This window comes from Magnolia sinica, chromosome 9 (genome assembly GCF_029962835.1).
Source record: "Magnolia sinica isolate HGM2019 chromosome 9, MsV1, whole genome shotgun sequence".
Lineage (NCBI taxonomy): Eukaryota > Viridiplantae > Streptophyta > Magnoliopsida > Magnoliales > Magnoliaceae > Magnolia > Magnolia sinica.
The window spans coordinates 6640165-6701112 of record NC_080581.1 but is presented as its reverse complement, the minus strand read 5'-3'; the positions used below and the strand labels follow the sequence as shown (position 1 = coordinate 6701112).

Here is a 60948-nt window from a genome sequence, read left to right as displayed (position 1 = left end):
TATAAGGAAAAAGCAAAATCCTAATTAGAATTCTTACTTTGATTAAATTAGAATTATCCAAAATAGTAAATTTTACTAAAAATAAAAAGTCCTAAAATAATCACGTTGGATGATTACTAGCATACTTGCAAGCAATTCCTAAAAAGACCGCATATACTAAAGCTCTAAAACTAAGGAGATAAGTCAAAATTAAATATCACTAATAATAGTAAAGCTTTTTCTAAAGTTGTGAAATGGACTGATGTGACCCACTATGAGTGAGTTAATCTCAGACGACCTGCAATAATAAAGATTGATAGGCCGTGCGTTCCACGACCCGATCAAAAGTTACACTTGTTTTATGGTTCAAACTTTAAATGACAAATTCTCCCTAGTTAGAGTGAAATTCTTTGGGGAACAAACTTGAATCCTAGTTACGTCATGCCCTACACAAGAGTGGACCTAAATTTGACGAAATACTTCCACTTCTGTTCAGATTTCTTTTAGTCCAATTCTATTCAAGCTTCTTTTAGTCCAATTATACTACAAATGCATTAATGAGCTGCTTTAAATCAAGGATGGGTTATCCACTCACCATGGTGAACCTGTAAAAAAAAATATATATACATGGGACATACATTAACACAACTTAAACTACCTAAATTGTAGAACCCACTTTTTCATTAAGGATCTCCATGTAACTAAAAGAACTTCCCTAGCTTTGCAAGCTAGTTAAGAACATTGGCTCATTGCCCTTCTCACCGGAGGATGATCTCGCTCACCTCCTCATCGCTAAACTCATCATTATCGTGTTAAACATACAGCATGGCATGTGTATTGGACCATGAACTAGTTGACTGCGAGAACCTTCAACAATCATGAGTGGTTTGTTGCCTTAGCTTTTAAAGCACTCCATAAACTCAGTCGATGAGCAAATATCGCTTGCATCTCCTATGCCTTGTTGGTTTCTAGTTAGATGGCCCGCTGTGAACTTCTCCTTGAACAGTCCTTGAACTTCACCTTAAACAATGTTTGATTCCCTAGATTGTCACACATGAGATTGTAACCATGAACCGAGAAAAGACCTTACTTTAATATTATAGGCCAGTTTTTCTCACTAAGGCCTCTTCCTCTTAAATTTATGCTGACCCTAGTTATTATTGAGTTGTCCTCCATGGTACTAAAAGAAAAATAAATAAATAAAATTATGTTGTAGCCCTAGAGAGGAGATGTATGACAACTATCCATATGATTAAAGGATATTAAATGAAATACGCCCATATTTTAAACTTGTAAAACACGTGATTGCATACACCAACTTCATGTGACTGAACCGTACGCTAGCGGTCCCCGTCCTGGATATTTCTAAAAATCGTACTCATGTAGCTAAAATTTCAATTACCTGTGTTTGAATAGCTCCTCAACTTCCCTATTTTCTGCATCTTGATGAATGAATCTTAGATCATCCAGTGTCTGATATGATGGATGGCCCACATCCAAGGTGGGTCGGGTATATAAAAAGGACAGTGGCCCCACACACATCTAATGGTAGGCATTGCCATCCGAACTGTTCCATATAGCGTGGCCAAACTGAATTTTGGATGAACATGATTTTTTGCCTCCTAACTTAAAATCAGACAGTGCACCTGATGGACGGTTTGGATCTTACAAATGTTCCCTCCCTCCATGTGGCTCCACGAGGCAAGTGACACCATTCTTTATCAAAATAGCTGGACTCCGAGTTTTTCTCTTGTTCTAATTAACACCCAAAACGGGCCCCTATTGTTTAGGCTTGGTATATTGATAGTAGGGCCCCCTAAATGAACGGTCTAGATCACAGTGATATTTTACAGGTGGGCCAAATCAGGAATGTCACATGGAATGTTTCTTTTGGGACCAGCACGTGACCCACGTTACTGCTCACTGCACGCATGATCGCCTAAGAAAGCTGGGAAGCTAGGCTATGCCCACCGTGATGTTTGTAAGATATCCACCTTGTCCATCCATCTTTCCAGGTCATTTTAAGTTATGGTACGAAAAAATTAGGCAGATTGAAAACTCAAGTGGGCCACAAGACAAGGAAAAAGTGAGTAGAGAAATGCGCAACATTGGAACCTCCCTAGGCCTAATGTGATGTTTATATGTCATCCTTAGTGTCCGCACGACTGTTTCTACTTAGATAAACTTAAAACACAAAAATATATCTAAAACCCAAATAGACCACATGATAGGAAAAAGTTAGTTAACGAAAATATTCACCAATGAAACATCCTTGGGTCCATTGAGATGTTTATATACCATCCATACCATTCATAAGATCATTCCTTCTGAGAGGAAAACACAAAAATATATCCAAAATTCAAGTGGGCCACGCCACAGGAAAAAGTGGGCAGGGAAATGCCCATGGGTACTTAAAGCCATGAGCAGAGACTCAAGCCTTATAATTCCCTGCAAAAATTTCTATACTCAGCCAGACTATAATGCTTGATACGGATACACTTACGGAAGAGCTCAAAACAGTGCACTGATTAGCTGCACCGGGAAGGGATGCAGATATCCTGCCTGTACACGAACCGAGATAGCTCGGTTAGAAAAAGTTCAATTCGAAACCAAGTTCAAGCTGATTTTTCGAGCTTGAAAAAATTTCGAACTGAGTTCGAGCTTGCTCGAGCTCGACTCGACTCGAATCAAACCCAACTTGAATCGAACTCAGATCAAACCAATTGAGTGACTCAGTTACTTTGATATTGATATTGCTTACCAAGTGTTTGATGAAATGACTCAACAAAGTGTTGGCTGGTGGCAAGGAAGGCATGTTTCATCAAACAAATACCATTTTTCCTTGATTTAATGTTGCCTACAAGGTGTTTAATGAAATACCTATAAAACTACTGCTGTATTTTACATACAGTGAGAACTTGAAGGTGCAGTCCATGTGTTTATAAAAATGCTACGCAGACGAACTTGGCTCGATCTTGGCTTGAACTCGGTTCGAACTAGCTCGAGCTACTGACCGAAATGAGCCGAGCTAGCCAGTCAAGCTCTAGAACTGAGTCGAGCCGAGTTCGAGCCGAGGTCAGCTAGTGGACAACTCGACTCATGTACACCTCTAATCCCACCAAAGCCTTTCCGAAAAAGATCCTACAGAGGGCCCACCATGATGTTTTTGATAAATCCACCCCGTCCATTCATTTTGTGATATGATTTTAGAACAATAAGCCAAAAATAAGCAGAATCTCAAGTAAGCCGAAGATGTGAGAATTGAACTTCCACAGTTGAAATATCCATGGGGCCACATGACACTATTTGCATTTTTAGTTCATCCTAGTAGGAATGACGTAAGGGAGGTTTCAATGGTAGGAATTTCCCTACCCACCTTTTCCTTTAATGCAACCCACTTGAGTCTTGGATCTTGCTCAATTTTCGTCTCAACTCCTAAAATTAGCTCACAAAAACGGACGGATGGGGTGGATTTTTCACAAACAAGGTGGCCTTGGATAGGTTTCCCGTGCAGGAACTTCCTAGGAAAGGCTTTTGCAGGGAATCCGCGTCCATAAGGAAGAGCAGCATTTCGGTGCCTCCAGGTTATGTGCCTACACGTGGCATATCTGTATCATGAATCTAAACCATTCATCCTGCGGACCCATGGGTAGATTGACTGTCAATCAAAATTTTCTTTGATCATACTACCTTAACCATTTAAGAGCCATTGCTAGATTTCATCTTTGTGTTAATAGCACCTGTAATTTTATTCGTACGCACCACTGGATGTACTAAATCTAGGGGCACCTAATTTAAATGGGTGCGGATTAGATGCGGCCCGGACTGTGGGACCCATCTTGATGCATGCGTAGTATATCCATGCCATTAATCTGTTTTTAAGGATCATTTCATAACATAAGATTAAAAATGAAGAAGATTAAAATCACAGGTAAACCACACTACATAAAACAGCTGTCATTGACCATTGAAACACTTATTATGGGCCACACAAGTTTTGGATTCAAGGTTGATATTTATTTTTTCTCCTTCACCTAGATCTTTGTGACCTTATCAATAGGTTGGATGGCAAATAAACATCACAGCGAACCCTAGGAAGTTTTTAACAGTGGACGTTCAATCACTAATATTTCCTGTAGTATGGTCCACATGAGATTTGTATATGCTTCAATTTTGGGCTCGTGTCCTAAAACGAGCTGAAAAAATGGATGGATGAGTAGATATACTACACATACATCAAGGTGGGCCATGGTCAGGGCTGGACCCTCTCACCTACTCCGCCCAATTTAAATAAATAGCCGGTCCAAATTTCATTGATTTGATTTCCTAACTGATTGGTGGGCATCAAATGGACAGTTAAAATATGAAGTTATTCAATGCATGATGGTCCCAAATCTATAAACGAATCTTTACCATTTAAAGGTTAGGATTGTTAAATAAATTTGATTTTTTTATTAAGTATGTCGTGGACTTTGGATGGTTTGACACGTTTGCGATTTGACCAAGTATCAACTACCACATCTTGCCAGAGTATCAAATACTCTTCCCTCTTAAAATCACATGGGATTCCTCTCTCGCACGTAATGCAAACCACTTTCTCCATATAACCACGTGCGTTGACATTTCGACTATTCTTATTAAACAGCGTCTCAGGAACAACCGGTTGGACTGTAACTTACAGTCCAGCTAGTGGGTAATTTCAACCCTTCGCATGTGTTGTTCAACCCGTTCAATGGTCTGGGACATCATGAGAATTACCATGTGCAAAAATATGTCACATCAAGGTATGATCTACCTAGCGGATAACTTGTTAAGGGCCTGTTTGGCCGGGCGAATCCTTTGGGATTAAGAGGGATGGGATGGATTTTAAGGTAACGATGGTAGTGTCAGCGGATTGGTTTAAAATCCCTGGGATTGCTATATCACAAAGTTCGCTGGGTCTGTTTGGCACACCTAGCATATCCCGGGATTTTACCTTCCATTCCGTCCAACAAAGGGATGAGGTCAATTTTAAGGTAATTATTGTGATGTCACATGGGATTGTTTATATCCCGGGACAAGTTCACCGGGTCTGTTTGGCTCCTCATGCATATCCCAGGATATCACGATCCCATCTCTCCTAATATTGTGGGATCAGTCCAGCCAAACAGGCCCTATTCTAATAACTTGGCCCTACCATGAGGATCACCTAACATAAAAATCATTCTAATCCACTCATCAGGTGGGACACACCATAAAAACCATGTTTATCCATGATAGGAATGGAGTACCAATATGACACATTGGCTGCTGGATGGTGCTCCATGGGCCACACAATGATGTTTGTGTTTTATCCACGCTGTCCAATATCCATTTTGCCAATTCATTTTTGGACAGAATCCCCAAAATGAGGAGAGCCAAATCTTAGGTGGGCAACACCACATGAAATAGTGGTGACTGAACGCTCATCATTAAAAGATTTTGGGGCCACAAAAGTTTTGGATCAAACTGATATTTGTGTTTTTCCCTTCAAGATTTACGTTACCTAATCAACAGGTTGGATGGAAAATAATCATTACAGTCGGCTTTAGGAAGGTGTTCAATCACCTCTGTTTTCAGGTAGTGTGGTCCACTTGAGATTTAGATCCGCCTCTTTTTTGGGCTCACACCATAAAATAATGATCCAAAATGTATGAATGGCGTGGATAAAATACATACATTATCATGAGACCCACGGAGCACTGTCCAGATGGGGTGATCAGTAGGCAATTTGCATCCCTACCGTAGATAGCAAATTACAAGTGTGGTCACTCATTGATTGGACGTGGCAGATTTTTGCACAGGGTGATTCTCATGGTGGGGCCAACTAATTGGACTGGTTGGATGTCATGCACATACAAAATTTTGAAAGCTATCAGCTAGATGGATAGTAGCTTTTACCCAATAGATTAGACTTGACAATTTCTCCTTATTCAAATGTAACAAAATCATCTTTTAACGACTGTATCAAGATATGGACCTGAACTTTAATAAATGCCAAACAACTACTTAGATGAAGTGGGCCACCTATGATGATGGTGGGCCATCTGATAGAAAGGTTTTACCATGAATTGCACATGGCCCAAATATGACCCTGATCAGGTGACCATAGCCGTAAAATCATGGCTTGTAGAATGAAATTAAGACCATTTTTACTCAACCCCATCTTGACGCCCATGAAATATTCAAATTTAATAATAATAATAATAATAATAATATATTTAATCTTATCTCTATTTTATCTCATATCTTATCTTCTATCTTATTTATATCATTAATATATCTACCTTTTATACCCCTAACCTTCTTTGCACCTTTCTTTTTAAAGAGTGTGTCATAAAAAAGAATTCTATTAACAAAAAGGCACTGAGTTATCGTCTATTCTCTCATTACTATTTTACTCGATTTATGTAATGAACGGGTCCTTACTCTTACCTGGGTGGTAGACTCCCTGGAGTTTCAACACCAGGTCAAGGGTTCAAGTACCCACGGTGGTGAAATCCCATGGTGTGCGTGTGTGTGTGTGTGCGTGTGTGTGTGTGCATGTCTGGGGTGTGTGTATGTGTGTAAAAAAAAAGAAGTAATGAACGGTGTGGATCGATTATGCGTTCATTACATTAATCTGTGAATATATCTGATGTAAAAATGATGAAAGTCTAAAATTCTATGCAAAGTTTCTTATCGCAGAGATTGATTGATGTACATCTGGTCGAATCAGATTAGATTTGTACGGATTATACAATCCCTAATGCTAAAATATATAAAGGCCCTAACTTTCAGATCAATCTGACTATCGAATGAGTCACATTGATCAAATCTGAAAGTGTTTACAACTTGGTATAGAAGGTTGATCTACATCATTCATCTAATGTATAGAGACAAAATATGTCAAGACATCAAGAATCTAAATGATCCAATTATTTAGTGGGCCACCTCTATCAAACATTTTCCATTCAATTTTAGAATCTTAAAAAGAAAATAATTTTCTTTTAAATTTTGATAATTGAAATTTTAATAATTTAATCATTTAGGGTTTGGCCACCTAAAATGTTAATTAAAGGTGGGCCCTACCGTGTAATATAACTAGATGAATAATAATATCATTGATAGGATCTCTATATTCAAACCAATCTAATTATCTTGTGGATTCTACACTGCTAGATTCAGATGAGTAACCCAATGTATCTCATGATTCATTGGACTTAAAATAAATTATTTGTGATAATTTGATTAATCGATGTACTGATTTGAGTGTTTTATTTTAATATTATATGATATGATAAATTATATACTAATATGTACCAAATTACATGAATTAGAATAATTGTACGTTGAATTCACTTATCAAAACAAGTATCTATGACATATATGAAAACGATACATTAATATATCATCTATAATTCATTATATTTGCATAATGCATTGTCGATCCTAGGAGTCCTCCCTTGAAGAAATGTCAATCTTGGTAGAGCGTTACCAGATGCGGGCTATGTCTAAGCTTATCGAAAGGTGGAAGCCTACTTAATGGGTAGATGCGGGTTAATGATCTCCAACCTAAGCAGATTGACGATCATCCCATTTGATACATTCATACATCAATGCATCTATATAATTGTGCACATTCTGTTTTTATTATATTTTAATTTCAATAAACATGAACCATACTAGATTATTTCACTAAGCCTGGTCAGCTTACATTTTTATTAATGGAAAAACCGTACAAATAAGCAATTAGCTGATGAATTGGCACATAAATAAGAAGTTGTGATTAAACCGGTACACTATACACTTGAGACATGACCGTACTTGTCAAGAGAGGAATTGACCGCATTTGGACCGTTCCTAATTAATTAATTAGAATTTCCTTTGTTATGATGATCTGATTCATACATAATGAATGATGGTATTAATTGTAGAATTTTTTAAGTATTTGATTGATTTTATTTAATTGAATTATTATAGGTCTATAACAAGTATTCATTGGTAAGTTGTATTAACTCGTGAATGATGTCTAATTTATACTAATTAAATATTTATGTATGATGAGAATAGACGGATGTTAGTTCTCAAATCATTTATGTGAACGGACCTAATTGAAATGTAAAAATAAATATAACTTTTGTATCTTAATAATCGTATAATAAAATGAAGTTAGTACACTTTACACTTTGTGTATGAGTTACGACCCAAAACTCGGGTCTGAGAGTGCACACTCTATACTCGAATTTTGGAACGTAACACCATCCATTTTGCATACCTTTGATCATTTGGCTGTGATGTATCCAACCATAGTTATTTCCAAATCATTTGAAATCAAGGGAGAAGTGTGGCATATTTTGAAATAGTACAACAAGAGATGGATTTACAAGAATTTCCACATCACCATCAAATATGATATTTATTTTTCCTCCTCATCCAGGGCCGTGTGACCTCATGAACAGATTGGATGGAAAATAAATGTTACAATCTGGCCTATCAATGTTTTAATGGTGAGAATCACTGTCCCACTGCTATTGTGGTGTGGTCCACTTGAGCTTTTGATATGACTTATTTTTGGATAAAAATCTAAAATGATCTATCCAAATGGCTGAATTGTCTGGATAAAATAAATACATCTTCAAGGGATCATGTAACTTTGATCTCATTTGAACTGTTAGTACAACTCAGAACTCGAGTAGCGCCACCACTCGGCTTCGCATGACACATACCCACACTAGCTAGGTTGGTAGTGTGTGGTACACCAGCCAATCCGCTTCCATCAAAGCAGCATCCTACATTTAGGATGTGTGGGGCCATCTCCAAATTTCATGGCACTGAATATGGTTGGTATGCTACTCATCAACTTGACTTCTATCTCAGTAGGTAGCTGATGGGATAGGGAGGACATCCAGTTCTATTGAATGTTACACGCATGGGACCTACGGTAAAATAATCAAGATTCTCCGAACAAAGACATGATGACTTAGAGCTTTCTACCATGGGTCCCATATGTGGATTATTGTGCACATGTCAATTTTATCCTTTTCACTTTTTGTCCCTTGCGTGTAATTTGCGCATAACACTTTTTTACTAATCACATGGTAGCAAAATCAAAAGTCATAAAGCCAAGGAAACGCCTTCTTTGATAAGGCGGGTTATCATTGGTCCAGCCCATCTGTAACCAAAGTACTTTAAAATATGCTTTGTGTGACTCCATAAAATCATTTCTGTCAGCCGTACATGCCCGGTCATATCTCATTATCTCATGACCTTAGCCAAATCAGGCACAGATTAGGTATTGCTTTCTCCTGTCTCGAGTTCGAAACATGTAAGGCTTATAGGGGCACACCATGATTTATAGGTTTATGTATACCGTCTATCCATTTTTTTTCAAATTATTTAAGAATATAACTCCGGAACAAAGCAGATCTAAGATTCAAGTAAACCACATTAAGTGATAATGACTCCCACCATTAAATCCTTCCTGACGCCCACTGATATGTTTATTTGCCATCTAACATGTCCATAAGGTCACCTGGATTTGGATGAAAGCAAAACACAAATATCAGCTTGATCCAAAACTCCATGGCTTCAAAAAAGTTTTCAACTCTAAGTTATTTAATCCCCTACAGGTCCACTCCTTATAACCGCCTCATTTTTTGTCCTGTACCTTAAAATGATACCCACGTGTAAATTTGCACCGTAGCAAGTGTAGACACGGATTTCCTTTAAAAAATTAAAAAAAAAAAATTGTACGGAGCCCGTGCTGACTCACCTTAATATCCGTGTGACATCTACACCGTCCATCAGTTGCACCAGCTATGTAAGAAAGTAAGCTTAAAAATCAGGCGAATTCGAAACTCGTGTGGCCACACCACAGAAATGGGATACCATCCCAAATACGCAAGAAACAATCGACCAGGCTGTTATTTGTGTTCTCTTCATCCTGGTGGGACACCACATGAACAGGTTGGATGGCATATAAACATCAAGGTGGGCCCCAGAAAGGTTTTAGTAGTGCACATCATCATTGTGGTGTGGTCCAATTGAGTTTTATATCTGCATGATTTTTTGGATTCATCAAGCTAGCCATACTTGTATTTTGTTATTTATCAATGGCTAGACATTACTTTCTTCGGTGTGGCCCACCTGATGAGTGGATAGTGCTGATTTTTGCAGAAGATGATACTCACAGTGGAGCCAACCTGTTGGAAGAGTTGGATTTCGTACTTAAATGATAGATTGAAAGTTATTTGCTGGTTGGACTGAAAGTTATGGTCCAACCGGTTGGACCTGATACCTTATTACATGCACGACACGTTGTGAAACACCCACCAGTGATCGATTTACATCGATCCCACGTCACCATAAAATCAACATCACGCATTTATGATGTGGGGTCCATCTTCTCCAATTTCCTTGATGTGGACTATGGTAGGCCCACCATCACATCAACGTATGATATCGATGGGACGTTGATGACGTGGTTTTTGGCCAGTTACACACCATGGATTCCTCCCCCTTAGATAAGACTCCACTGTCATTCTCATTCATATTTGCGAGGCTGCCACGTGCTAGTACAACAAATTAGAAACCAATCCAAGCCGTCCATCACGGGGACCTCCCTACGTTTATGCCTTGACCAAGGAGTCATGTGGGACACTTGCGTGATCCAATCCATCCATCGTTAGAGGGTTCTTTCCTATCGTATTTCTCACATACCATTTAAGGGCAGCAATGGCACACGTGCCGGGGCATGGAGGATCACTCAAGAGCTAGTCACAGCCGTTAAAATCTCACCAATTGGATCACTCCAACCACCCATTAATGACCAGAAATAGATCCTAGAGAAGAGAGAGGATCTTCCTGCCATTTGATGCCCTAATTCATCCAATGGGGTCCACCATAGTGGTGATTGAACTCCCACCATTGAAAACTTCCTAAGGCCCACTGTCACATGGTTATCTGCCATCCAACCTGTTGATTTAGGTCACACAGACCCTGGATGAAGGGAAAACATAAATATCAGCTTGATCCAAAGCTTTTGTGGTCTCCTAAGAAGTTTCCAATGGTGGCCGTTGGATCACCACCATTTACTGAGTGCGACGTGGCTGCGAACCCGGAACAAACTACGTGGTTGCTACCCTACCGTATGGCCGAGCCCGATGCATGCATTGTATATTCACGTCCTGCTAAGTGGGTGCGACCCTGACCGTATGGCCCACCTGGATCCATGCATTGTATATCCACGCTGTTCATATGTTTTTAAAGCCTATTTTAGCTTAAAGCCTATTTTAGCGCGTGATCACAAAAATAAAGAAGATACAAATTTCAGGTAGACCACACCACCGGAAACAGTGGTTATTGACCATTAAAAACCTTTTTGTAGCCACAAAAGTTTTGTATCAAGCTGATATTTATGGATCCTAGTAAGTTTTTTAATGGTGGGTGTTCAATGATATACCATGCATACATCGAGGTGGGCCCTACTGTCAGGGTCGTAGCAAAGTCACACTCACGTTTACTATGGTGTGGTCCACCTGAGATTTGGATCTGCCTCATTTTTGGGCTCATAACCTAAAATGATATGACAAAACAGATGGACGGCATGGATAAAACACATACATCATGGCACAATCGGGTTCTGATGAATTCACCCAGAGTTTAAACATGAGTAATTAACTAATTACTACCCAGACGGTCGTTGGGCCCCTTGATAAAAGAGCGGCTGAATAGGATACAGACGACGACTACGATCTTCGGATGCAAGTGGATAAGAAACGAGAAGAAAAATGTGATAGCTGGCGTGGGTACGTTCATCAAGTACGGACCCCAGAAAGGTTTCAACGGTAGACACTTCCCTATACTGCTTCCTGTCATGCGGCCCACCTGAGTTGTAGATCTGCCTCATTTTGAAGCCCATGACCTAACATGACCTGATTAAACTGATGAACGGTGTGGATTTCTCACGAACATCATGGTGGACCCCACATGACTCCTCCTAAACATCCAGTACACACACTCCATGTTAGCCACCCCCATTAGGGATCGATACCAAGACCTCAAGTGTTGAAACGAGGTATCTCCACTCAGTCTGCCAGTTGAGCTATGGATGTGGGCGTAACTGCCAAGATACTCTCTGAATCTTCTTCTTCGAGACCTTGATCTGGATTAATCCAGACTGTCCAAAGTGTATCACACGATCCTCTCTAGGCCCATCTGGACCGTCCATAACGAATGGAACGAAGAAAAACATTCCCAATCAAAATCTGCCATTGATGGCATTCATCTTCCCTGTCAAAACCAATCACTGTAGTTCTGCGTGTGGACAGCAATTTAAAGATCCAAACCCGCTGTTCTAGGGCCCACCTGATCAACGTAAGATCATAATATGCTAATTAAGATCCAGATCCAGATCACAGCTCTTCTCATATGCATCTTTTTACCCCTTTATTTGGCGATTTCTCCAACTCTCCATTATGAGAAATAAATCCAGGGAGGGTTGTCAACGGGCCAAGCAACTTGAAAATTTTGGGGGCAGTTTGGGTGGATCCCTGACCCACTGTAATGTATGTGCCTTACATCCACACCGTCCATCCATTTTGAAAGCTCATTTTAGGGCACGATCCCAAAAATGAAGCAGATCCAAATCTTAGGTGGACCATAACACAGGAAATAGTAGTAATTGAATCCCCACCATTAAAAACTTCATGGGGCCCACCAGAATGTTTATTTACCATCCAACCTACCACCGTTTCCTGTATCATGGTCCACCTGAGATTTGCATCTGCTTCATTTTTGCGATCATGCCCTAAAATGAATTTTCAAAACGGATGAACAGGGTGAATATAAGGCACATACATCACAGTGGGCCCCACGGTCAGGGATCCCACCCACCTCCGCCCCAAAATTTTGAAGGAGGACAGCCCAACGAGTCCAAAATCCAGGTCAAAGCCAAAGCCAGCTTGTCAACAACCCTAGATATAGGTACACTTCCTAATGGACACCTCACAGAAAAGCTATGGCTGCAACTTGGGTTCAGGTTAGCCCCTCGACTGACCCAACCCGTGTTTGGGTTGGGTTGTCTCCTCGGGTCAGGTTAGGGTTGGAAAACTCCAACCCAATTTGAGGTTGGGTTTGGGTTGAGCAAATTTTCGTCTTGTGGGATCGTATTGGGAATAATCACATGTATTTGAATCAGGTCAGGTGGGTTCGGTTTAGGACTGAGTATACTCTTAGTCCTATCAGGTCGAGATCAGCTCAAGGTCATTGGTCTGCTGGGTCTGGCAGGGCTTAATTCAATGGGTTGGTCTATTGGGTAAGGCTGAGCTAGGGAGTGCAAGCATGCTACATTAACCCTGATTTCTCGAGAGTGCAAGCATACTATGTTGACGTTCCAGCTTCTAGAGAGTGCAAGCATCCTATGTTGGTGGCCTACACCTTATCAGGTCCAAGTGGTGCTGCCACAACGGATCAGTAATTCAGCACAAGTGATTTAACCAGATCATTCCACAAAGAGGAACGCAACTTGCAGATGCACATCTGCATACGCCATGCGCAGACATCCAATGCCACATTCATGAGAGGTGAGATCAAGGCCATTCATCAGTTGACAGTGAGTGGTGAATGTACTCTGCCCTAGTCCAGAACAACAGGCCAGTCCAATCTTTGGGTCCACCCCTAGATCAGAAAAACATTTACTGTTAAACATGGATAACAACAATTCCACATTCAACATGTGTGGCCCACCTAAAGAGTGGACCAGCTAGATGTTTGGGATAGGGCCCGTAAGGCACATGCCCAATGACCAGCCCTAATCTCACACGCATGCAAGGGGCTTGTCTTTGGCATTCACAGATGTCCGTTAAATTGCACATTCCTCTTCCTAGTTGTATGGATATCAGATAGTGAAACAATTTACTTTATGCAAATCAATCAGAAAGAACATGGTACAGATCGGATATTGGAATGCATATCTAACTATGAACAAAACATTAAAATCTCAAAAGAATAATCTAAGTTCACAAAATCAAGTCGGTACCTTTGGCTTTTGGTGGAATAGAAAGATTACTCTCAAGCATGTAGGAAAGGTCGGGCATCTGTGATATCAACATCTCTACATTGGCATCGGTGGATGGGGCTGATCTGCTAGCAGTGAGATTCTTACCATTGACAACTACGACTTGAGATTCAGTGTCCAAGCCAGTAATACCATCCTTGCCCTCCATCCTGCATGCATGACAATGGATATGAGGAGATTCGTGATATGTGTGAATCTTTTTTCGACATCTTCATTTATTTATTAATATTATTATTATTATTTTGATAATTAGTGATATGTGTGAATCATTAGCTCAAATTCATGACTGGAAGACAGCAATAATCATGAAATCCCCGTACAAATGTTTCACTTTCAAATCCTGAGAAACTGAAACAACCCCTTCAGTGCATAGCTTTTGTTCATTTGTGATGCGAGTGGTATCAATTTTGTTGGAAATATACAAGGAAGCGGGCAAGAAGGCTGACTGCAGGCTGGGCCCACATTTGAACTGGTCGGGCCAGGCCTATCGCACTGGGCGTATTCAAAATCTAGATTCTCGTGAGACCCTCTCCACTAACACATGGCATAGTCATGTGGCAATTAGAATTTGGAACAGTTGCTATGGTGGACCAACAGGTGAATAGGGCTAAAGAAAATCGTTGCAGCAACCTGACTGGACCTTAACCATCCCACTAGTGGTTTGAAAATTGACAGCTAAAAATGGTTAAGCAGAAGGAAATTGATGCTATAGTAGATCTGGTAGAGCCGCCTCTCCACGGTACATGTGGCAAGGTAATGTATCAGTTTGGATTCCCCGTATAGTGGGCCCCATAATGGATCACCCATGTTCCAAAAATCAATTGAATCACACACTTGTAGCGAGACGCATGTTCTAAAAATCAGTCCAATCACACAATTGTAGCTGGATGCACGTTCCAAAAATCAATCCAATCACACAATTGTAGCCAGGCCCATGATCCAAAATCAATCTAATCACACAATTGTAGCTAGATACATGTTCCAAAAATCAATCCAATCACAAAATTGTCGCCAGGCCCATGATCCAAAATCAATCTAATCACACAATTGTAGCTCTATTTTCTTCACTTTCTCACATGGAAAGAATGAGGGCAATTTCATCCTATGAGGTGAAATTACACCTATTCAAGGACTAGGTTGAATCCTGGAGATAGCCTATCCACATGTTTGCCCACCAGATCAACAGTTCCAACTGCCATGTGCCATGTGCATGTGATAGCCTGCCCAGATGGGGGTCCACTGGATCAACAGTTCTAATTGCCATGTGCCATGTAGGTGGATATGTGCGCAACACTGCAACTCAGGCAGGTTGGGTCAGGTGGAAGGTCAACCCAAGCTCGAACTGACCTCAAGAGGACCCAACAAACAACTCGAACCGACCTGAACTCCAACCCGAGGTTCCTAACCTGACTTCCTTTATACTCGGCCCTAAACTGACCCAAATACGTGATTATTCCCAACCGGACCTAACTGGACCCTAATTTAGTCAACCTGAATTCCAACCCCAACCAAACTCGAGGACCCTGACAACCCGACCTGAACTCCGGTTGGGTTAGTTGGGTCAGGAAGACTTGAACCAAAGTTGCAGGGTGGAGATGCTGTGGAACGCAAGCCTCCATCTCTAAGTAGACTTCACGAGCTGCTCTGGCTTTTGCTCTATGAAACTGCACATCTGAAATCTTACAGTCCAGTGGAATATGGCATCTCTCACCCGTTTAGGTTGTCAGTGCCATACGCTGCGGTAAAGAGAAAACATGGGCATATAACTAAGCAAAGTTTAAAAGCTTAACGGTAAACTCATTCCATCAAACAGATGGCAAACCAACAAGAGTTAAATGCCAAGACAAAGCTGAGCTGCAGTGAAATCTGAAGTGATGTAGTTGGTTGAATTCAACTCGGGGTCAATCTTTTACATGCAAGGAACCAAGCTAAGAGCTCTGGCGTGGGTTCCAAGCCAACTAGCCAAGACATTAACAATTTAAAAACCATCATCAATGGACTTAATAATAATTAGTTAGCAACAACGGCATTGTTATACTTCATAAGAAAGAGTTCGGAATGATTAATAAGGTCATTGTAGCAGTAGATAAGAGTATCATAGATACTGAAAGTTTAGGTAGCATTTGGAAATAACCCAATCAACTTTTAGTGAATCGGTCAGTGAGAAACTTTGTTTTGAACTGAAGGTACAATTCTAGGACGACTCGGAAACAGAAGACAGCAAGGGTAGATTCATGGTTAAGAGACTCTGAGATTCAACTGACTCATTCAGGCCTGGGTCGAATCGGGACTCACCTGAGTCGGTGCTGAATCAACCCCGCTCACCCAAGTCAGAGGTGACTCATTGTATCAAACGAGATCGGGTCCAACCGATTCTGGGATGACTCGGACAAGTCATGTCAGACTTGTCCTAGTCTTAAAACCATATAGGCGGATTCCTTCTCTTCTTTTTTTTCGATCACAAAATAATACTTGGTTCATTTCAAGTACTACTTAAGATATAATGACTTGCCACCAAACATGCCCTTATCCATAAGGAAAACTAAGATCTCAAGTTTGGAAGCAAAAAAGAAACACAAGCATGCCATACGCACCTGTCCAAAGGGGAATTTTCCGACTGCATAGTATTTGCATCAGTAGAACCTTTCTGAATGCTTGACGTTCCTGCAATGGTATCTGATTGGACAAAGCCACCAAAGTCCATTTCTTCCAAATCATCATGTACACTCATGAAATCCTTTTCTAGAGCATTTCCATTGGTAACTATATTACTGGCACCAGTTTGTGGCCATGAATTCGCAAAAGGATCTGGTGCATTTCCTGAGCTAGCAAAATCTTGCCAAATGTCAAACGAATCACGATTTTCTTTAGTTTTCTCAGCATTTGTAGTTACACTTGTGCTGCCGCTCTTCCACAGATCATCTTGAATCCAGTCGTCACTTACAGATGTATTAATCGACTCATTCTTCAATTCTCCATCACTGGCCCTGCTGTTGATTTCAAACTGCCCTGTCTTGCTAGATACCTTTGCATCGCCTGTGTGCCATATATCATCTTGACCCCAGTCATCGTCATTCATGGATGAAGGCTGATCTGGATTATTTTTAAATTCCCCATCATTACTTTGGTTGCTGGTTTGGAATTTCATATCTATGCCCAAATCAGATGTGGCAGCAACTGCCTCAACAGACCTAGTAAGATCAATTGGAGATGAACCCACAAACGGATCAGCTGATTTCAAGTCTACAGGAGGAGTTCCAGAACTGGCAGATTGGAACTCAGCCTGCCCTGTCTTGCTAGATACCTTTTCATCGCCTGTGTGCCATATATCATCTTGACCCCAGTCGTCATCATTCATGGATGAAAGCTGATCTGGGTTATTTTTAAATTCTCCATTATTGCTTTGGTTACTGATTTGGAATTTCATATCTATGCCTGAATCAGATGCAGCAGCAACTGCCTCAACAGACCTAGTAAGATCAATTGGAGATGAACCCACAACTGGTTCATCTGATTTCAAGTCTACAGGAGTTCCAGAACTGGCAGATTGGAACTCAGCCTGCCCTGTCTTGCTAGATACCTTTGCATCGCCTGTGTGCCATATATCATCTTGATCCCAGTCATCATCATTCATGGATGAAAGCTGATCTGGATTATTTTTAAATTCCCCATCATTACTTTGGTTGCTGATTTGGAATGTCATATCTATGCCTGAATCAGATGCAGCAGCAACTGCCTCAACAGACCTAGTAAGATCAATTGGAGATGAACCCACAAACGGTTCAGCTGATTTCAAGTCTACAGGAAGAGTTCCCGAACTGGCAGATTGGAACTCAGCCTCCCAAACAGAAAAAGAGTCACCCATCTTACCACCTGAAGTCTCAGCCGAGTTCACAGCCATATCTGAAGACTGAAAATTCGGAAACATACTAACACTCTCCTGATATGAAGATGTATGGATTTCTGTACTTTTGATCTGTTCAGTGCGTATTAAATATTCCTCAGCTGCACCTGTAGCCACATCTGTCATTGCATTCGAGAAAAAGTTATCGAGATCAACTCCTGCCAAGTTCAAAGAACGGTTGCTTGTATTTGGTGCCTTACTCATGATGCTATTCTGAATTTCGCCAGAGGCCTCAGGCCACCTTATCTCTACATCTAACAAATCAGACAAGACCAACTTGTCCTTTGATGCATTTCGGCCTCCACTTGATTCACTGGTTGCAGCGCCCAAAACCACAGGCTCCTGCAAAATAGCACCACAAATTCTCTTCATATTTTATAGTGCAAAAACAAAGGGAACTGTCATTTTTTAATACAGACAAACTGTTTTCTACCTTTGGTATAGTTTTCTTTTTCTTTCTTTCCTTTTTTTCTTTTTTTTTTTGAAAGATTACCTTGGGTATAGTTTTCTACTACCAAATGTAGAAAAAGGGGGTGTTTCTAAAGGCATGGGGTGTGAATATATCATTTCCCGAAAGAATCATCCAAACATAGTTTCACATAAGACATGCATTAACTGATAAAGCAACATAAGTATTCATTTCAACCATATTAGAAGAACAGATTATTGCATGTCAAAACACTAGCTCACATAATAAGGTAAGTTATATTCTGCCACCTATAATGGACTTCAAAATTAGATGTTTTATTACTTGGGATCTGAATCTTATCACAGAAAGCATGAATGAGTGCTCTCTCTCTCTCTCTCTCTCTCTCTCTTCTTTTTTAAATTAAGATTGGCTATGAAGAGGCCTAGTGAAAGTCCACAATGAATCTCTCTCTCTCTCTCTCTCTCTCTCTCTCTCTCTCTCTCTCTCTCTCTCTTCTTTTTTAAATTAAGATTGGCTATGAAGAGGCCTAGTGAAAGTCCACAATGAATCTCTCTCTCTCTCTCTCTCTCTCTCTCTCTCTCTCTCTCTCTTCTTTTTTAAATTAAGATTGGCTATGAAGAGGCCTAGTGAAAGTCCACAATGAATCAACAAAGGGAGACATATGAACAGAACGCTTCGGTGTCAACAAAACCCATTCTTGCCAGAAGCTTCTAATGATATGGCTGCGATCAGTCATTACATGCGACTATCACCGCTATATATTAGTTGTAACACTAGGTAGGGGGGCTGACACCTGCCCAGTGCCAGAAGGTTAAGGAAGTTGGTGACCGAATGATGGAATAGGTGATGAAAGCCCCAATGATTATTTTCTGATCACCTGGAAGGAACAAAAGAAACCTCTTGTTGTCTTTTTTGTATCCCATATGGATGATCCTAACTGTGAGGACATTGATTGGAAATTCTTCAATCGTCTTTCTCTAAGGAAGCAATAAGACACTCAACTTGATTATGGGAAAAGCCATCTCTTTCTCAACAATGCCTTCATCCAAAAGTGTTCCGTTATTTACTTATAAATAGTAAAGAAAGCTGCACAATCTCGATGGATTACTCCTGAATAAATTAAGAAATCCTACGTAAGAACTCCCCCTTCATGTCATCCTTGCCTTCCTCTGACTTATCACCGCGACAGTCTGTTCAAGATTCTCTCAATGGTGGCAACTAAGCACGAAGGTTGCACTTATTGCAGGACATAACCCAACACCTTACAACACAAGATGACAAGAACCATGCACCACATGTGTCCACGTTCATGAAGGTGCTCCTGTCTTTCAAGAGGAACGTTGTACAACACTCATATGGTTTTGTACAAAATAAACTTGAAAAGGAAGTATTTAATTTGATCATCTCTTTCTCGACTCACCTAACCTTTTAGGCTTGCCATCCATAAGCTTATTCAAGAATAACTTAATAAAAGAAACATAGGAATTTGTTGCTAGGTATCAATAAAATACCCCTAGAAGGGGATATTCAGCAAAGCCTAGTGAGTTGGTAATAGAATTAAAGAGAAGATGAGACGAAGGGAATATTGAAAAAGGCCTAGTGAGTTGGTAATAAAATTAAAGAGAAAAGGATATTAAAAAGCTGAAAGAGTTGGTAATAGAATTAAAAGAAGAAGAAGAAGTTCAACAAAGACGAGAGTTGGCAGAAGAAGAATGGGAGGCTTCATGTACCAAATCCTTCCACCAATGCAATGGAGAGTGAATGCGAGAAAGGGACTTTCATTTTGCAGTCTCCTATAATTCAATATTTAATTTGTGGGATAGAGAAAAAATACGGAACGCAATGAATACAGCTCTAGTTTCCGATTGGGCCATTTTGGTTGCAAATTGTTCCAATTTCTGCTCCTTTCTCTCCCTCTAAATCAACTTTGTTCTTGCCATTATCTTTTCCATTTTCATATCTTTCACAACATAAATATTGGAAAGGGACATCTAGTGTGGAAGGAAAAAAGTTTTACGAAATGCTCATATGGTAATGAGTATTCAAATTTCTAAATAAGAATCCCTCCTAGAGAACTGAGTTTTAGATGTATGCATGTGGAAAGCCGTGTGCAATGAAGAATGCCTATTGTTATGTCACATTCCCTGAAAGTATGGTCTACTTTCTCATCCTACAAAGAGCCTTGAATGTGCCAACAAAGTGTTAGCATGTTCCTATAAGCCCAGGGGTGCTTGACTAGGGGTGTACAACGAGTTGAACCGAGTCGAGCTGGCCTCGGCTCGACTTGGCTCGGCTACTAGCTGACCTCAGCTTGAACTCGGCTTGGCTCGGTCCTCGAGCCTGACTGGCCAGCTCGGCTCGGTTCGGTCAGCAGCTCGGGCCAGTTCGAGCCCAATTCGAGCCAAGATCGCCATTGCAGCATTTCCACAAACACCTGGACTGCACCTTCAAAATCCCACTGTTTGTAAAACAGAAGCAATGGTTTTACAGCTATTTTATCAAACACCTTCTAAGCAACATAAAAACCAAGAAAAAAAAAAAGGATATTTGTTTCATGTATATACCTTCCTTGCCACCAGCCACACTTCGTTGAGTCATTTCATCAAACACTTGGTGAGCAACATCAATAGCAAAGTAAGCGAGTCACCAAACTGGTTCGATTCGAGTTGGATTCAATCCGAGTCGAGTCGAGCTGGGGCCAGCTCAAACTCATTTTCGAGCTCAAAAAATCAACTTGACTCGGCTCGAACTCAGTTCGAGTTCGAACCGAGTCGAATCGAGATTAGCTTGGTTCGTGTACACCCCTGTGCTTGACTTTGTTAGATAGGAGATGCAAATCAAAGATGAGTCCACTTTATTGATTAGTTTGCTGATATCTAAAATTTTTGCAAGGATCATCCTCACTAGCATATGCTGGTTTCTCCACTATTGGAACTCTGAAAGGTACAAAAGAACTTCCGTAAAGGCATTCGATGATTCCAGCTAGACAACCCTTTTCCCAAGATGCTTATTTATTTATTTATTTATTTTATAACGATTATCATTTCATTAGAGAAGGTCCAAAGCCAAAAAATACAAAAACATGAAAAATAAAATTACAACCGAAAAACCCATTACAACTCTGACCACGAAGCACGAAACTGATCAAAGACTACAACATTAATTGCTTGTGCCCATTCAATTTTGCCCTGTTGAATATCGTCAATAGTTGACCCCTACAATTTCTAAAGCAACGACTGCTTCTTTCTATCCAAATGCTCCATAACCCTGCTAGCAAACACAAGTGCCACCGGCTTCTCAACTTTACCTTTACCCCCTCCATGCCAAGCTAAAAAGAACTGATTTATCGAACTTGGAACAACCCATGCGGATCCAAACAGATTGAAGAAACCATCCCATATCTTTGTAGCAAAAGGCCAGTGAAACTATCTTTTCCCAAGATGCTATTGTCGGATCTGTTGGGATCAACCTATGACAGCCTGTTACCCAAGTTGTTACTGTAGGAGCTGTTGAATAAAGCTTAATGTACTCCAATGGTTTGTGCCAACTCTCAAGGCCATTTGATATTTCTCTTTGATATGAGCTTCAAAACTGATCATTTGATCAGTAGAGAATGATTTTTTGAGTTTAAGGAGTAGCATAATTCAATAACAACACTTCTATCTTGAGGATTCTAATGCTTGAGCAATGGATACTATTTTGAAAGATTGCATTGTTTTTGTCCTTCCACAAATGACTCATGGTGAATCCAAATATTGCTAGCCATTACTTTTTTTATGTGACTGCGTCACACATCATTACAAAGCCAAGATAGAAATAAGTACACATCCGTACTCAAACTGAATGAGGAAAAATGGACTTCAAGATACCTTCCCCACCTAGCGGGTCCTAGGACACAAGCAAATAAGTTGGTTGATATCCTCCACCATCTGTTAACAAATTGACAAGTGGTACTGACCTGCATTCCTGACTATAGCAATATGACTTTAATTCGAATTCTTTACTTTCCATCAGAATTGAATTTTGGAGAAGGGAGGAACTAAGCTCTATTCCATGGGAATGCAGGCTTAGTATTTGGAAGTGGTTATGATTCAAGGTTGATAGGCCAACTTAATTGAGAAGTCACCAACCATCTTTTTTAGGCCTCCAGATGACTTCGTTCCCCATAGGCTAAGTCAGGAGTTCAACATTGAGAATTTTTCTGGCAACATTTGAGGACCACTTATGATCATGTCCACTTTCCATTTGGAGCTATCCTGCGAGAGTTGAAAACAACTTCAACCAAGTCATTGAGACTGATTTCCTGAAAGGGATTATGATGAAAGAGGAAGAGAGGTGCCCATTTGTGGGTCGATATTTTGATTTTTCATAGTTGTCTACTACCCAAAAGCTTCCTTAGATAATCAAGACCTTTATACTTACGGGCTTCTTATCAAAAATAGGAATCATTAGAATTCGGTTTTGCATTGAGGAAGAAATCCATAGAGAGAGATTCAGCCTTAACCATTTTGACCCAGAGATATCCTCCATTTTTAGAATACACCTTCCTAGTTTAACCAAAAAAAAAAATTTTCAGCCATCACCATTTTTAGGAAACACCATCCTAGTTTAACAAAAAATGTCACGTTAATCTCCTTCAAGGTTCTGAGACCCAAGACTCCATCCTTCTAGATCTACAAGTTCTTTTCCAGTTGATGTGATGGTTTGCATTCTAATTAGTAAAGTTATTCTAGAGGAAATCACTTTGGACCTTTTCCAGCTTAGTCATGGTCAAGTGAGATATTCTAAGAACTGACATCAACTGTGGAAATCTAAACCATAATCAATGTTGTAAGCATGAGCCTGCCTGATGGAGAAAGCGAACTGGCTTTCTAGCCATGATTCTTTTTCCTTTTCAATGGATTCCAGCCCTGGAGTTTGCATTCAGCTTTTCTGAAATGGGTAAATGGGGAAATTTATGAAATACCAAAATTTATCAATTTTTTTGTGTGCTTTTAGCATGTATTCAATGGTGTACCCAAATATTCTTTTTAAAAAGTTGAAAAACAAGAAAAATTGGAAGAAAAAAAGTCACAAGTTGATACAACCCATATTTTTTAGTTTCGCTGATTCACCTCCATATCGTGCATCGGGGAGGACCAGTGCAAATACGCTATGGCCGATATGAGTCATATAATTGTATTGTATATGATTTTTAAAATCATGATTGCTAAAGTTGGCAATTGGGGTTTTCTTTGGGTGGAGTGAGGCTTCAAAGTAACCATTATGGTTGGTTACTTTTTGCATTCTCAAAGTTCCGAGGCTTTCCTACTTTGCGTTTGACTTGGTGTTCATGGATAAGTAGACCACTGACTGGTGAATTTCAGGCTAGGTTGAGAAAAGTGTTTCAACATGATTTTAAGAAATATGGTATCTCTAGGATAAAGAGAAAGTCAACTTCTAGACCATTAATATGAGCCAATGGATAGTGCATATCCTTGACTTAAACAAATACCTTTGGCCATTTACACTAGTTCAAAACAATGGGTTTTGAACCTCTTATAGGAGAAACTAGGAAGCTTTGGTCAAAACTCGAAGTCCCCTTGGGCCTTTATGGGAAACTTCAACATCATAACTTCAACTCCAATGAGTCTGAAGGCCACCCCTTAGAGAGAAACAAAAAAAGTAGCTTTCGCAAGATGATTGAAGTTTGATTGGTTGGGGGTTAATGGGTCTTGGCTTTGTACCACACACTTTGGTCTAATTATAGACAAGGTCTTAACTCTTAATATCTTTTTTCTTTGAATGACAACTCAAGGTCTAATATCATTACACGATTAGATTGAGTTCTGGTTAACCTCAAATGATAGATCTGTTCAGGGAAAAGAAGTTTTCCACCTCATCAAGGCTGGATATCATTACCCAATATCTGACACGAACCCAGTGACAACTTGTAGACAACATGCCTTCAGATATGAAGCCAATGGGTTATGGGTCAGTCACTAGAATTTAGGAACCTGAAAAGCCAACACTGGCTAAACTCAAGGATGGTCACCAAAAAGTCCAAGATATTACCAATGGAATAAAGTTGTGGAATATCAAGTAACTTTGGTGATATCTATGATAGAGTCAAGAGGGATAGGAAGTAGAAGAAACTAAAAAGACCTTCATATCCAACCCTAATCCACTCATATTTAGCCCAAGGAAGCTTCTAAGGACAACCTATCATAGCAAGCAAAGGAAGCAATACTCTTCTGGCTCCATTTTTGAAGCAGTGGATGGGTAGGATTACATTATGGGTTTTATTTGCTTTGAGAATAAGTAAATGAACATGTAAAGATTCTTTTATGAATAGTTATTATGGAATAAAAAGGATAGTTTCTTAGGTTATAGCACGTATTGCTTCTTTTTTGGTATGTGCTGTCTACGGTAGAAGAAGAGCAGGGGAATATTTTGATTACTAGAGTAGCAGCTAGTATGTTGTTGGATATCAATCCACAATATTTTAATTTCTATTGAATATTGTGATGAAATTTTATGGTTTGATCTTCAAGGGAAAAAGGTATATATCCGGATCAAGATTCTTTCTTTCAATTTGGTTGCATCACGAGCAGATGCAAATGCAGATCCATACTGCAACCTACTATGGCAGGAGATGCTAGAGGATATTGACCACCTTTTCTACACAATTTCCAATCCATGGGGCCAAGTCACATAAAACACAAGTGCGCGCTAAGGTATATTTGAATACACAATATGGCATCTATGGAAGGACAAAATAACACAACCTTTCAAAATATTATCCATGCCCAAGCCTTACCATCATTGGGATAAGAAGAGTTGTTAATGAATTCTGTAACTCCTTAAACTTTAATAAAGTATTCTCTACCAAACAAAAGAAAATCACTAGGATCAAAACAAAATACCAAATGGACTTGAGGGGATCCAGCTAATCAAGTGGGTTAGACAACAGGGGAGTACACTAAGCTTAATTTTGAAGGCTCCCAAAACTGCTTGAGGAAAGGCTACATAGTTAGAATCATGAGAGAGTGGAGAAATGGTCCAATGTTAACGAGGTGAAGTCGTTAATGGAAGGGTTGATCCTTGCAAAAAAAAAAAAACTAAATATCAATAAACTGAACATTGAAGGGAACTAACTTATCTTTTTCTTTGAATCTCCTATTCAATAGAATCATGCCCCTTGGGCTTATAGGAACATGCTAATGGTTTGTTAGAGAATTCTAGACTCCTTCGAAGATTGGAGAGCAACCATACACCCAAAGAAGGAATTGTAGCAACGAGTATTTTGTCAAGCTCTTCCCAATCGACCACACAGAGTAGGTGGATACACCATAACTTTTGTTTCTAATTCTCTTTTTGCAGACTTATAATGTATTTTCACTAGGCCTCTATTCATGGCCAATCTTACTGCATTTTCTGTTTTGCTACCCAAAAATAAAAAATAAAAAACAGAGAGAGAAGAAAAGAAAATAAAGGATCATCAAAGCATCAAACTTGCATTAGTGGTTTTAAGCGGACAGTTGAAGAAAATGCTCTTTTCTCGAGGGTGACAGTTAAAAGGATGTTGAGCAAGAAACGAACAGTGTACATACTGTAATGGGAAAACAATTGCAACATTCCAAGAGATCAAACAACCATAGTCATTTCTTCGTATGGTCCATCAATGTGGTGGCCATCCATATAAAGGGCTCTGATCATCCCAGAAACGACAATTCATGCACATAAAGCAGAAAGGGAGAGAGTAGATGGCCAGCTTAAGGTGTCAAAACCTTGGTTTTGATCCGAACCGTTTATCCAGTGGGTCCCATTACAAGACAGAAATGATCATCCCATCAGTGCAAGTTCACCGAATAGGCTATCCATGATAGGTCCTACCAGATGAACGGTTCCGATCACCGAGAGCGGCTACCAACCGCGATGAAGGAGCCAGCAGACTACAGTTTAGTCTTCTCCCATGAACTACAACACCAGACCCATTTGGAAATGCCTGAAAACCCTAATTTCTCTGCGAAAACCCTAAAAAAAGAGAAAAAAGAAGAGCATTTTATCTTGATACACCGCAACTGACAGAACTCACCGATCCATCTACTTCAAGAGATTCAAGCAGTTTCCGGAAGCCGAAGGTGGAATTGAATGAGACGGACGGTAGCGGTCCGTCTCTCCGCTGTTCAGAGCCGCAGTAGACGCAGATCATAGACTGGATGCCTCTGAGGAGCCGTCCACGGCATTGGCTGCAACGAAGATAAGGAGGCGAAGGATCGAATTCGGCAATCGCTTCATCTAGGGACGGGAGGTTGAGGGACGGACGGTCGGGATCGTAGGATGGGATGCCTGCTTCGGACCGGAGTCGGATCTGGATCTGATGGATGAGAGAGGACGGGAATTCCAGCGGCATTTGAAATTTCAGAAATGGGATCTATCTCCGGTTCGAATGCGAGCCGTTTGGCGGTGGTGGATTTTGTAGCGGCGAGGGGAATTGAGGGTATACTCTTTATGATAGTTCACCACCATTTTGAAAATGGTGCCAACTCGTCTTCCTCACATATGACACTCGTATACAGATATTCAGACCGTCCATATTGTAGACGGAGCATATATCTAAAGAAATAATGATTGGGATATCCAAATAATCCATTCTATGGCTATAAAATGAATGATTAAAAATAAAATGGTTGGTGGTTAAAATATCAAGGGCAGAATCAGATGGTTATTGACATATTCTCAGTGTAATTTTTGGGCCAGGCCCCATCAACAGTTCTTTCAGATATTTGGACCGTTTGGATATCCGTAATAATATGCCACGTGTACTGTTGAAAAGTCACCACCATCTATTTAGATGTTGGGGTTGAACTATCATTGGACTGCTGCCCGAGGAATGATCGTTGCGTCGCGAGCGTCCGCAAATGTAGGGTTGCTAATAATCGGCTGGCTTTGGTACATTTTGGAATACCGGAGTCATCTGCAACGCCTGTTTGCCGCAGCCTGTAAAAACCTTAGATCTATGGGGCTCACCATGTTTTTTTTGAAGAATCCACTCGGTCCATCAGGTGAAATCCTATATGATGATGCATGGAACAAAAAATCAGCCATATCCATGGCTTAGGTGAACCACAACACATAGAACAATGGGGATGATATGCGAACAAGGTTTGTGTGGGGTCAACATGGTGTGTGCCTTTCATCAAACCCGTTCATCAGGTGTGACACACACACGTGAAGGTAATAGACAAAAATTAGCCTGATCCATTTTTAGAGGTTTTAGGCCCAGTTTTACATTGTTCCCATTGATGTAGGCCATCTGAGTTTTTTAATCAGGCTTATCTTTCGTATGTACGGTAAAAATAAGGTTTCTCACCTGATGGACGGCGTGGATTTCACATGTTCAACATAATAGACCCCACAGAACTCAGGTGTTTTACGCATTTTGATCTAGTGGACCACACATGTACAAAGAAATAGACGTCTTACATGAATGAAATCAACTGTCTACACTCAAGACTGATGGATTGCCTAACCAAGGGTTGGAGTAGCATATCTACGGGATATAACATCCATACAATGTCGGGTTGGGCTGGTCCGGGCTGGACCGGTTGGGTTAAAATGACTGGAGCCCAAGCTCAACTCAATATGATCGGATGATGCATGCAAGGCCCAGGACCACATGGGCCAAGCCATTAGGTCCAGGCCCAGCCCAAAGTGAGAGATGGGCTACGCCGCCCATTGAAATCAAAGGATACTAAACGGTCTGGCTAAGACAATAGGTGTGGCCCACCTATTGGGTGGATCAGCTTGATTTTCATAAGGTAATCTTGATGGTGGGCCCACCTTTTACATGGTAGATGTCCTGTACGAGTGACACATTAGCTGGAACATTGAGGCCACGTCCTAGATTTAACTTGCCACGGAGGTTCAATCGAAGGTGCGGTCCACAAGATGACACGTGGATAGATAAGTTGGAGATTTAGGGCCGTTTGGATACCACCAAATAAATTATTTTTTCTGCTTACAACTGTAGGTAAGTAATTTGCTTGAAATAAGTGAGTTTGATATATAATTAGTTATATATGATTGTTTTTACTTAAAAGTACTTCATCACTTCAGTTAATAGCTTTTTTATACTTTTCATAGGTGGCCGAAGAGTAGCTGAGGAGAGACGAAAAAGAGGAGATGCTGATGACTATGTTGTTTACCAAAACTATTTATTTTCTTAGTAAGTAGAAACTAAGGTAAGGTACTTGCGGCATAAGTAATTTATCTTAAGCAACTTAAAGATTCAAACGGGCCCTAAGCATTTTGATCAATATTAAACACTCATTTTTCTGATCATTGATCCAAGCAACAGGATCGTATGGTTGGTCTGATGCAACTGTACGTTCATCTCAGGGGACTTGATTGGTATAGATCGTTTATGACATAGAAACTCCTATCATGATCATGATTGTCCATCCTGTGGGCCGCACCTTGGATTGCCCATGTACCTGAAGATTGGCTTTGATTGGATGGCAATGGCATTCTAATCAAAGCCCAAAAAAGTAAACTGTCCATATCTTTGGAAGAAGAGGCCCATGATGAATATTGAACATTTATCTCAAGACCTGAAAAACCTAAACTTAACCAACCTTTGAAATCAATTGGAAATAAATGGTATTTCTGTTGGCCATTTTTTTTAGAAAAGCTTTGAAACATTAACAGCAATAAAGGTTGGAATTATTTTATTTAAGTCTTTGTGTAAGACAACCAAGTAAAATCTTACAGATGATCATAGTAGAGAACTGCAATTAAAATATTTGATTTAAGAAAAAATGGTGTGCATTATAGTTTATAGCAATCATAACTTTGCAACTAATTATTAGATTCACTGGTATTGGACTCGGATTCCATAGTAACCCCTCCATTAGCGAGCTTGGTACCGGTCGGAGTATTGTGGGCCCCTCATGTGTTTTATCCACGTAGTTCATTTATTTTTTTCAGATCATTTTATTGCATTATCCAAAACAATAGATAGATTCAAAGCTTGAGCGGACAACATTACAGGAAACCGTGGAGATCAAATACCTATCATTTGAAACTTCTCATGGGCCACATCAGTTTTAGACCAAGTTGATTTTTATGATTTTCTTTCATTAGGTTTATATGACTTTATGAATACTATTTCGGATGGCAAATAAGCATTGCGATGGGTGCTAGGAAGGTTTCAACAGTGGGCGTCACTATCCACACTACTTCCCATGGGGTGGTCCGCTTGAGCTTTGGATGTCTAATTCTTTTTTTTGTTCATGTTCTAAAATGTGCTTGCAACATGAATGGCTGGCATGGATAAAATGCATACTTCATAGTGAGGTCTGTGGAGCTTTTCCAGTATTGACTGGCACCAAGTCCGATGTGAGAGGGGTCACTACGAATTTGAGACCACACATATTATAAATAATTGAAAAGTTACCGGTGACCTCTGTGTCCTAACTAATCAATCACTGCCTAGATTCAAAAAATTCAATTATTTTACAACTAGTCTTAATTCAAAACCTACTGTATACTAAGTTTATTTGTTATATTAATTAGGGTTTTAAGAATCAAATTGTGGCCGAAAGTATTTGTTTGAGTGACATGAGAGTTATTTAGAAGTTTCTCGTGAGATTAGAAATCTTTTACTTTTTTAAAAATGCTTACTATTTTGAATCAAAACAATTTTTGTTTTCCTTTCTAAAAACAATCTTTATTTAGAAGGTCTATCTTAGAATTGATGACTTATAATAATGAATTGGGCCGACAACTATCTTATGGACAATGTTCCGTGGAATCAACCAATGGCTAGGACGGAGTTTATAATGTTATAGCGATCAATGCAAGAAGTGCAAGTAACAATTATTTTAATTGAGTAAAGTCATTGATCACAAATATAAACATGACAACAAATGACTCAAAGTTATTAAATGGGCTCACAATTGGTTACTTTATTATTAAATAACCGTGTCAAACTAGGCCACAACTCTACGAAGGCAAGGCTAACTTAGTGAACAGATGCTTTTCAGTCAATTGGATTAAAGATGAAAATCTTAAAAACATTACATAAAAGTGGCTCATAAATCAAGGAGTGCCTCTTGAGAAAAGGAAGAGTGGCATTACAGAGATGGAGTACCTCTTGATGAATCTACTATCAAAATACTTTATGGATACTTTATGGATTCACATATAGCTTAATTGATGAATTCATGGTTGAATTAAAAAAGCTCCAATTAATTACAGATCAGTTGATGAATGCTCAACAGAAATAATTAAAGAATTGATAGAAACAAATGACTAAATGACCAAAGAGTAGTTCATGAATATCCCGTTGAGCTCTAAATAAATCACCACACTCGCATCTTCTTTGCAATAACCAAAGTGCATAGATCGAAGACCATTAGTAATGATAACAATAACGTAGCCAATAGATGGTAATTAAGAGCAACCAATCATAAATCAATTGTTACAAAAGAGATGTAAATCAACACCTTAGACACAAAATATTATAAAGAAATGGAAGATGGAGTTTTATTTTATAAAGTTCCATTATAAATATAAAATTTCAATTCAACATATAAGCCTTTACCATCAATTGTTTCCAAACATAAAAATGTCACGCTACAATAGCTTATCATTACAATGGGATATTTCCATTCTAAACTTGAGCATGAGATTAATTTTTAAATGGAAGGGTATGATGTAAGACAACACATAGCCATCTATAATCAAAAGAAATCGAACTAGAAAGTTCAATCAAAATACCTAAGGTGCGTTATAGATTCCGATGCCTATAACTAAGCGACTAGCTAACCATTTTATTAAGATAATATGTTATTGAAAAGTTACGCGTAAGCTTTACATGCTAGCTAATACCAATGCCATTGGCTACTAAATGGTAGGTTTTATAGGTTAATATTGACTTCAAACTTAAAATGTACTATTTTTAACATTTTAAAGGTGTTATAGGATTCATTTCTCTTATAAGTTAAGAGAAAGAGTTTGAATTAGTTTAAAAGTTACTTTTTAAACTATTATTAAACTTAATTAATATTTTGCAAAAGTTTGGGATTGTGTTGCCTTGTATGTACTCACGGGTGAGCAAACTTTATCACGAATGATGTCATTCTCTACCGTAGACAGTGGTGTCTTGTCTTTTATGCACGCCCTGCTATGTTACTACGTGAGTTATGGCCATAAATGTAAAGCCATGGTTTAGTGATCCAAACCGTTCATGATATGAGATACTCATCTAATGGAACTTGCCTATAAAATTATTAAGATTGGAAAAGTCCTTGTCTTTCGATCAATGGCTCAAAAATGAACAACTAACGGCACGTTACAGTTTCAAAAGAAAATAGTTCAACGATCAAAGTGTTTCAATATCCCAACATCGAGATTTTCTCAATGTCCTCATACACGTCAGGCCCATCATATAAACGGTTTGGATCATTGAAACGTGTATCCACATGTATGAATAATCCTGCGTGTGAAGTACTCTATAATGCCTCGCTGCTGTGTACCCTTTTCCTTTTGGGTATACTGTGATTCTCCGTATGCAAACAAGAGATCTCGTACGTAGCATGCACGTATCTCAAATTGAACCTTCCAAATCATCGGCCCAATGTAGATGAGAACAAGTTCCTACCCGATGATTGGTGGGTATCTAATGCACAGTTAAGATGGAAGTAATTAACGGTCTATATTCAACGAGCAAATATCAATCAATCAGAGGCCTATCTTCCACCGAATACAATTTTAAGATCATGTCCCCATCTAAAACGGTCGCACTATGTGGACCATTTAATCTAATTGCATGCCACATGTACTATTTCATTGTGCAGGCACATGGAGAGAGCATGTGACTCGAGTCCCTTTCAATGACCATGTGACCATCGATGTGGACAGCGACATTGAAATTATAGAATCTTTGCGCGTAAATATAACAAGTTGGGTAGCTGATGATAGAGAATATGGAGGAGGGGGTCACGGGAGTGTGATCAACGGCTCACATGTAAGTCCTTACAAATCAACGGTTGTGGAACGTGTCCCGATTTGCAAGAAATCGCATTTCAAGAATGGATCCCGACGTACTTCATTGAAGGGCATAGTTTATAGAGGCTTGCCCGAATGCATTCGGATCCATGCATTATGATACGTCAGAACTTTAACCATGGGATTTGTTTTTTTTTTCTTTTGTTTCAAGTGATCCAATTCGTTTATGTGATATGGGTACACTTGGAGAGATGATGTTCATTTTATTTATCAAATTTAATACATAGACCCGTTGATGAGGGGAAAAAAAAGAAGTTACCTTGACTATACATTTTATAAGTAAAAGAATTAAATTTTCAAATGATTGACTGTTTCTATTCAACAACACAAGAGATCACACGTATTAACAAGTGGTCATGTTTCAACACGAGGTCTTGGGTTCCATACCCATAGGTGGTGAAATCCCACTACTTGCATGTGTAGGTGTGGGGTGTGTGTGTAAAAAAAATATTTAATTAACAAGTGATCATGTTTGATAATGTGTGTAATTAGGATAATACTAGAATGTCAAGGCCATATTTAACTCGGCTGTACACTTGTGGTCCAATGTAATAAATCAGTTGTAGAATCAGGCCTATGAAGGTTGATCTAATTATTTAAACACCAATGTTATAACGATAAGGTGATTGGAAAGGCGAGCGTTAGTTTTTTAATGGAATCTTTTTTACTTCGTAATAAGAAGTTTTCTTTCAACAATGATCGTATTTCTTAGGTTTTTCAGTAATGCAATAATAATGAATAAGATTAAAAATAAAGACTAATAACTATTTTTGTTGGTTTGTAAGTAAGATTAGTTCAATCAATAAAGAAAATTAAACTAAGTAGAGAAAAATAAAGAAAACTACTTATGACTACTTGAGCGGACAGAACAATCATGGTGTACAGCCTGTAAGATGTGATTGGTGTGATCTATCTAGTATGAAATAGACAATAGGTGGGATCCGACAACAAAAGTTGTGAATATTTAATCTACTCCTAAAGTACACTGCAGTAATGACTTTGGATGATAATGGATTACGCTATACTAAATTGTAGACTTATTATAACGGTAGTAAATAGTGTTGTGCTACGTAAAGAGGTGTATGTTGGTGAGTGTCAAAATCTCTTAATTGAGTGCTACTTATATAGAGTTATAAAGAAAATGCTTGAGTCAAGGCTTTCTTGTTGATTTGAACTTTTATTCCCGAAGGTTACCCAATCATATCCTAGTTGGATTCAAAATTTCCATTCGTGCCCTGATTTATATTTTACTCTAGAAGAACTCATTTCGTGATCTTCCGTAAACTCCGTGAAAGCATCAATCATTTCTATAAAACTTTCATTTTTTAATATGGTTGTGCGAGATAGCCATGTCATGGATACCCTAGATCAAAATGTTCGGAAGCATGCACCACTATTTCACGATGTACACGCGGCAGTCGATGAATGTATCGCTGCTCGACAGTGCGACGAGGTGCTGAGACGCATGTGATAACGTTATCAACGCTTGTTGTTGGGTACAGTCTCTTTCAAGAGTGGGCCATGATTGGCAATTTGTAGCCGTTCAATGGGGAGGTACACCATAGAAACAAACAAGAGAAAGTCACGGGTGAACATTGTCTTTCTTTCACGGGATCTTCTAGAATTTGTTCACTTTATGAAAAATACTTCAATGCTCTGGTAGGCTGTGATGGATGATATGCAGGCAGGCAGAAATTATATATATGGCATACAAATATTTCAAAATAAACGGTCCAAATTATGAATACCAGCTTAGATGTACGATGAACAGAGAATTATATATATTTCGTTATCAGATTGGTGTACATTCATTGAACAATTAAAATTGAAAACTATCCAATGGTCTTATTTTAAAAAATAAGTGGCTATTAATCAGAGGTTAGGATTATTCATCCAATCTTATTTTAAGAATGTGAAACAGATACAGCAGGCTCCACAACTGAGTCGGTTTAATTTAAGTTAAATATGCCATGTGTACTACTAGTACGTGCCTGTGTATGAACCGTTATAGTAGAGCTAGAGTATCAAATAACTTCCCGTCTTTCGTTCGCATGTATGTATGAAACTACATAAATCCCCTGCACCACTCACCACTCCCCAACTACATAAATCCCCTGCACCACTCACAACTCCCCACGCTCACACACACAGTCTCTCTCTCTCTCTCTCTCTCTCTCTCTCTCATACATTATCTCTCTCTCTCTCTCCCCTCCCCCACTCTCTCTCTCTCTCTCTCTCTCTCTCTCTCTCTCTCTCTCTCTCTCATACATTATCTCTCTCAGGCTCTCCCTCTCTCCCTCTCATAAACATTCAAAATGCGTAGTCACTGGCTTCTCCCCTTCCTCCTTCTCATCTCCACATCCGCCAACCCATCACCATCAACAGCAACCATAAACAAATCCCCTGCTAAGCCGCCGGACAACGAAACAATATACAAAATCTCAAAAAGCTTATGTTGGGGCTGCATCGCTGAATCCCTTCAATTCCTCTTCGCTCACAACTTAGTAAGAGCCAGACACTGGGAGCTTCCACTCGCCTGGGACTTCCAATTAGAGAAATACGCCCGTTGGTGGGCCCATCAACGCCAGGCCGACTGCAAGCTCGAACACTCCTTCCCTGAAGACGATTTCAAGCTGGGAGAAAATGTCTTCTGGGGTGGTGGCTCTGCCTGGACCCCTAACGACGCTGTCTCCGCCTGGGCTGAAGAAGAGAAGTACTACACGTACGCCACTAACACGTGCCAAGATGACCAAATGTGTGGCCATTACACCCAGATCGTCTGGAAGAGCACCCAACGGTTAGGATGTGCTCGAGTCGTTTGTGATGATGGAGATGTGTTCATGACATGTAATTACGATCCCCCAGGTAATTATGTGGGCGAAAGACCCTATTAAGTCATGTTTACCATATGGTTGAGCTGTGTGGGCCCCACATTGATTATTTTGTACGATCCAATCCGTCCACAGCATGTGCCTCCTCATGTTAGTCCTTCACTCCAAAAATCAGCCTGATCCATTACTCGGGTAGGCCGCAAACACAGGGAAGGTATGCCTACCACAGAAGCTTCGATATGGAATGTGGGGTCCAGGGTATGAAGGGACAAGCGTAAAATCAAGCTATTTCAAAACTTACGTGGGCCATATCAAGTGAATATATACGTTGTAAGTGTGATTTCACATTGATCCATGTGGTGTGGCCCACCTGAGTTTTTGATCGAGATGATGGCTAGGGATCAGAGTTAATATGAGGATGTACACCAGATTCATGGTTCGGATCTCACTTATAAAAGGTGGGTCACACACATCTCGAACATACGGTAAGTACCATGCGTGATGCGGGTCACCGAATTCTATCAATAGTCTATGCGTCAATCAATAAGTTGGATGTGTTGAAAATAGTGGACCGCTGTCTTAAATAAAATAATGGTTGAGATGTATTTGATGAGAGTACGGTTTCTCATATGAGTGTTTGTAAATATGGAGGTGGTTGTAACGTTATAGCGGTATTATTGGATATGATTTGTGAAGTTTGGAAATACAATATGCAACATTTGGGAGCTTGATTAGATGATCTGAACCGTGGATCTGACCCATTGTCTTATGTGGATTGGGTTTGATATGAAAAAATAAAAAATAAAATCTTCTACAATAATGAAAATCCCACCCCTTTGATCAACAGCCTATAAAAAAAGTCAAGGCAGGTTGCGAAGATTGAAGGTATAGATTCTCATGGCACCGTCCCATGCGTGGTTTGACGACTGGGCCAAGGCAACTCAAACTCGATTGAGACTGGTACGGTGCAACCCTCACCGTGGGGCCTACCTTGATGATATATTCTATATCCACACCGTCCATTCATTTTTCCAGAGCATTTTAGGTAATGAGCCCAAAAATGAAGCGCCAATTCTCAAAGTGGACCATACCACAAGAAACAATGCCTATTGACCAAGATTTTGGATCAAGCTGGCATTTGCTTTTCCTCTGCATCCAGGTTTATGTGGCATTATCAACAAGTTGGATGACAAATAAACACCACGGAAACATTATAGCAGGCCTTAGGAAGTTTTTAACGGTAGGGCACTCAATCACCTCTATATGGTCCACCTGATATCTGAATCTTTTTCATTTTTGAGCTCATGCCATCAAATGATATGGAAAAATGGTTGGATGGCATGGATATAAAATAAAGACATCAAGGTGGGCCCTATAGTAAGTGCCTAACCGTCTTGGGTCAGCCTTGAGCTGCACTTAATCCGCTCCCTCTATTGAGATGAGTCTTTTGAGCAACTCTCTTTACAAAAGTATCATTTCATGTGATTTTATTAAAGAGATCTCAATTCTAAATACGGGTGCAAATGGATTGGGCTGACCTCATGGGTCATTGGGCCCAACCTAAACTTTGGGTGGGTTGAATCCAAAACTTTGACTTGAATTATCAAATGGGTCAAGACTACTTCCTTCCGGAATAACCTAAACTGGACTCATTTAAAAGAGATCTGTTTGGGTTATACCAAATGGGATCTAATCTATACTTAGGTGCCTATTTGGTTTTCCATTTACCACGGTAGTTGGTTTTAAAGAAGTCATGATGACTTTTTACTTGTATTTGTAACGATTGCCATGATTCCAAATGACTGCTCTCACACGTTTGGTTTTTACCATTTAAATGGTGTAATGGAAGAGAAGGTAGTAGCCCTGTGTTTGATAAAACCAAACAAGTCATAAAAGAAAAAACAGTTTAGGGTCTGATTGTTAAAAAAAGAGTTTTAACACAAAGGTCATAGGTTAAGTATCTATTGTGGTGTGGGTGGGTGTGAGTACGTAAAAAAGAAAAAGAAAAGGAAAGAAAAAATAGTTAATTAAGCAGTATTCTTCCCCTTTCAAGCTAAGCTATATAGCATTGGTTTAATGTATTTTTTAGATCCTCTACTTGCCACAAACAGGAATTACTGTTTTCCTTCCATCTTTGATGATGTGGCCCAATAACGTCACAACAAACAGAAAGAGGATCCTGATTCTTTTCTAAAACATGGTTGCCTTCAAATTCTTACAGCAATTTAAGGTGCAATATTGTTGATGGAGAATATACCAAAACTCATACTAATTAAGCAATTCTAGTGCATTAATTTTACTTGTTGAATTCAAACTTCTTACCATTATAATTTTTACCATCGAAATTATAGTCACCACTAATTGAATGGTTTTGAAATATCATCCATAAAAACTCAATTGTAATATCTAAATCTGATCTAAACTCAACACTAGAAAAATAAATAAATAAATAAATAAAAAGGCATAGCCCATATCAAGTCAGCTGCTTTATACTTTTCCCTAAGCATACCTGAACTAAAATTTAATGGGTTAGATTTGGGTTCAAAATTCTAACCCATTTTTCAAATGGGTCAACCCTACTTATAAAGTGTTGTGAAATTACACTCATGGCATACCAAGCATAGCTCCATATTGGCAAATCTCTCTGTCCACAATTTCTTAGATCGATAATATCTAGGAGATTTAAAATTTGCAGCCTTTTCCAAGATATTATCTAGAAAATTAATCTCTTACAAATAAGATAACTTAAAAACTATGATTATTATCATCTAAAAATATTTTTAAAATTATATCAGTTTGCTTATAGTGACTAGTTTGACATTTTAGCTAAATTCATAATTAATATAGCTGTAATTTTGCAATAAATTTGCAAAAATTGAAAAGTGCCAATATTTCTTATATATCCCCATGTTATCTCAATAATATTGTTTTGATTATCTATTACAAAAGCATTGCAAGATTTTTAAAATCTCAATAATATTTGTCACTCTTCATATCATAGGTATGACTTAGATGCATAGTAGTAAAAATTAGGATCATTACTGTTGCTCCGGTGGTAGACTCTCAGGAGTTTCAATATCCAATCAAGGGTTCGAGTATCCTAGTCTAAAAGATAAGCATCTATGAATTAAATAATAATAATAATAAGAAAATAAGTGTACATGAAAAAGAGGCCGTTGGGGAGTTGATTAGTTGTTACCTGGGCAGCACCTTATCCTTACCATGATAATTGTGTTATATATCCACGCCGTCCATCTGTTTAATCAGCTTATTTTAGTGTGTAAGCACAAAATTTAAATACATTCAAATTTCATGAGGACCACACCACTAGAAACAATGGTGAATGACCATTAAAAACCTTTTGTTGGCCATGAAAGTTTTGAATCAAGTCGATGTTTGAATTTTCCATCCGGCTAGGTCTGGTTGACCTTATCAACGGTAGGATGACAGGTAAACATTATGGTGGGGTCCAGTAAGTTTTTAATGAGGCCTTCCTATGGTATGGTACACCTAGGGGTGTACACGAGTCGATCCGGGTCGAACTGGGCTCAACTAGGCCTGGCCCGGTCACCAGCCACACCCAGCTCGAACCTGGCCTGGCCCGGTCACTGAGCCAATTTGTCCAGCCCGAACCCCGCCCGATCAGCAATCGGGCGAGTTCAGGCCTAGTTCAGGCCAGCTTCGAACCTTACAGCAAGGCTTTTGCTCAATCCTCTACCTACCATCTCCATCATGCATATGGTCGACTTATAGGGTGATTAGAACCATAGTCTGGTGGACAACCATGCCAATTGAACAAACCCAGCTGTCCAATCTGTCTACATTTTATCTGTTGTAATAGGATGCTCATATTTCTGGTACACTTTCCTCAACCTTCCGTCTGTGGGCCACTAATTCAAACTAAGATAGTTCAATTGCCACTAATTTTGGGCTATGGTTATATATGTGTGGCAGAAATGGATGTGAGGGAGAACAAAATGCTTGGTTTAGGATGGCAACTTGTTTTTTCACGAGTTGTAGCACAAAGTTCACTGGGTTGAGCCATTAGATCAGTTGGTGTTGTTCTCTGTCGCAACCTTGAACACACAGGTTGTATCCCTGCTTATTTTCCAAAAACGGAAAATCACATGATTTCCGCAGTTTAAGCCTTGGAGACTGGAAAAGGGACATATGCCTCCATCAAAGGGATGTGTGAATGAATCAGTAGCAACAACGGGATCTGGAATCGGAAGTGATCATGGCCAATCCTCATCTAAGAAAGGAAAGGCTAATCTGCACAATGTACCCATTGAAGAACATTTTCATTTTCCTTTAGTAGAAAAAAAGCAGTCTTCTTTGGGAAAGTTAAGCTTCAAATCTACGAGGAACTCACTGAAGAAGTTTGGAAGAAGTAAAGCAATGCAAAAGATTTATGGACGCCCCCACAACCCAAGAGATGAACAGATGGTTCAGGATTTCCGCAATTTGCTTTTAAAAGAAGGCCAGCTTCCTGGGAAACATGATGATTATCATACCCTTCTACGGGTCGGGCTGAGTCGGGTTTCGGCATGAGTCGGTCCAAACTGGGACCTACCTGAACTCGGCCCGAACTCAGTTTCGAGAAAATGGCCCGTCCCGACCCGAACTCAGTTCCAGGTCAGGCCGAGTCGAGCGAGTTAACCGGGCTAGCCCGGTTCGTGTACAGCCCTATGTACACCTGAGATTTAAATTTACTTAATTTTGGTCGAAATTCTAAAATGAGATGTAAAAACATTGAGAGGAAGTGAAATGACTACTTCATTATTTACGTGACTACGCCTTTGCACTTCTGAAATTAAAAAGAAAATTGATAGGCTACATGAATTTAGATTAAGTAGGAAATGGTGAACTCATGCTTAAAATTTAAGCCCATTTATTAATGGGATCAGGCTCAGTAGCGTGTAGGAGCCAGTCAGCCCAGCTTAAACTGGACTCAGCCTAGTCCGTTTAATGTTTGAAGGGCATTTTTGTAAATATCATCATAATCTGGCACACACGACAAACAAGTAGATCTTACACAAAAGAGGGGGGCTGAGTTTTTGCTGGGGCTGGATTCAAACGTGGGTCATGCATAATCATCACGGGTCAGATTGGGGCCGTTTGATTTGACCTGTCATGGGCCTGGGTTTTAGGATGCAGGCCAAGCTTGTACAGACCTCAGCCCAATATGAACTGAGCCCTTTGACAGCCCTAATACTTACTGTTGGCCCCTGGCTGATACCACAGCCAAGGTGGGAGCGGATTAGGTGAGAGCGCCGGTACACGTCGGTGGGATGCCTGACTGTGGGGCCCACTGTGATGTATGATACTACATCCACGCCGTCCATCCATATTGAAAGCTAATTTCAGTGAATGATCCAAAAATTGAAACAGTTACAAATCCCAGATGGACCATAGTACAGGAAACAGCGGTGACTAACCATTAAAAACTTCTTGTGGGCCACAGAAACTTTGGATAAAGATGATATTTGTGTGGAATATTCATCTAGTTGTTTGTGACCTTATCAACAGGTTATATGGAAATTAAACATTCTGATGGAATCCATGGAGTTTTTAATGGTGGAGATTCAATCATGACTGTTTCCGGTGGTGTGGTCTACCTAAGATTTGAGTCAGCTTCATTTTTAGGATAGTTCACTAAAGTTAGCTTTCAAAATAATTGGCCGGTGTGGATTTAAGGCATATACATCAGTATGAGTCCCACTGTGGAACCGGGGTCTCACCTAATTCGCTCCCAGCCAAAGTTACGACAAGCTCAGCCCCGGAAACGGATTGGCTACTCCCTGCCACTAGCCCGGTGGCTGATGGTCTGTGCTATGTGGGACCCACTATTATGTATGTGTTTCATCCATGCCTTTCATCCATTTTTATAGATCATTTTAGGCTTAACGCCAAAAATGAGAGGGATGTAAATCTCCAGTGGACCACACCATAGGAAAACAATAGTGATTGGATATCCACCATTAAAATCCTCCTAAGGCCCACTGTACTGTTTATTTGATATCTAATCTGTTGATTACGGCACACAGACCTAGTTGAAGAAAAAAAAAAAAAAAAAGCTTGATCCAAAACTTTTATGATCCCCAAAAAGTTTTTAATGGTCGATGCTCATTCAACACTATTTCCTATAATGTGGCCACTTGAGATTGAGATATATCTCATTTTTTGTTTCATATCTCAAAATTATCTATTAAAATTGATGGACGGCGTAGATGAAACACATACATCATGGTGGGGCCCACAGAGGACCGACCATCAGCCTGGTGGTCGGGGGAGTAGCCAATCTGTTTCCTGGGTAAAGCTCAGTCATCCGGACGAGGAATGGGTACCACCCCCGCCCGTCCCTAGCTCCCAACTGGCAGTTCTGTGGGTGGGCCCACGTGATTTATCTGTACATCTAAACCGTCTATTCCTTTTCTTATATTATTTTAAAGCACAAAAATAAAAATGAGGCAGATCCAACGCTCAAGTGGACCACACCACAGATGACTCTTGCATTTAATGCAACTGTCGTTCAATGCTTTGTGCATTTTAATGCAACTAAGCTTATTATTTGGTGTGGTCCACTTGAGCATTGGATCTGCCTCATTTTTGTGCTCATGCCTTAAAATAATCTGAGAAAAGGTATTGACGGCTTGGATTTACAGATACATCAGGGTGGGCCCACCCGCAAAACTGCCCGTTCGGAGCCAGGGACTACCCCGCCCGGACGGTAATCCGTCTGTGATCCTATCCGTGGAGCCCGTAATATAAGTGTTTTATCCACGCCGTTCACCGATTTTCTCAGATCATTTATTTCAACGGTGGGTATGAACCGAAAAATAAGGCAGGTCCACAGATCCAGTAGACCACACCAAAGGAAGCTGCACGAATAATGACACCACTGTTGAAACCTTTAAAAAGGCCAACGTGATGTTTTTTTACCATCCAACCTATTCATAAGGTCATGTAGACGTGGATGAAGTGAAAAAACAAATATCAGCTTGATCCGAAACTTCCCTAACTCCCGAGAGGTTTTTAATGGTGGACGTTCAATCCCCACTTTGTGGTCCACTTGAGCCTTGGATTTGCCTCATTTTTACCAGTTGTTTTAAAATAATCTAATAAAATCGTTGAACGGAGTAGATAAAAAACTTACATCACGGTGGGCCCCACAGAGCCCTGCCCGTCCGGACGGGGGTAGGACGCAATCCGCGTGACAGAGACATATCTCTGGAGTAGGACAATCCTAGCTGTCCAATGGCCTTCAAGTAGACACGTAAGATACAAATATACCAGCAATACTCATTCAACTTAAATATCCGCGCTGGGCTGACTGGGAGATTAGACTTTGAGAGAACAGTAACAAGCTCCAACCATGTCACGTGACATCAGGGCCATAATACCATGGGCCCCGCATGTAAAAACTTTTTACCCAAGCAATGGGCATGTGAAAAACTTCAATACTTTGGACCTCACCGTAACTCATGTATTTTATCCAAGCTGTTTATCTATTTTTGCAGATCAATTTAGGGCATGAGACTGAAAAAAAAGACAAATTCATATCTTAAGTGGACCACATCACAAGAAAACAGTGGTGATACAATGTCCATTATTATAAACTTTCCCGGGTCTACTGAAATGTTTATTTGCCATCCAACCTGTTGATTATGTCACGTACACATGAATAAAAGGAAAGCACATATATCAACTTCATCCAAAACTATTGTGACTCCTGGTAAGTTTTTAATGATGGGCGTTCAATCACCATTGTTCCCTATACTGTGGTTTACATGAGATTTGGATCTACCATTAAAAAATGATTCTTTAAAATAGATAAAAATTTAGATAAAATACATATATCATGACGGGGCTACAAAGCACCATCCAGTAGCAAAAGGCTTTCAACAAGAGATGGTAGGTGGGGCCACCATGATATTTGTGAGAAATCCACCTTGTCTATTAAATTTGAGTGAGGTGAATCCAAAACCCAATGGCTCTTACGGGGAAAACAAATGAGATTCAATGCCCATCATTTAAACTTTTTTGTGGTTATAAAAGTTTTGTATTAAGCTAATTTTTTCATGTTTTTATTTCATCCCATTAGAAATGAACTTATAAATGATTTGAATAGCATATAGACATCAAGGTGGAGGCTAAATGTTTTGACGGATAGGAAACTTATTCCCCACTTTTAAAGCAAAATGGATGTACCTAGTGGATTTCTCACTAATATCAGGTTGGCCTCACATAGCATCCCAACGTATTCCGCAATACATTAGTAGCACAATCCGCATCCATCAAAACTCAGCAACAAAGCAATGTAATGTAATTAAATCGTCTAAGCTATGATACCATGTATGCATGGATTAAAGGCCCACGGAAGCAGGCCCCACTAGTCTATAACAAGGAGTAAGCAAATTTGTGTGGGCCCCTCTGTGATGTATCCATGCAATCCATCTATTGTCTCGTACCATTTTAAGGGATGAGCTCATAAATGAAGTAGATCCAACGCTCAACTAGACCACACCTAGAGGTGGGCATCGAGTTGAGATGGACTGAGTTAGGGCTATTCCGACCCGATTCGGTTTTGAAATATGCTTGACCTGAACTCGACCTGACTCGATACTAAGTCTAGCATGCTTGACCCGATCTAAGTCCAAGTATGGCATGTATCAATCCAAAACAAGTCCGACCCAATCACAGGTATCGAGTCAGGTCGAGTTGGCACCGAGTCAAGTCAAAGTGCATCAGGTATTCATCGGCTGAAATCACAACTCAAGACCTAGATTCACTTACTAGAATTGTAGCCTCTTCATAAGTATCTTAGATATGACAATTTTTATTTTTATTATTATTTTATTTAATATATAGGTATGAATTGAGTTTTGAATTGAGTCGAGTTGGTACTGATTTGGATTTTGAGTCAAGTTATTGGATAACTCGAACTCAACTCGTTTGAGTTCCGATTGGATGAAGTCAACTCGATTTGGATCGACTCACCCACTCAAATCGGATCGAGTCAGATCTAAAAGAGTCAGACATGTCAAGTTTATCGAGTCTGAGTTGTCTCATACCTAGCTCTAACTAAATCAAGAGTGTGTTTGGTCCATGGAATTGAATGGTATTGAATTGTATTAGTTGTGATTAACATTATTATTACACAATGATCATATGTTTGAAAATATCATGGTATCGTACCCATCCAATCCCATGTTTGGGATAATTTTTTTGTTACATTGTTTAAAATACTAAGTCAAGTAAAATCATGTTTGGTAGATTATAAAATTGTAATCAACTAACCAAATTTACAATAGATGTGGTCTACTTGTACATAACTTGCATGCATATATAACTTGAATGTCACGTGTGAATATATATATATATATATATATATATATATATATATATATATATAATGAGTACACGCATGCATCAATGTGGGGCCACATGTGTAGCGGATTTCAAATCCTGCGTGAGACCATGGTAATTTGGTGGGACCAAATGCAATTCCATCCCACCAAATCCCAACCTTTCCAATCAGGGCCCGTTTGGCCGGGTGGATTGGAAGGGATTGAATGGTATTAAGGTGGATGGCATGGATTTCTAGGTAATGATGGTGTTGTCAGTGGATTGTCTTGAGATTTATGAGATTGCTATATCCCTGAATTGCTATATCCAGTCTGTTTGATACGCCCGGCCAATCCTGGGATTAACCTTCCCATCCTTTCCAATCCTTTGAACCCAACACGTCCCAAGCATATTTGAACGGATTAGGTGGATTGGATGGGATTTAAAGGTAATGATAGTGTGGTCAGTGGATTGTCTTAAGATCCATGGGATTGGGATCAGATCACCGACTCTGTTTGGCACGCCCGGCCGGGATATCCAATCCCTTCCAATCCGACCGGCCACACGGGCCCTAAGTGAATGAACTGCACAGAACATATGCAATTATATCCCATTTAATACACCTAACCCCAACCTTTCCAATTGGTGGATGGAATTGTACCAAACGTACGCAATTATATCCCATTTAATACCCTGCGCCAAATGCCTCGAAAATAACTCTTGCATTTAATGCATTGTACTTTTAATGTAGCCTACCTTACTCTTTCGTGTGGTCTACTTGAAGGTGGGATCTACTTGATTTTTGAGCTCATACCTTAAAATGATCCGAAGAAGTGATGGACGGTATGGTTAAACGAACACACCACGGTGGCCCACACAAAAATGCCCGTTCCTTGCTAGAGACGGGTAGGGCCGTGCGCAGTCGGCTTTAAGGCGGATTGGGTACTACCCCGCCGGTTTGGGACGCGGACTTACTGCGAAAGCTTTCGCGTGAAGATCACGCGCTTGTCAGGGAAACGGACCGGCTACTCCCTCTGGCCCATCCGGGTGGCAGATGGTCGGTGCCCAGTAGTTCCTACCAAGATGCATGTGTTTCATCCATTCCGTTCATCCATTTTTATCCACTCCGTTCATCCATTTTTACAGATTATTTTAGGGCTTCATCCCAAAAAATGAGAGGGATATAAATATCAGTTGGACCACACCACAGAGAAAACAATAGTGATTGGATATCCACCTTTAAAATCCTCCTAAGGCACACTGTACTGTTTATTTGACATCCAATCGGTTGATTAGGTCATACAAACCCAAATGAAAGGAAAAAAAAAAAGATCAGCTTGATCCAAAGCTCTTATGCCCCCGAAAAGTTTTTAATGGTCGACCTACATTCAACATTGTTTCCAGTAATGTGATCTACTTGAGATTATGATATACCTCATTTTTGGTGTTATATTATAAAATAATCTAGAAAAATAGATGTACGGAATGGATGAAATACACATCATGGTGGGCCTCACAGAACACCGATGACAGGAGGAGTAGCCAATCCGTTTCCAGCCAGCCGCCAGGGGATTGCGTGGTGTGAGTTGTGACACACGGGAGCGGACCAGGTGAGACCCGGTCTCACCCAACACGGTGCGGCCCTTACCATGGGGCCCACCTTTCTATATGTATTATGTATCCACGCCATTCATCCGTTTTTTCAGATCTTTTCAGAGCATTATCTAAAAAATGAAGCAGATCCAGTTATCAGGTGTACCATACCATAGTAAACAGTGGTGATTGACCATTCATGGGCCACACAAGTTTTGGATCAAGCTCATATTTTCTTTTCCCTTAGTATAGGTTTATGGGACGCGGATTGTGTCGTACCCCCTGTGTGGCCACCGTGATGTAAGTGTTTTATCCACACCGGTCATCATTTTTCTCGTATTATTTTAAGGTGGGAGTATAAAATAAAAGAGGCAGGTAAAGGCCATAATTGGACCACAAAGTGGGGATCCTTTGGTGTGGTTCACTGAAGCTATATACCTACTTAATTTTTAAGTTCATACTTTAAAATAATATGAGAAAAGCAGTGAATAGTGTGGATAAAACACTTACATCCCCACATTATCGTCCTGGTGGGGTAGGATGCAATCCGCGTCCAAGTTTATGTGACTATGTCAACCTATTAAAAGACATTAAGGTACGACGCTAGTAAAATTTTAATGGTATGGTATTCAATCGCCACTGTTTCCTATGGGAGGTACACCTGATGATTTCATGTGCTTCATTTTTAGGATAATGACCTAGAATGACAAGGAGAAATGGATGGATAATATTGATATAAAATACCTACTCCAAGGTGAGCCCATATCATGGGCCACACCGTCTTGGGTAAATCCGGGGTCTCATGATGTATCTGTTATATCTACACCATTCATCAATAACCACTACTTTATGTTGTGTGGTCCATTTGAGATTTGGAGCTACCTTATTTTTGAGGCCATATACTAAAATGATCTGAAAAAATGTATGGATGGTGTCGATATAACATATACATCATCGTGGGGCCCACTAAACTTGGTGACATTAACACACGCACCAAAGTCGATGTGCGCACACAGCGTAATACGCTTTCGGACGGTCAGCCGGGACGCGGATTTCCTGCGAAAGAAGCTCCTGCGCTGGGAACCTACGTGGGGCCTACCATGATGGTTTTGATTAATCCACAACGTCCATCCGTTCTCATTCCATAAAGTGATGCTTACATGCCATCTATACCGTTCATAACGTCATCCCTACTGAGATGAACTGGAAACAAAAATACTAGCCTCATTCAAAATTTCTGTGGCCCCATGAATATTTCAACTGTGGACGTTTAATTCTCATGTTTTCAGCCCACTTAAGTATTGGATCTGGTTCATTTTTTGTCTCTGGTCCCAAAATAAGCTCAAAAAACGGATGGACGCGGTGGATTTATAAAAAACATCATGGTAGGCCCCACATACGTTCCCACGACAGGAGCTTCCTGCGAAAGCCTTTCGCAGGAAATCCGCGTCGGGTCAGCCGGGGTAGTTACCGGAAACGGATTGGCTACTCCCCCTGACACCAGCCAATGGCTAGTGGTCGGTGCTCTGTGGGGCCCACCATGATGTATGTGTTTCATCCATGCCGTCCATCAATTCTTACAGATCATTTTACTATAGAAGACCAAAAATAAGGTATATCCCAATCTCAATTGGACCACATTACAGGAAAGAGTGTCGAATGAGTGTCGACCATTAAAAACATTTTGGGGACCATAAAAGTTTTGGATCAAGCTGATTTGTGTTTTTTCCTTTCATCTGGGTCTGTATGACCTAATCAACAGATTGGATGTCAAATAAACAGTACAGTGGGCCTTAGGAGGATTTTAATGGTAGGTATCCAATCACTATTGTTTTCATGTGGTGTGGTCCACCTGAGATTTATATACCTCATTTTTTGGATCAAGCCCTACAATGATCTTTAAAAGTGGATGAACAGAATGGATGAAACACATACATCATTGTGAGGCCCACAGAGCATCGACCACCAGCCACGGGGCTGGTGTCAGGGGGAGTAGCAAATCCGTTTCCGTAGTTACCAATGGACGCGGATTAGATACTGACAAAGTAAGTAATGGGATTGGGTGCTGAAGTGACGTCACTAAGTTGTGTGGGCCCTACCGTGATGTATGCGTGGTATCAACACGGCCCATCTATTTGAAGAGATCATTTTATGGAATCAGACAAATAATGAGGCAGATCCAAAGCTCAAGTGGATCCCACCATAGAAAACAGTGGGAACGGTAACATCCACCGTTCAAAACCTCTTACGGGCATAGAAGTTTCCTATCAAGCTTATATTTTTGTTTTCACTTTCTCTATCTCTATGTTAACTTATGAAAGAGTTGGATCTCAAAAATACATCATGGTGGGCCAGAGAAATGTTTCTACGGTGCCCCCACTGTTTTCTGTGGTAGGGTCCACTTGAGCTCTATATGTACCTCATTCTTTGTTTCGTGACATAAAATGCTCTCTCCAAATGGATGGACCGTATGTATACAATAAACACATCACGGTGGGACCCACATATCTTGGTGACGTCACTTCATTAGCCATTTCGCTACTGACATTGTCAGTATCTAATCCGCCTCCGTTCCCAATTGGCGCGGCTTCGGTGACCAAGGTTGGTGGATATATGGCCGTGGGGCCCACCGTGATGTGTTGCCTTACATCCATGACGTCCATCTGTTTTCATCATTTTAGGTCATGATCCCAAAATTGAAGTAGATCCAAATCTTAAGTGGATCATAATACAGGAAGCAATGGTAATCAACAATTAAAAATTTCTCATGAGCCACAAAGTTTTGGATCAAGCTTATATTTGTTTTTTCCTTCACCCATGTGTGACCTTATCAATAGGTTGGATGGCAAATAAACTGTCCAACGGCCCTGTGAAGTTTTTAATGGTGGATTCAATAACAACAGTTTCCCATGGTATGGTCCACTTAAGATTTAGATTTACCTTTTCGTATAATGCCCTAAAATGAGCCGTGAAAATGAGGATACATACACTATGCCCATAGTTAAGGATACACCGGAAACGGATTGGCTACTCCCCCTCCACCACCCAATATCTGATGGTCAGTTCTCCGTGGGACCCACCATGATGTATGTGTTTCATCCATGTTGTCCATCTATTTTTCCTAATCATTTCATGATATAAGATAAAAAAGGTATATCTCAAACTCAAGTGGACCACATTACAGGAATCGGTGTTGAATGAGCGCCGGCCATTAAAAACCTTTTGGGGCCACGAAAGTTTTGGATTAAGATGATCTTGTTTTTGCCCCTTGACCTGGGCGTGTATGACCTATAATGATGTCAAATAAACAGTACAGTGGGCCTTAGGAGGATTTAAATGGTGGATATACAATCGCTATTGCTTTCCTGTGGTGTGGTCCAACTGATATTTATATACTTCTCGTTTTATGGAACAAGTCCTAAAATAATCCGTAAAAATGGATGAAACACATACATCATGGTAGGGCCTACAGAGCACCGACCACCAGCCACTGGCTGGTGGCAAGGGGAGTAGCCAATTGTTTCCGGATACGTCTGCCTTGTTGGATAAGGAGATCCACCCAAATTGTGGCCGTACCCAATGGGATGGTAAAACGGATGGATGGCGCGATATACAACACATTCATCAATGTGGGTCCACACGGTAAGGCCTAACAACCCCAGTCTACGTTCGAAAGGAGTACGACAAATAAAGGAAAGAGATAAACACAAAAGTTATGGGCCTCTTTCCAGCATTATTTTGATACCTTAAGGCCTACGCAAGCTTTAAGTACATCTCTTTCGTATTGATATCCTCACGCGGCTAGGTGCAACATAAGTACATTATAGAGCCTGTATTGTATAGTTTCCAGCTACTATTCTCCTTGCGAGCATAAAGATGAGGTGACTTTTGGGTGTGCTATTCATATTAAAGATTGAGAAGATAAAAATAATTGGCCGCTTGTAAAATCAAAGACATTTGGGACTTATTTGTTTTTCAATTTATAATGTAAATAGTAGTGTAAAGGGATAATTATTACTTACACTTGTATTTATAGTGAACATATACATTCAACGTATGATAACTTGATGTTGATTGGTAAGTTGGAATGCTATTACACTCTTGTCATGCTCCGAAATTTGGTACCTGAGTATGAAAATTTTGATGCCAAGTTTCTTGGTGTGAACCTAGTAAAAATATATATGAGCAAGTTCTCATATGCCCATGTAGTCTAGTTAACATTCACCTATGATCAATAATTAGAGTAGTTTTAAATCATAATTATAAATAATTAAGTAGAGATAACTAAACTTATAAATATATAACTAATATTTTAATTGTACAATTCCAAAAGTGGTGTATGCCCATATAGGAATTACACAAGCCAAAATATACCTTCAACAAAACCAAACTGAAGAGTTCACTTAACTGGGTACTCCAATATATATACATGTTCAAAACGAATAAAGTGTTATAAAATTTTCTGCTTTTTCCCAAAGTTAGGAAAAAACATGATGGCAGTGGTGCATGCCAGTCTAAGTCTACTCGTTTAAGATCTCAGTGGTACTTGCATCAATAACAAGCTAACAGTGAAATGTGAATTGACAGTGGGTGTACTAACAAGCTAACCAAATAATGATAATAATAATAATAATAATAATAATAAAGAAAAAAGTTACACATGTTATCAATACAATCAAGCATATGTAATGATATCATAACAAAACAATTAATTTCTTAAACACTTAATTAAATGCTTGTATATCATGATATATGAAGCATGTCTCTGAAATAACATAATGAGCTTAAATGGTAGCACTGACGCAACCCACGAGGAACCACGAGGAACCACGCACCCAATTTCATCAAAGTATCCTTACGACGGTAGCACTGATGGAACCCTCAGGCAATCAGGCACCCAATTCCATCTAAGTTTCCATACGACCATAACACTAGCATAACTCTCGGGCAACCTGACGCCCATAACTATTCACAAAGTACTTATCGAAATGTAATATGGTCCGTGACCACCATTACCAACAAATGTTATGATATACATAATTGGTCAATTCTTTATTAATCTAGATTCAAATAACAAAATTGGTGAAGTTAAGATACCACAATTATATCACAAGTCACTAATCCGGATCAGATGGTTTGTTGCGGCACGTAACAACTCCTCACCAGTGTCCCTTGATCCAATTTAAGGATCGTCACCCAAAAGTCAAACTTACACAATCAAACAATGGTGATAACTCATCGCCCAAGGCCATTTACAAATAATGTAAGGGTCGTCACCCAAATATAAATGTGATGAAGGCTCGTCACCCAAATCTATTAATAATACAGTACGCTCTTAGCCTTCATTAGTGCTCAATGGTCACTATAGGGAGGCTCATCATCCAATTTGTTTACCAATATGGCAGGTTCGATATACAATGCTTTACCAATATGGCAGGCACGTCACCTTAACGTATACTAACAATTTAGACACGGTGTCTCATACCAGCATGCCCAACTCTTGAATCTTTGTAAGATCATAACACACTAATGGTTATGAATAAATTTAAATCACTGGTAACATGAGTATCTCAAATTATATTGAATGTTATACAATTACCAAGCATAAAAATAATTTGCTCTACATTACACTAATCGGATCGACTACAGAGAACCCCTGACAAATTTGGCATTGGGTGCAAAGCATCTTGCCTATTTCTAATTATTGTCGATCGTCTGTGTTCAACCTTGGTCAACTGTATAAGCCTGGGATAGCTAACCCAAAGTGGGTCATCCACTTAAGTGATTTGTAAGGCTCGATCCACCACAACAATAAATCAGATTTATCAAATACATAATCATGATTGCGAAACCACTTAATACCACAACATGATATATCAATTAAACACATGTGAATTGACATGAACCCATGTATATCAATACAATCAAACATATCCCATTAACACAAATTAATACTTCACCAAGGTAGATCAATAAAACACATGTACAAATCATTACAATTCAGTATATATCAACACAATATAATGTATATTAATGCAAATCAACGTGCATCACAAAACACTTATCAAATGACATAGAAAGGTTCTAATATTAGGAATTTCATATTGATTAAGCATTTCATCAAATATGTTGTCTACCAACAACACGAAATATTAGGGTTTTAATAATATAACAATACAGGCACAAATAGTACATGAAATCCTAATAACCACTTAGAATTATTATTTAACACTCTCAGTGATTGATAAAACGGAAACATAGAAGAATGGTCCGCACCATAGAAGATGGTTATGCGATTTAATCTCACTAAGGTTAGTTAGTTTTTTTTTTTTGAAAAAATCACCAACTCATAAATTAAAATCCAATGAATCTTATTAGCAACTAGAAATTTACGATTTGGTTATAAAATCAGAAGGTTGGATGTCACTCTTACTTTTGATTGTAAGTAGGAGTAGAATCTGCAGAGGATTAATAAAATTTAGGGTTTTGCCTAAGGGAATCCGACGAAAGCAACCACCAAGAAGCCCTCTCCCTCTTTCTCTCTCTTTCTCTCTTCCCCTCTCTCTCCTTTTCTCTGGCTAGTGAAAATTTGTATTGAATGGAGGAGTGTCCAAAAATGAGGTATTTATAGTGTAAGAAGTGGCCCAATTGGCCATAATGGCTAGGTATTTTGATGAGGACATCGTGCACACGCATGCCTGCACACCACCACTTCTATGCACATACGTACGCAGAAGGAGGACCCCACCATCGATCTGGCTCGATGACAACGTTCAGGGAGGGCCTCTTAGCTAGAAGACAAGTTTTGGTTTAGAAAAGTGGCCCGATAGTCAAGAAAAGCCCATCATGGGATCTCATGATCGTGGCCCACTCGTCGGATTGGTTTTATATTTTAGGTTTTACTTATTGTTATTATTTAGAACATCGTGAACGCTTTAGATTTTCTTGTTTGGTTTTTATTTTAGTTTACTTCATCGCCAAGTAATAGGTGTCGCACATGGTGTGAGTTTTGGGTATAGGGTTCTCCCTATAAATAGGCACCCCTTGTAGTTCTTTTCATTCATTGAAGTTAATAAAAAAATTTCTGCTTTATTTTTCTGCTCTCTTCGTGAGTTGTGGAAGAATTTAAAAGTGGGTGCGAAGCCCTCCCTTTTCGAAGGGCTAACTACCGTGGTGCGAAGCCACATCAATCCTCATTCACCCCCATCTTCCATCACCTTTTTTTTTATCTTCCCTCACCATCCGTACTTCGAATTTGTCCTTTTGTTGTATTAGATTTCTTCATTACAGCAGGTTTCCAGATTTAGGCCCGCAGGCGAGCTGAAACTTCGGCGGAGCACCACGCACAAACTGTACATCGGATCGAGCTGAGATTTGGGAGTTTTGGAGTCCATTCCTGGCCGATCAGGGCCAAGGTGGCCTTTTTCTGAATAGTGGGCCCCACACACGTGCGACTGAGATCACACGCACTTCCGTCTGGGCCATTATTGCTGTCCACACGCCGGATCATCTTTTGGCTCAGGTTTTTATCCTCTTTTATCCTCTTATAGCCGTTTTTCATAAATCCTAACCCTAGATTACATGATCCCTAATTGATTTGCCCTTTTTTATCACCTTAGGGTTCCTTGAATTGAAATTAGGAAATCCCTTGGATTAGGGACTGATTTTTATGCATGAGTAGTTGATTTTATTTCCCTTTGACATCGTTTGGTTTATAATTTTTATTGGTTCAGTCCTGGCCTATGTCGGCTTGGACCCGCATAGATTCCCCTTTAATTGAATGTTTAGATTTTCATGTGGGATGTGGAATTTGTGTGATTGTTTCTGAATTGGTGTGATCTAAGCCTGAAATCTTGCATATCATATTTAAATTCACGTCCTGTATCATATTTACTATTATAACTATATGCAAGGTTATTTCTAACTTTTGATGTCCAGTAGGAGTTGTATGGGTCAATCTATGACATAGGTTAGTTGGTCCTAGTGATGATTACACAAGCCTTCGATCGCCCTACAAATCAGACACATTGATCAATGATTATAACAAGAGGTCAGTTCAATAGTCATCAATCATCAATTGGGGTCATGAATATATGGACGTTTGTAGGAAATTAATTTAAATTAGTGCCCTTAATTTGATTATGATTTAATGGTCCAAAAGCCCAAACTTTAATAAAGATCAAACATGCACAATTAACTTAAGTTCCTAGTAGTTTCTAAGAACATTCGCGTATCTTATGCGCTCTCCTCATAAGCCCTAGTTGAATAATTCAATGTGCAATCTCAACTCAATGTCCCGCAATGGACGTTAAGCCCACTAAGAAGAACGTTCTTCTATAAATTTGGGTTTAGTGGGCCACTAATGAGCGGTGTAGAGCTTGTTTGGTTAATCCAACCATTTATGAAATAAATTGGTCGGCGATATTTCTGGTGTACGATAATTAGGGTTTTGAATGGCTAAATACCCCGTGTGACTTATTAGTAATTAGTGAAAATGGTGATTCGGTCCTAATCACCCTAAATCATTGATTTGAAGACCAAATGATAATTGTGTCAACTTAGTTTATGTACCTGGGATAATCAAGATCTAATCCATCAGTCATCTTGGGTTTAGGTAGATCTTCATTAAGTTGTGATTATCTTGATTAATCAGCGGTGTGTCGTCTAGATTTAGGCCCTAAATGAATTGATCACAAGGCTAGACTTGAGGTTTACGCGATCAAGAGGATTCAATAGCTTCTTAAGAGTATGTAATCGAATTTGTACAGTTTGATTTATCTCTAAAGGCTTTGTTTAAAGCTTTGTCAATGTCTGATACTGAGAGACTGGTTTCTCATATGTAGGTTTTCAAAAATTTCGAGTGTGTATGCGCATATACATCCATATTTATTTGAAGTTCTAATAATAATGCTCGAGGAATGCTGGATTCCGGGTTGACAGAAATTCAAGGCACTATAACAAGAATTGAGGAAAGAAGATTTTTTTATTTATTTTTCACTAAAATCTATGGGGGCCATTGTTATATATTTGTTTGATCCATGTCGTCCATCTGTTGAGGTAGATACAATGCCCAAGTAGACCATGTCACACGAAACAGGAGGAATTGAATGCCTACCATTCAATTCTTCTTGGAGGCCACAAAAGTTATGGATCAAGTTGATATTTGTGTTTTCCCTTCATCCATGTCTGTGACCTTATGAACAAATTGGTTGCATGATAGGTACACATCCTCGTGGGTCGTAGCCTCATTTTAACTTTCAATGGTAGGCATTCAATTTTCCTTATTTCTTGTGGTGTGGTCCACTTGAACTCTAGATCTGCCTCATCTTTGGGCTCATGCCCTAAAATGAGCACATAGAACGGATGGATGACGTGGATCAAACACATATATAATGGTGGCCCCCACATATTTTACAAGCATAACTCCATTTAGTATTTATCCCATGGTTTTCGAGGCCTAATTACCCAATAAATCCCTCTCTTTCAAACATACGAGAAATTATAATTATTCATTTACACTCCATTTACAATGTAAATTGAAAAACAGACAAGCTTAAGTAAATTCCGAACTAGATGATGATAATAGCCACACTTTTTTACTTTCTAAAATATCTTTAACTTTGTTGTCTTCATATATATTTTGGATATCTAAACTTTTCCACCCTATAAAAATATCCTAAAGTTGAGAAATTGTGAAAAAGGTATATGCCATAAAGATAGAGAGGAGAACTCATGTTTCAATGGTGACTGACCCATCTCCACAAATTCTCGTGGCCCAGTCAAGTTTTAGAAGTGCCTCATTTTTAGCTAACATCCTAACATAAGCTAGCATAATAGATGTACAATATGAATTTCATATAGTCATCTAATTGAGCCCCACATGCCCTTTGTTGCAAGGCCTCCTGGATGTTATGCTCTATGCAAGCCACATGTGAAGAGGGAAAGTTCAAATGGATCACTCTCACCAAATAACTAAAAAGATGCAGGTAAAATTGAGTCGGTACGGGAATTTTGCAGGTGAAATTTGATCCAAATACTGACCAAAACCACATCTTTTGGTTCCCAAAATACTCCTTCATTTAAATTGTCTTCATGAATCCCTCAAGTATCAACTGTCCAAAAGCTACTAGCATTACCATCTGTAACATCCCGTCCAATCGGTACAGTGTCTTAAGGCGTCCACGTAGAATTTTACCGCAGGACCGAACGTTGGAAACATTCGTGGCAGGGATGTCATGAGCTAATTAATCTAGGATTAGCCCATTTGCCTGTACCGGACAGGACCGCGACGCCGGAAGGTCAGAAAGGTCTAGAAATTTAGGGGATCATAGAGCTCACTAGGCTTGAGTTCCATCGCGGACCGCGGACCAGGCAGACGCTCAGAAGTGGGATCTGACACTGACTTAATGCACCGCAACTATGCCAGGACCAATCTGGCGCTGGCAAATGGAACCAAGATTTCAGGTTATCCGACCATTGGATCTCTTCCATATTTACCGTGGAGGCCTAATGGATTTTCCTGCGCCTGTCCACCAACTCAGGGACCCGATCGTGGGCCGGTCACCGTTGATCACAAATCGGACCCGTGCGGTCAAACCCCTGGTCCGATCGTCCCCAAATTTTGCGTGGCCCTTCATCAGGCCGTGAAGCACCCATCCTAGAAGTTTCATAGCCTGAGGACCACCAGAATTACTTAAGTCACTAAAATGGACCCCACAGGGCCGTTTAAAGATCAAAGCCTTTGACTCAAACCCCACTTTCGTCTATCCGTTCATTCCCAAATTTTACACGGTTCCTAGGCGGGCCATGAGGCACCTACCCACCGAATTTGGTGGCCAAGGGAGCATTAGAACCATGCCAACCCCGAAAATGTCCCTTGTAGGCTATTTTGGGAATATGAGGGAACTTAAGGCCAAAGGGGCCTAGTCTAGGAAATAAACTCAATCCCTCATAACTCCCTCTCCCATTTGCTACAACCACCAAGAGAGAAAGAGAGTAAAGGGGAGTAAAGAGGAAGAGAGAAAGAGAGGGAGGAGATCCAAGGTGGACCCTAGATCGAGGTGGGCCCCAAGAAAGCCAAACCTCTCATCTCCTTGCCACTCTTGCAAGGAGAAGACTCTTTACCTTAACCTCATCGACTCTCCGTGGGTTGCCTAGGTGAGTGTTCCTCCATCCTTCTTGAAATTCGAAGTAGTATTGTGGATTTGGGTTGGAAATCTAACATGCAATACCTTGCTTTAGGGATTCCGGCCGTTCATCCCGAAAGCCCTCTTTCCTAGGGCGTTTCCCGAGCCTCCAACGAGCCATAGGTGCGGACTATTACTCCTAGGTGGCCTAGCACCAATTTTCATATGAGTTTAATGATTATGATTGTTGGTGGATGCATTTAGAGAGTGTAGAGAAAACCTAGGGATGCATGCCTACTTTAATCGTATGAAATCATGTGTTTATTTGGTTTTCTCACAAGATGTTATTTGTGTTTCTCATAGGACTTGTTGGAATTTAATGACTGCTTGTTGATGACTTGTTTGATCGCTCATAAGATCGATGCCCTATTGCATGCATGTCCTATTTACCACATGTGAAATTTTTCCATGAGTTGTAGGAAGTGCGCAACTTCCCCACCAACACACCCAACACACTTGCACCATTGCTTATGAATTGTTAGCTTGTTTATTGTTGTATCTGGATTATATGATTGATGTATGAGAACATGATGATCTTGCCTGTCGAAATCTCTGTCAGTCGATATGTTGTGGACCGCCACTCAAACTCTGCGGTTGGCCAAGGAAACAAAGAAGGCTAAGGTGGTCTCGTCGGTAGGACCGCCTTGAGGCTATACTCTCGGATTTGGGCGAGCGTGTGTGGGCGGCTGTAATTAGACTACGTGGGTTGCTTGCACCCGATGTCGTTCCGCCACACGTTTGCCTGGACTCATGCGGTCTAGCCTACTGTCTGGCCAACCATGATTGTCAACCCTGTTTGCTCACATTTGTATGGAACTTGGGACTCCTCACAACCACTGTAGCCCAACGACAAACCACTTGAATTCGGCCCACAGCCTCGTGAGCCGGGCATGGTGGAATGGGACACTGTGTTCGAGCTATCGGCTTACGCTGGGGTACCGCGCCTCCCCGTAGTGACCGCGAGCGATCCCTTTTCTCATGGCACTCCTCATGTGCTTGAAGTCGGGGATGAGGAACCCGACGGGATCACGGACCGCGGGGCCTCGGCCTCACGCATTGGGGGGTCTTGGCCTCGCAATCAGTTTAGGGCATTAATTAGATGGGGTGTTCCAGATTTCCAAATCTGCTGGATGAATGAACCTAACTAACAACTCGGCTAACACGACCACATTTAGGTTGGCGACTCGGCAGTCGAGGTCGCACTGAGGGAGTGTTGGCATTGGCGATCGTTAGATGGCGTCGCACGAGGGAGTGTTGGGCGAGGGCATTCATCATGTCATCCTGCATACATGCGCATTACAAGACTAGACAGATGCTAATGATTGATCGCTTTTCATTAAATTCTTATTATAATTGATGCTTGTTATAACTTATGGCTAATAGCACCCACTGAGTTGATCACTCACTCCCACTCAGGGACGGTGTTTTAGACGAGCGTGGACGAGGAGCTAGAGCTGTCATACTTCCAGCTGATGGAGGGTTCGCCGCCGGCATGAAAGGCGGGATAGGATGGCTGGGCGCTGGGCTCAGTCTCATTCCTTTGGGATGGTTTATTCTTTTGCTATTTTGTTTGGGCAATGCCTTGCTCGACCCAATTATTTTTGGACTTGTACCTTTATGTATCGCCCTCTTTCATTTCAGTAGACTGGTGTTTTCATGTTCCACGTTCAAAGAATTGCAGACTACGCGACTTGAAGGATTTAAATGCTTGTTAACAAATCTGTATTAGTGACTCTCGGGAACTCGGGAGTCGAGCGATTGCGCGACCCCCGATTTCCAGGGTGTTACACCATCATATATGGATGTAGATATAGAAACACCAGGACTCGAAATTATTTCCTAAATGGCATGACTCTTCAACCACATACACAACGTCATACGACAATCCACCCCATCCACATCGATGTGTTAATTATGAATGGACTACAACCCACAAATTGGCCCGGGGGTGTAACGCCAAGTTTGAGTTTTGGCTATGGACTCAAGCCATGAGCATTAGGGTTGAGTCAAGGTTATGTCCTGGTACATTTAATGAGTGTCCCATGAAAGTTAGGGTAGAGAGAGAGGAAAAGGTGGAGAAAAAAAGAGAGAAATTGTAACAAAAGTATACGCTATAAAGAAAGAGAGAATGGAACTCATAATTTCAATGGTGTCTGACCCATTTCCACATTTTCCTGTATAATGGCCCGGTCAAGTTTTAAGAGCTACCTCAATTCTTAGTTAATATCGTAACATGAGCCAACATAATAAATGCATAGTGTGAACTTCACATGGTCATCTAAGTGAGCCCAATAGAGCAAGGCCTCTCAGCTATTATGCTCTATATAGGCTATATGCAAATAGGAGAAGTTAAGTGGGTTACTCACAATAAATAACTAAAAAGAGGCAGTTACAATTTGAGTTGTTGCAAGGTTTTTCCGAAATCTAATCCTTATACCGAAAAAAATCACTTCCTTAGATTCCTACAATACTCATTCATTCAAAATGCCTTTTCAAATCCCTTGTGAATCAATTGTCCAAAATCTACTAGCATTACCTATCATATATAATTATAGAAACAAAGATAGATATGCCATAACTTGAAATTATTTTCTAAATGGCGTGACTCTTCAACCATATACACAATGTGTTAATTATGAATGGACTACAACCCAAGAATTACACCAAGAAGATGACAACGACCATATAATTCTTCCACTTATATTTGGGCCACTTACTATTTTACTACTTGGCCCGGGTTGTAATGTTAGGTTTGGCCATGGAACCAAGCCATGAAGGTTAGGGTCGAGTCAGTGTTATGTCCCAATAAATTTAATGAATGTCCCATGAAAGTTAGGGCAAGGAGAGAGAGAGAGAGAGGGCAATAAATTTAATGCATGTCCCATGAACGTCAGTGTTATGTCCTAATAAATTTAATGATGATCATCTTCAATGTCTAAGCCATGATGAGGTTCCTCTTGTGCTCTCTCATATTTTGTCATGGTAATGAGAGAATAAACCTTAGATTGATCTTTCTTCCGGAGGAGATCTTGTCCCTGTACAACTAGAATGCGACTCACTTGGCTAGCATGTGTCACAACCTATATAAAGTTAGCCGTGACAGTCGCTCTTTGACTAGTTTGGATGGCATATAAACGTTAAGGTGGAGCCTAGGAAGGTTTCAATAGGTGTAAGACCTATATCCTAATCCGTACTGTTCCGTCAACTCCCGCAATCATTCCTATCGAATTTCGGCAATCCGCGACCTATAATTGACGTTTGCACACGACCCTAAGTCGTATCCCATAGATTTGAGTCGGCTTAATCCGAGACTTATACCATTACGACTGCATCATCGCCGCGGTTCCAACGCCACGACTCGCATACCGATCCGATACCCAAGTCAGAAGATGTGAGTCGGCGTTTATTTCGAGAAAACACCATGCGTTTGCAATCCCAAGAGAATCTCTACGACATGTCAAATCAATTCAATCAATCACCTCACATGTCAAGTACATGTCCCATCCCCAAAAGCAACCCCAAAGTCAACTCTTTCTCACCCTTTC

General features: G+C 40.0%; 2 protein-coding genes across 3 annotated transcripts; one reads left to right on the top strand and one right to left on the bottom strand.

The window, feature by feature from the left end:
- Nucleotides 1-13881: 13881 nt before the first annotated feature.
- LOC131256776 (uncharacterized) lies at nucleotides 13882-26837 on the bottom strand. Of its 2 annotated transcripts, XM_058257816.1 has the most exons (4): nucleotides 26468-26837; nucleotides 18161-18302; nucleotides 16651-18079; nucleotides 13882-14205 (listed from the first exon to the last, which is right to left on the bottom strand). In XM_058257816.1, the coding sequence occupies exons 1-4, from the start codon at nucleotides 26783-26785 to the stop codon at nucleotides 13998-14000; spliced, it is 2097 nt and encodes a 698-aa protein (XP_058113799.1). In that variant the 5' UTR covers nucleotides 26786-26837; the 3' UTR covers nucleotides 13882-13997. The 2 variants fall into 2 exon arrangements, with proteins under 2 accessions (XP_058113799.1, XP_058113798.1); XM_058257815.1 differs by having other exon boundaries at nucleotides 16651-18302.
- Nucleotides 26838-34645: 7808 nt separating this feature from the next.
- On the top strand, nucleotides 34646-36010 carry LOC131256774 (pathogenesis-related protein PR-1-like). The gene has a single exon (XM_058257814.1). It carries the CDS (start codon nucleotides 34761-34763, stop codon nucleotides 35337-35339), a length of 579 nt encoding a protein of 192 aa, XP_058113797.1. The 5' UTR covers nucleotides 34646-34760; the 3' UTR covers nucleotides 35340-36010.
- The last annotated feature ends 24938 nt before the right edge of the window (nucleotides 36011-60948 follow it).

Excerpts from the sequence above, each read along its gene's own strand:
- LOC131256776 (XM_058257815.1), bottom strand. The coding sequence starts at position 26,785 with ATGCCGCTGGAATTCCCGTCCTCTCTCATCCATCAGATCCAGATCCGA. Across the intron at positions 18,303-26,467 it reads CTCTTGAAGTAGATGGATCG|GAGCCTGTGGTTTTGGGCGC; the intron begins GTGAGTTCTGTC and ends GCTATTTTGCAG. Across the intron at positions 14,206-16,650 it reads GAAAATTCCCCTTTGGACAG|GATGGAGGGCAAGGATGGTA; the intron begins GTGCGTATGGCA and ends TCATGCATGCAG.
- LOC131256774 (XM_058257814.1), top strand. The coding sequence starts at position 34,761 with ATGCGTAGTCACTGGCTTCTCCCCTTCCTCCTTCTCATCTCCACATCC.